Below are 72,089 nucleotides of genomic sequence, written 5' to 3'. Positions count from 1 at the left end.
GAAGGCTAACCTTTTGAAAACCCTTTATCTTATCCACTTCTAAAAATTGAACGAACAAGACTCTTGTTATTTATTTCTATGATAGGTTTAAAATTATGAATTTTAATTATTAATTATATATATGACTTTAATTTAAGATAAATTTTCATTTGAACACGTATATATGCATTATAAATTATCTAATTTACATCAATAAAGTTCTTTTTCTTTACTAGTATCTATCACTCTAACATAGGAAGACAATTAAGTTACCACTAGGTAGACAAAGAAAAAAGGATCAACAACAACAAAGTCTTATCCCACTGAATGAGGTCGGCTACCAGAGAATAAAAGGATCCAGAAAAAAATACTACTACAAATTATAGTCTGCGATCTTAGAAACCATTGGTATCACTTAGACCTACCAACAATCAACCCTACCGACAATCAACTAAAAGATACCTATAAGGAGGTCTAACAAAAATCAAGACAAGTTATAATAGTAAATTATGATCTCAACTTGTTTTTGGGTGAAGCAAACCAAAATGATTGTATTTTTAATTAGTAAAGAAGAACACGAGTTATACTTAGATAAGATAATCTGATTAAATGAAATGAACCTTGAGAATTTCATGGGTTTAGGGAGCTTTTCAGGTGCAGTGATCTGAGTTATCTCATATACACACCTTGCAGCTAGAAGCTTTTCATCCCTATCTTGGTGCTTCAGCAATTCTGACTTAACCATTGCATTAAAGAATGACTTTGACTGGTACAACTCTACAAGACACGTTGTTGCTTGCTGCATATGGATAAATATCGAGGGGTGAGGTGGATTAGTAATTACCAAACTAAAAGCCTGATAGCGTTACAACAAAGTACTTTCTTTAGATCCATGTGAAACTTAGCGGTGTTATTTGAACCTATATACAATCTCCCAGTCACGAATCACAGTCCAATATATGTTCTTTCTTCATCTTTATTTTTTTTATATAATAAAAATCTTTTTAGTGGATCTCATAATCCAACTCAAGTAAACAACCTCTTCAATCTCCAATGCATGTAAACATTTTCTTTATTGATCAGCTAAGATAATATATATATTAATTAAGTACCAGAGGTACTAGAAATACACTTTACAGATCAAATTGGTTACGTGTCAAACTTAAAGTTTGACCTGAATCAAAATCTGAATACAAAATTGAGACTTATATCATGCTATATTTGAAAATCCTACACTAATATTGGTAGACCAATGATTGTAATGTGTGTTGAAATCCCTCTCCAAATTTGTGAGCCACGTCCATAGTAAGAAAACTGCATCATCCAGCATTTTGTTGTTGGCATTAAATGTACCATTTGCAAAGATAATATCATTTCTTTGTTTCCAAATGGTCCATGTCAATGCTAGCCACCACCATTTCCATCTGTTAGCCCTCATTCCCTCTGTCACTCCATGAATGTGTTGGAGAAAATGTTGCCTTGGGTGATGTGGGAAAACACCCACCATATTCATCCATGACAACGATTTCCACCATACCTGAATTATCTTGCTGTAGTGAAAAAATAGGTGACCTGCGCTCTCCTCCACCGATCTGCAAAATGGACAGTTGGAGTCGCCTACCTCTATTTGTCGCCTTCGCAGGTTTAGCCTGGTTGGTAGCCTATCTTTGAGTAGCCTCCATGCAAATGCAACAATTTTAGTTGGAACCTGGAGTTTCCATAGCTCCTCGAAAGCTCCATCCTGATTCTCTTATGAGATGTCCTCCCTAAGCACTTGATATGCAGTTTTGGTCGAGTATTGACCACTTGGATCTGCCTTCCACACTCACTAATCACTAATCTGGGGTTGGATTCTGTGACAATTAACATCTTTTAGAAATGAGACCGCCATATCTATTTCACTATCGAACAATGGTCTCCTCCACCTGAAATCTCATTCCCAGCCTGTGTCTTTGAAAAGCCCCATGTGTTGTATATTTTGGTTTTGCTGAGAAGATATGATATACAACCTAGGGTATTTTGCTAGTAGCGTATCCTCTCCATCTATCCAGTTGTCCTCCCAAAATTTAAATTTATCCCCACAGCCGACCTTCCATAATGTTGTGTTCTTCATTATAGCCCCATGTTGCGGATGTTAAACCACTAACTTTAGGTCCCTCCACCATATGGATTCAATATTGTCTCTAGTTGCTTCATTTAGACTCCTCCACCCACCATATTTTGATTCAAGTACCCTGGCCCACAATCCCCCCTACTACTGAAATAAGTTCCATTTCCATTTACCCAGCAGTGATAGATTGGAAGAGTTGATATCTTTGATTCCCAAACCTCCATCTTCTTTTGGAAGGCATATCGTCTCCCATTTGATCCAGGCTATTTTCTTTTGCTCATAATCTCCACCCCATAGGAACCTTCTCTGGAAGCTCACCAGTTTGTCCGTCACCTTTTTAAGAACCCTGAAAAAAGAGAAAAAATAAATAGGAATGGATGTTAGCACTGCCTTAATGAGAGTCACTCTCCCCTCGAGAGATGAGTGTCTTTGCTTCCATTTCTCTAATTTTCTCTCACACTTTCTAATGATAGGGTCCAATGTCTGATATCTTCTCGGATTTGCTCCAATAGGAGCGCCAAGGTATATGAACGGGAAGGACATCAAGCTACAATTGAGGTAATTTGCTGCATCAAGTTTCCACTGTTCCGTCACCCCAAAAGCACCAAAACCGCTTTAGCAAAATTAATTTTGAGTCAATATTGCAATCCCTCATTTACACTTCTTCCTTCCTACTTCAACTTGCTTTCCTTCCATTCCATTCTAAATCACAGACATGAATGTTGCAAAATAGGAAGGAAGAAGTGAAAATGACAAGTTAGTTTTATCAATATTATCATTATCCAAAATATAGACAACTCTTATTACTAGTAAACTACAGCACAAGATAATTAAATATCCAGTTTAAAATATTCTCCTATATTAGGAGCACACAAATTCTGCAACCATTCAAATGTTGCCCTAACTAAATAGAATCTCATCCAAATCAACATAGGAGTCAGCTTGTCAATCCAAGAGAGTTGATGATGCTTAACAATATAAAAAGTATCACTAATTTTAGTATCAAGTTCTTTGAATTAGATTATACCACACTAAAGGGACATCAAAATAAACCTGTGTACAATAAGTACCATAAAGAATCGTTTCACTTACTTCAACTATAAGGCCATTGTCCAGTACTACCTTTTTCTTCCTTGAATCAAGAAGGAAAAGACATTAGGAAAAGAATTTTAATTTTACAGGACAAAGAATGCAGATTACGGAGAAGCTTAGATGTTCCATCTAAGAAGTTTACTTCCATCATTGATATGTATAACAATCTTAGATGCAAATTACCATCCTCCCACAAATTGAGAACTATGCATTCAAGAAATATTACTAGTGTATGACTTAGAATGTAATTTATAACTAGTTATACTTATTGTCGTTCAGATGGAGCAAGAAAGCAAACAATTTAGGGACTAATCTAATAAAATATTTTGGATACCTAAAACTCCCTATAAGGTCAAGACTTGTGTAGGGGCAGAATTAAGTTAAAAATAAATGATTTGATACAAATTGAAGATTTCACACTACTTTCTCCTGTGACGTGTGTTAGGTAACTACTACCCAAGGTCTATAATAGTGGAAAATTATTCTTCTAAGAAGCAGATAATTTCCTTCAAATTAACCTTTACAGACAATTTAATTTGATACAGATTGCAACAGAAGTTGACTGTGAACATTTGCATAACATATGAAAATACAAATGAATGTAAACAGGAAATAAATCAAAAATTAATCCACAAGCACTAAAATAAAGACTAAGGTTGAGAAAGAGGAAAAGAGAGATAAAATCATAAAAAAAAAACTGGGAATAATACTCTAATAAAAAATGATGTGATACAATAGAGAAAACACTAACCGTAATTCATATTAATAGTAAAGTCCTAATCATAAATAAACAAGGAAAGAAATCATGAAATATGGAAACCACCAATAAGAGATTGTCTAAGAAACTCAAAAATATTATGAGACAATAATGATATTATGAGATATTTAGAAAATCTAACAAAGATCTAACTGGTTGGTGTTCTAGGGTACAAAAATCAGTACCCTCCAAAAGAAGGTTAAGATTAGAAACTTATTTCAAGCCAGAAGGAAAAAATGATCAAGAAAGAAGTCTGGACAGGTCAACAAATTAAAGAAAATATGTCAGAAATTTGCATGGTTCATTAGGCATTACAAGTTGCAGAATGCAGGATTGAACTAACCTCATTATGTAGAAGATAAACACACAGAAATTAGGTGAAATGATTGAACCAATAAGAGAGCAGTTTGTAAGATGATATGCTAGCATGTTTCATCAGAAAATGTCACAGGACATGCACAAAAACAACAACAACAACAACAACGCCTTATCCCACTAGGTGGGGTCGGCTACATGGATCAACTTCCGCCATAATGTTCTATCAAGTACCATATTTCTATCCAAACCATTGAGTTCGAGATCCTTTTTGATAACCTCTCTTATAGTCTTTTTGGGTCTTCCTCTGCCTCGAATTGTTTGTCTTCTCTCCATCTGGTCTACTCTCCTCACTACAGAGTCTACCGGTCTTCTCTCTACATGCCCAAACCACCTAAGTCTATTTTCCACCATCTTCTCTACAATAGGCGCTACTCCAACCCTCTCTCTAATAGCTTCGTTTCTAATTTTATCCTGTCAAGTCTTACCACACATCCACCGCAGCATCCTCATCTCCGCTACACCTACTTTATTCTCATGTTGGCTCTTGACCGCCCAGCATTCTGTTCCGTACAAAATCGCCGGTCTTACCGCAGTCCGATAAAACTTTCCCTTTAGCTTGATCGGTACCTTTGCATCACATAACACCCCCGATGCTTTTCTCCATTTCATCCATCCTGCTTGAATGCGATGATTCACATCCCCTTCAATTTCCCCATCATCCTGTATTACAGACCCAAGATATTTAAACCGTGTGACTTGAGGGATAATATGGTCTCCTATTTTCACCTCTGAGTTGGAAACCCTCCTTCTTTTGTTGAACTTACATTCCATATACTCCGATTTGCTTCTGCTTAGGCGAAAGCCATGTGTTTCTAGAGCTCGTCTCCAAGTTTCCAACCTCTCATTCAACTCCTCCCTCGACTCTCCAAGGAGGACTATGTCATCTGCAAAAAGCATGCATCTCGGCGCTATCTCTTAGATTTGTTCCGTGAGGACATCCAGAATTAAGGTAAAAAGGTAGGGGCTAAGGGTTGACCCTTGATGTAAACCAATTGTGATGGGAAAATCGTCTGACTCTCCACCCTGTGTCCTAACACTAGTCGATACCCTATCATACATATCTTGGATAGCTCAAATATATGCAACCCTAACCCCTTTCTTCTCTAGAGCTTTCCACAAAATCTCTCTAGGCACTCTATCATACACTTTCTCCAAGTCAATAAAAATCAAGTGCAAGTCTTGTTGGGCCATGCGATATTGCTCCATCACCCGCCGTAATAAATAAATCGCTTCCATGGTCGACCTTCCCGACATGAAACCAAATTGATTCTCAGTAACTTGAGTCTCCTTTCTTAAGCTCCGTTCGATCACTCTTTCCCATAATTTCATGGTATGACTCATGAGCTTGATTCCCCTATAATTTGCACAATTTTGTATATCCCCCTTGTTCTTATAGATTGGCACTAACGTGCTTCTCCTCCATTCCTCCGGCATGCGTTTTGACCTCATAATTTCGTTAAAGAGTTCGGTGAGCCACTCAAGACCTCTATCTCCAAGAGTTTTCCACACTTCAATAGGTATGTTGTCTGGCCCTACCGCCTTACCATTACTCATTCTTTTCAACGCTTCCTTTACTTCCTGTTTCTGAATCCGACGATAGTACTTATAGTTCCGGTCCTCTTCTCTTGTGTCTAGACTGCTAGAGTCATATCCATATCCATCATTAAATAAGTTGTGGAAATACGCCTTCCACCTTTCCTTGATATCTTTTTCATGCACTAAGACTTTGCCTTCTTCATCCTTAACACACTTTACTTGATCCAAATATCTAGTCTTCCTCTCTCTACCCTTAGCAAGCCTATATATAGATCTTTCTCCGTCCCTGGTTCCTAGAGCTTGGTATAGTCCATCAAAAGCTTGGGCTCTTGCCTCACTCACCGCCTTTTTGGTTTCATTTCTAGCTATCTTATACTTATCCCAAGTTTCAGAATTTCTACACCTAGACCACTCCTTGAAACACTCCTTTTTTACTCTAACTTTGCTCTGAACATTTTCATTCCACCACCACGATTCTTTACCCCTAGGTCCAAAACCTCTAGATTCACCCAACGTCTCTTTAGCCACTTTAATAATCTCTTGGGACATCTTGTTCCACATATCATTTGCACTTCCTTGTGATTGTCCACACCAACCCTCCCATATCTTTTGTTGGAAGATTCCTTGTTTCTCACCCTTCAAGTGCCACCATTTGATCCTTGGTGCTACCATAGGACTTCTTCTCTTTGCCCTATCTCTAATTCTTACATCCATAACCAACACTCTATGTTGGGTAGTCAAGCTCTCTCCCGGGATAACTTTACAGTTCAAGCAATACTTCCTATCAGACTTCCTGATAAGGAAGAAATCTATCTGAGAACATGTCCCTCCACTTTTGTAAGTGATAAGATGTTCTTCTCTTTTCTTAAACCATGTATTGGCTATAGAAAGATCCAAAGCCTCCGAAAACTCCAAGATGGATTTACCCTCCCCATTCATCTCCCCTAGGCCAAAACCCCCATGCACCCCCTCAAAACCTCTAGCCACGCTACCTACATGTCCATTGAGATCCCCTCCTAGGAAAACTTTCTCTCCTTGGGGTATATCCTGAAGTACCCCTTCTAGATCCTCCCAAAATTTTACCTTAAAGTGTTCTGCTAACCCAACCTGAGGTGCGTACCCACTAATAACATTAAAGGTGTCCTGTCCCACTACCAATTTTAAGACTATGATACGATCTCCTACTCTTCTTACATCCACGACATCCTTCTTCCACTCCTTGTCCACAATAATCCCTACCCCATTTCTTGATCTGATTTTTCCCGTATACCACAACTTAAATCCCGAGTTGTCTAATTCTTTCGCTTTTTCACCTGTCCACTTAGTTTCTTGTAGGCACATAAAATTGATCTTCCTCCTCACCATAACATCCACTATTTCCATAGATTTTCCAGTAAGTGTGCCTATATTCCATGTACCAAAGTGAATCCTCCTGTCATGAACTAGCTTCTTTACCCACACCCGTTCACGAAAATGTGGGAACCCTTGCTTACTTTTCACTACATCCGGGCGACGATGCAGTGGCCCTTGCTCTTTTGACACTGTACTCGAGCCATACAACGCGTTGCTTCCGGGCAACGACCTAGCATTCACATTATTACGTAATTGATCCATGTCATAGAGATTCGACAAAGTTTAACGTTGGCTGTCGAAAGCCTAACACAACCCTCTCCTTTTCACAAAAAACAAAAGGAGAAAATGCAAGTGGGAAGATACAATATCAAGTATATTCCTTAAGTACAAATAATGAATAATGACACATACCTCGAAGTGGCTGCAATGGCTTCCTTGACAATACATGTTACATGTTTTGGAACTGATGCAGATAAAGGTTTGTCATCATAAAACTGTACCTTAACTTTCATTTAATCTGCCAACCAAGAAACAAAATGATAATCAACTAATAATCGAAGGCAAGATTGAACCAAGTCCGAGTTATATCTATGAAAATAAAAATTGATACTTTGTGACTACTAGAGGAGAGAAATTTTATTAGATAGAACAAAGGAGAAAATACAATGAGAAAGGAGAATAAGGTCCTCCTAAAGATAACAAAAGCAAGAAGAGAAAGGGCAGGGAAGGAAGGAAGAGTTTTGAAGGCACAAAAAAGTAGAAAACGAACTTGTCCATAAATGCAGAGCCACTAATAGGCCATTAACACAGGCATATAGGAGAAGGAAAAAAGGAAAGGGGCAGTTAAATCAGGCTAAGAGGGGCATGGAACAGAGTCTGGTAGAGGAGAGAGAGGGGAAAATAACAGAAAGGACAGGTGGCATGAGAGGAGTGAAGAAAGGGGATTCTGCTACTGATTAAAAAGAGCAGGCTTAAAGGAGAAGGAATGGAATGGTAATGGATATTCAAGAATTACGGTTGTTTGGCAGTTGGGTAGCCTTTTGACTGGGTTAGGAAATTTTTTGCTGTAGGTATTTTCCATTTGTATTTCTGTTTTGTTCATCTAAGGAGCTGAATTCTGCTAGAGAAACTCGGTTTCCATTAACTCAATCTTCTCCAAAATTTAGTCTTAACAGCAACAAAGGGAAGCTACAAAAGCTTTTCCAATAAAATATGTGAAAAAACCCCAGATGAGTTGAAAAATGAGAGAATGACACCATATAAATACAACAGAGAACATGGGGTGAAATAAGACAACTAATGATAGTGATCAAGAATGTGATTAAAACACTACATTGACTATAACAAACTTTAAATGTCTTGCATCATGGCAGCATTGAGATGACAAAACACAGAGGAGATACTTAATAGTTACAAAGCTATAGAAAGACAGCTCTGAACCCTAACAATAGCACTCCAAGTTAAGGAGAAAGTCAACACTTGGTCATGCAAAATATAGGGAAACACTTGGGAGCCAGTCATCACATTCATTATATAGCAATCAGATAGTGGATTTGATATGTACACAAAAAAAGGTGGAATTTCCAATAATTCATAAAAATTTATTAGCATTAATGACAATCAGAAAAAATAAATTTTGGCACATTGGTAGGTTAACAATATAAATTGACAGTCAAAAAGCTCTTAATGTTCCATATAAATTGTTATCATAGTATCTTTTAGATTATGAGCACTAAGCACAATTGAAAAGCTCTATATGTTCCATATAAATTGAAAGAAAAAGAGCAGCGATCAAGGATTGAACAGTGTTAGTTTTTATCCACCTCATAGATATAAACAATCCTTGTTGAACAAGTCCTTGGAAACATCAATTTGATCCAAGGTGTCAGGGCTGATGTTATGGGCAGAGGGAAAAATAGAGGGAAGAAAGAGACCTTGATTTCAAGGACAAGGGGCCTCCTTACTACACTAAGTATTCTTACTCAAATTCATCTCTGCTGATTCATTTATTTACTCATGTTTATATAGGTAATAACAAGCTTCTGTGATCCTAACAGAATTGATTCTCCACTAATAACAGACTTCATACTCCACTAATATTACTAACAGCTTCTAACAGAATTTGGCATTATCCTGAAACAGCACTACTGCTATTCGATCCTACAGAGGCTACACAAAATCATCAAGATATGAAGGTCTGTTAGTGCTCCTCTTGGGCCTGCTGTCATGGGCTTCTGCTGCAGCTTCTTCCTATCAGCTGACCACAATTACAAAGAGAAACAACATTAATAACTTTGCTCGACAAAAATCTCTTGCCCCTGACAGCTTAGAATGATATACTGGCAGCAAAATAGGATGAAAGATGTAAAAACTCACTCCACCAATACTACAGTTCCATCACTATCCATGCACATAAACATGAAAGTCTTTTCCTGAACATAGACCCCAGCAACAATTTGTGATCGGTAAGCACATGGAAGTATTACAAGTCAATTACCACCAGGTGTGAAGAGCCTTAGCAAAAACACTAATTGGAAAAAGCAGATATTGCCCCACTATGCTAATTCTCTTTTCCTTACTTAAGGCAGTTGGATATGTTGCATATGAGCACATAATACAAATATACAATATTCCATTTCAAATACAAATTGAGGAAAAAGTAAATCAAGATAAGGAAAAAGTAAACTTTGATTGTGTCTTTTCCTCTTTCTTCACGAGAGTGATCTACTTTAAGAACCTAATGAAGAAAAAGTGTTGGATAACAAGATTTAATTGATACTATTTGGCAATATATTGGCCAAGTAATAAGCAGTAAATGCCTCGTAAAAGCACCCTGGAAGCAAACATGTCCAGCACAATAAGAATGCAAAGTGAATTTGTTAGAAAGCATAACATAACTACACGTGCCAAATTGAATCATATCATCAGTGTAAAATTCAATAACCCAAAAGGCAAAGGAACCTTGTTTTCCAATGATATTTCCGACTCTAATTTGCACCGCAAGAGACAGTGAAGAAGCATCTATTTAAATTCCAATAAAAATAAATGAAAATGGTAAAAATTAAAGAGAAAATAGATGATGCACTGACACATTAAAAACAATGCTTCCGCGTGAATATTTGCTTGCCACTGTCCCATTCTAAGTAACCAATTTCAGTATAAAAAAAAAACTGTTGAGAACACAAACAAGCAACCACACGCCACCGTTTCGAGGATTCGCAACATGAATTTCTTTCTCCGCGACAGAAACGCAAACGCGAAGAACCGAAAACAAACACGTTCCCGCTAATAATAATAAATATAAAGGGAATGGAGCTACACAAGAATAGATTGGTGGAGAATTCAGCACGAGGGAGCAAAGGGTAAATGAAAAAAGAGTTCACATACTAACAATTTTTAAAACTGAAATGGCAGCAAAATATGGGGCTCCACACGGCACCCTCCAGTAACAGCTATTTTTCTTGATTTGAAACAAAGTGAAGAAAAACACTATATATTTATAATATCTATTCCGCCTTAAACATAAATTTAAATAATACAAGGTTAGTCGACACCGATAGTAGTTAAATTTGAAATATGAGTTCTTAATTTTGAGTTTAAATTGTAGTTAAATTAATATCTTATCTTATACTTACCAACCATGGTATGCCCACAGCCCCACACCGATAGAACAAAAAAACATAAAAAATAGAAACTGCATATTTTTTAACAAATAAAAAAAAAAGAGGGGAAATAGGCACCAACGAAAAAAAGAAATTTTTTTTCCATTTAATGTTAAATTAAACCTTTTAACATATAATATTATAAACTACAAAAAAAACACAAGTTATTAACAAAAATGCAAAAAATACAGATCAAATCATACCTTCAGCCATTGTCATGAAGAGTTTCTTAGTTTCTTGTTTTTGGTTATTCCAAGCTCTCTCTCTTTCTTTCTCTAGATGGTGTATCAGACTAAATTCGAAAGGGATGAACTCAGGGACCAAATTCATGTGCTTATATAGACATTCTACCATCAAGAATGCATTTAGTCTCATTATTGGCGGTTACAAATCATTAGTGGTTATTACCACCCATTAACAGTCATTCAATTTGGCTTCCAAAACTCACGAGATTTTCAAAATGTTAGGACCAAATTATTACATCCTCCCACTTGGTCCAAACATTTTGACTTAATGCTCAATCTTCTTAAGAAATGAATATACGAATTATAGTGATAGTTTCTCTTATAACGAGTAATATCATCCATGTATTACAATATACTCAATTTCCCAAGCAATATACTCAAAGTGGTAATAAAACTTAATGAATAAACTCAATGTTTATTCTTGGTCCAAAACATAATTTTTCTCAAATAAATCAATATGCACCCAAATATGAGAAAATATCATAATATAAAAGTTTCAATTTTAACATATAAGTATACAATCATAAAGTGGAACCAAGTCTCATTCTTTCTACATGATCCTTAAATTTAAACAGTGGCATGCCCTTAGTTAAAGGATCAACAATCATCAACTCAGTGCTTATATGCTCAATGACCACTTTCTTGTCTTTTACTCTTTCTCTAATTGCTAAGTACTTAATTTTGATGTGCTTACTTCGACTTCCACTTTTGTTATGCTTAGCCATAAAGACAGCAACTGAGTTATCGCAAAAATTTTTTAAAGGCCTTGAAATAGTATCAACTATCTTTAGCCCAGAAATGAAACTTTTAAGCCATACACCATGTGACGTAACCTCAAAACAAGAGACAAACTCAGCTTCCATGGTAGAAGTAGCAGTCAAAGACTGCTTAACACTCCTCCATGAAATAGCTCCACCAGTCATTATGAAAATGTACCCCAGATGTTGATCTACAAGAGTCAACATAACCAGCAAAGTCTGAGTCTGAATAATCAATCCCTTCTAGATTGTCTGTCTGTCTATACATAAGCATGTAATCTTTGGTCCCTTGAAGGTACCTTAGCACTTTCTTAGCAGCTCTCCAGTGGTCAATACCTGGATTACTCTGATATCTTCCTAACATTCCAACTGCAAAAGCAATGTCAGGCCTTGTGCATACTTGAGCATACATGAGGCTTCCAACAACTGAAGCATAAGGAATGTTTTTCATTTGTTCCTTCTCAAAGTCATTCTTTGGACATTGGTTCAAATTAAACCTATCACCCTTCACAATGGGAGCAACACTTGGTGAACAATCTTTCATCCAAAATCTCTCTAGAATTTTGTTAATATAGGTTTCTTGTGATAGACCCAAAATACCTCGAGATCTATCTCTATGAATCTTAATGCCGATGACATAAGATGCATCACCCATATCCTTCATGTCAAAATTCTTAGAGAAAAATTGTTTCACCTCATGTAGCAAACCCCGATCGTTGGCTGCAAGTAAAATATCATCTACATATAAAACAAGAAAACATATTTTACTCCCACTGACCTTGTGGTATATGCATTGATCCATGGGATTTTCATCAAAACCAAATGAAGAAATTATCCCATGAAACTTAAGGTACCACTGACGAGAAGCTTGTTTTAAACCATATATAGATTTATTAAGCTTGCAAACCAAATGCTCACCACTATTAGAGGAGAAACCTTCAGATTCTTTCATATAAACCTCCTCCTCTAAATCACCATTAAGAAAAGTTGTTTTCACATCCATTTGTTGCAACTCAATGTCAAAATGAGCAACTAATTCCAAGATTATATGAAGAGAATCTTTCTTAGATACTGGAGAAAAAGTCTCTTTGTAATCTATTCCTTCCTTTTGAGTAAATCCCTTAGCAACAAGTCTTGTCTTGTATCTCTCAATGTTGCCTAATGAATCTCTTTTGGTCTTAAAGACCCATTTACATCCAATGGCCTTTGCCCCATTAGGCAACTCTACAAGGTTCCAAACTTTGTTACTCTGCATGGAATTCATCCCATCCTTCATGGCATCATACCATAAATTTGACTCTTTACAACTTATGGCTTGATCAAAAGTTTCAGGATCATTTTCAGCTCCAATATTATAGTCAGATTCTTGCAAATATACAATATAATTACTAGGAATACTTGATTTTCGTACTCTAGTAGACCTCCTTAATGTTGCATCAACATTTTCTTGGGGATCATGTTGTTCAACTGGTTGTTCATCATTTTCATGAATTTGATGATCAACTTTATCTACTGGATTATCAACAACAGTTTGTGGAATGCCAATCATGTGTTGTTCATCATCCCTTTGAACTTGAGGGGTATGAATTACAACCAATCTTTCATTTGAAGTGGAAGGTTGAGATTCTATATAATCAATTTCAGAACCTAAGTCCCTCAATTGATCACTTCCACTGATCAAATCATTTTCAATAAATTTGACATTTCTTGATTCCACAATCCTAGTAATATGATGTGGACAATAAAACCTATAACCTTTAGACCTTTCAGCAAATCCAATGAAATACCCACTAATGGTCCTCGGGTCAAGTTTCTTCTCTTGTGGGTTATATATTCTCACCTCAGACGGACAATCCCAAATGCGCATATGTTTCAAACTCGGTTTCCAACCTTTAAACAACTCAAAAGGTGTCTTTGGGACAGCCTTGGTTGGAACACGATTTAATATATACACTGTCATCTTTAGTGCTTCAGCCTACAAGGATTTAGGAAGATTGGAGTTGCTAAGCATACTCCGCACCATGTCCAATAATGTCCGGTTCCTTCTTTCTGTTACACCATTCTGATTTGGAGAACCAAGCATAGTGTATTGGGCAACAATCCCATGTTCTTGAAGAAACTTTGCAAAGGGACCAGGTGCTTGTCCATTCTCAGTATATCTGCCATAGTATTCTCCACCTCTATTTGATCTCACTATTTTTATTTGCTTGCCACATTGGTTCTCAACTTCAGCCTTAAAAACTTTGAAGGCATCCAATGCTTCGTATTTGTTATGAAGCAAATAAACATTCATATATCGTGAATAATCATTTATAAAGGTGATAAAATATTTCTGACCACGTGCATCCATATCTGGACAACAAATATCAGTATGAATTATTTCTAATATGTTTGAACTCCTGTTAGCACCTTTCTTAGACATGTTGGTCTGCTTACCCTTAATGCAGTTCACACAAGTCTTAAAGTCAGCAAAATCTAGAGTATTGAGTACCCCATCTTTCACTAACCTTTTAATCCTCTCAATGGAGATATGTCCTAATCTCCGGTGTCATAACATAGAGGAATTCTCATTAATATTACACCTTTTAATACCAGTTTGAACATGCATAGAACTATAAGTGGCATTATTTTGTAAACCAAGAAGATAAAGACCATCAGACAAGATACCATTCCCAACACATTCAGAATTATAAAATAACTCAAATGATGTGTCTTTTAAATTAAAGGAATATCCAAACGGTACAAGTCTTGAAATAGAAATCAAGTTTCGGGAAAAACTTGGTAGATAAAAAGTCCTTTCTAATTTTAAAATAAAGCCACTACTTAAAGTCAAAATGCAAGTTCCAATGGCCTCCACATGTGAGCCTAGCTTATTGCCTGATAAAATGCTTTGCTCACTTCCCACTGGTTTCCTTAGGTTTTGCATACCTTGTAAAGAATTTGCAATATGAATAGTAGATCCAGAATCAATCCACCAGGTGTTAATATTAACACTAACCATATTAGATTCATAACATACTAATGAGATTGATTTACCTTTCTTCTCAAGCCATTTCTGGAACTCGGGGCAATTCTTCTTCATGTGTCTCTTCTTCTTGCAAAAGAAACACTTTGTCACCTTCTTAATATCAACTTGAGGTGGTATTTTACCATTCCCCTTCTGATTAGCTTGAGACTTAATTGCTTTGTTCTTCCCATAAGCAGTCGTCAGTAATGCACTCTCACCCATCTCCATTACAAGCCTTTCTTCTTCCTGAACACACATGGTCATTAATTCATTGATAGACCATTTATCTTTATATGTGTTGTAGGAAATCTTAAATGGCCCATATTCATGCGGAAGGGTGTTCAAAATGAAATGCACTAGGAAGGACTCAAACATATCAACCTCTAGTTTCTTAAGTTGAGCTGAAATATCTCGCATTTTCATGATGTACTCACGCACACCTTTCACACTGGTGAGTCGAAGAGAAGAGAACTTCATGATCAAGGTGCTTGCTAAAGTCTTATCTGAAGTGATGAACTGGTCATCAATGGCCTTAAGCAAGTCTTGGACCTTTTCATGCTGGTCAACAGAACCACATATCTCAGCCGAGATTTTGGTCTTGATGAACATCACGCTGAGCCGGTTGGATCGCTCCCACCGCTCATATAGTGCAACGTCAGCTGGGCTACTTTCATCAGTGATTGCAGGTGGTTCATCTTTCCTTATAGCATAGTCTATGTCCATCCACCCCAATTGTAGAAGAATTCTCTCCTTTCATATCTTATAGTTATCTCCTTTGAGTTCGGGAACATCACATTGAATATCAGAAAAACTAATAGTTTGAGAAGCTGCAAAATTCAAAGGCTTATGTCAAAATTTGAGGCATACTAATCTTAATTGTATCTTTTACCAATGTAAACATACCATAAAATTGAATCTTGTGACATAAAAATTGTCAGTTGGCTAAATTTTTAATTCAATAAGAAACAATTAAACCTTATGACAGAATAATCAAATTACTTGTTCAAATTCATGCTTTATGGGTACAACATGAAAATAATTTAATTTTTATCGTAAATATTTACTTTATGATAAAATCGAAAAATTATACATACATCATGATGCCTGTGGGTAAATCATGAAAAATAATACGTCATTTTATCCCAATTAATTATACAGATATAATAAAAAAAATTTGTGGGATAAAATTCATTATATAAGTATAATTAATTACAATATTATGTCCAATTCCTTATATGATCTTTAACCAACTTAATATATAATTTTAATCAAATATAGATGTTGTGGCTAATCCATAATTAATCAAAATTATAAAGATCAGTTAGACATAAAACTTTATTATATGAGAATAAATGGTATTTTGCATTTCGAAATCAAGATACAATATAATTATGAATAAGATTCTCATATAATTTTATAATTGAAACATAATATTATGCATTTGATTTCATATATATATATATATATATATATATATAGAATAAAAATTTTCCAGAATATATTCATGCATAAAATAAATCAAAATTCCAAAAACTGTAAAGCAAAATGAGTATATAATGTATGAAAAACGACTGCATGTCAGAAAAGCTTCACTAGTTTAGTGGTCTGTATATACTACAACTTTCTTGGAGTCAAGGGTTTGACACCCAGCTAACATAAAATGTAGGAGTTTTCGTTTTTGTTTTTTTGTAAACACTATTCATCATCTTCAATCTCTAGCGGGTCAAACCCGACCCATACGCAGACCCGATCGTTTTTAAGTCATTTGGACACCATTTTTCACGATTCAAAAGCCAAAATTAAGGAAATCGAACAAAATAAAGATTTCTAATCTTATTTTTAAGAAACAAGGCCCTTCATACCATAAACGAAATCAAATCGAAAAAATACCGAAAACCGAGAATGGACAAGGTAGAGGCAATGTGGCTCTGATACCAAATGTTTGACTAAACCTTTTAACCTGTGATATTACAAACTACAAAAGAAACACAAGTTATTAACAAAATGCGGAAAATACAGATCAAATCATACCTCCAGCCATTGCCATGAAGAGTTTCTTGTTTTTGGTTATTCCAGGCTCTCTCTCTTTCTTTCTCTAGATGGTGTATCAGACTGAAGTCGAAAGGGATGAGCTCAGGAACCAAAATCATGTGCTTATATAGGTATTCTATCATCAAGAATGCATTTAGTAGCTATTACCACTCATTATTGGCGGTTACAAATCATTAGTGACCATTACCACCCATTAACAGCCATTCAATTTGGCTTCAAAAACTGACGAGCATTACAGATTTTCAAAAATGTTAAGACCAAATTATTACATTTACATGATTTTGCCTTAGCATATAATTCTGGAAAAAAAAATCAACTTCTTGCATCAACTCCACAATTGCTTCTGGCAAATATTGTTGAAAAATATTTACTAATTAAAAAAAATAAGAAACAAAATAGAAAACTAAAATCTGGAGATTCTATTTTTTTTTCTCTATTCCCTTTGGCCTTTTTTCTTTGTTCACTTTATTACAACAAATAGTAACTAAAATCACAAGCTGAAAGGAATACACTCTTTAGGGGGAGAATAAAAAAAATGACACATAGTCATAAAATAAAAAAAATAGAACTTCTGAAGCATAAAAAAAAAAAAACAAAAGTGACAAGTGGGACACAAAGAAACTCATCGATCACAAAAACAAGGACTTGGGCAAGAATCCTCCTTGAACTGACAACCAACAAACAATGGAAAATGGTAACGGTGGGATGAGAGAGAGAGGGAAGTATATGGAAGAAGTTGTGAAGTGAAGGGAAATTGCAGAAAAAGCAAGCGTGTGGACTACAGAATTAAAGACGTGTCATTTTTTCTCCCTTATTTACTATTCCCATGTTCACTGTTCACATTCATAATTATTTATTTATATATCTATTACTATATTACTATTTTTTTAGTATAACATAATAAATATTTCTTCTAAAAAATTATGATTTACTAACATCATATTTATTATTAAAATATTAAATTTTTTGAATTAAAAATTAATGTATAAAATTTGAGATGATAAATATGTTTAAATATAAATTATCTTTTAGAGTTAGGCAAAATATTTCATAGTAAAATTAGTTTAATTATTGATAATTTATTTAAAAATATATTCAAATGTAATTTAGAAATAGAAATGTAAATAACATGTTACAAAAGATAACAAGTTGAGAAAATTTCTAACAACATTCTCATCAAAGAAAAATAGTTAAAAACACTTCCGCACGAGATAATTATTTTAATTTATATATACAATTTTCGCTAAATTGTAAAATTGATCCTCCTATTTTGTCTATTTCACCAAATCGGTCCCTCTATTTTAATTAATTATTTGAGTCCCCCTATATTTTAAAATTCACTACCTATGATAAATATAATAAAAAAAATAAAACTTATATAAGTATAAATATTCTAATTTATGTGAAAATAGAATTTAATCTTATATATTATATTTTAAAAAATAAAATATAAGATTATAAAAATATAATAAATTAAAAAATAATAAAGTTTGAATTTTGAACTATTTTCTTGTAAAACTTATATTAATACTATATTTTGTACCAAATATTCAAATGAGCATTTGAGTGTAATAGCAAATGAGTGTGTCACAAAATGAGCTCTAAGACTCAGATAGTCAATTTTAATCCTTTCAGATACATAATCTATTGGTAGAGCAGTAAAAAATGGATAGGTCCAATGAGTTGGCCTGAATAGCCAGAACATAATTGCAGGCCGGTAATATATTATTTTTCTTAATAAACAATGACTCATAAATATTTAAAATGAAAAGTTAAAATAAATAAAAATGATTGAGTTTAACACCCAAAAGATAAATTAAGCATTTTGCTAGTTAATTTTTTTAGCTCAATTTAAATATATTAAAATATGAAAAATAATAAAATATTTTCTAAAAATAATTTATTTTTTATTATTTAAAGAAATGAATGAGCTTATGGGCTAACCCATTTGACTCGTCTCAAAATTGGTCATGCCGACCCAAAAATTCACTAGCTCGTAATAAGATGACAGACCTCTATTCGTAGGTAATATCCGTAGGTAAAATTTATATTTTTTACGAATGCATATTCCATGAGTAATATGTGTGGGTAAAATTTAATTATTTTTATTAATTTTTCCTAACTTAATTATAATTCAATTATCTTTATTATTTTTTCTTGAATTATTTTATAACTTTATTAAAAAAGGAGTTTAGCATGTAATATATGAAATTAAAAAAAAAACTTAAGTGAGAGTGGTATTTAAAAAAAAGTGAGAATATAATACACACTTTTGTCTCATTATGTAATTAGCCACTCAGACAGGGAATACTAATAAGCATTGTATTGGTTTCTTTTGTTTTATGCTTGGGCAATGAACATTGAAGCAATTTCTCTTTGAAGGAATTTCACGGGTTATAAATCACTAGAAATTGTTTAATACTTTTTTGATTAACTTATGACGGCTTTCAAATGTTAAAAAAAAACAACTTCCACAAAATGTAACTATTGCATCACCACTCAACTATTAGACTTAACGTTACGCATTGAAAACATTGGTGATGAATAATTTAGGGACCAAGACCAGTCAAATAAAAGTTTAAGAATTAAAAATAAAAGTTGTTGAAAGTTTAATAACTAAAACCATAATTTACCCATTTTTGTTAATTTATTAATTTCATGCAAAAAAACCAAGTCATTTCTCAATCACGGATCTATATAACTCATTAGTCAATGTTAGGGTGTTTGATTTTGGTGCTTGTAGAAACATTTAGGATTTTAACTCAAATACAGTGGGGAAATATGGTGTACGTTGAGGAATTTGGGGTTTGATAATGGTGGGGTGAGGGAATGTAAGATTGAATTTGAGTGTAGAAACTATGATTGTATTAATTATCGAAATTAGAGGGCCTTTTTTTAACAAAAGGTGGTAAAAAATTATCAGTATTACCAAATGGGGGCACATTTTGAATAAATACTTGTTTAGGAGTAAGTCATAAATAATATCACAACTTTGGGTGCAGAAGTCTTAAAACTTTACTCAACTTTTGAATTTTTTAAAGGCAAAATTGTAAATTTGGTCACACTGGTTGTCTCCAATTTCGATTTTGGTCCTCCTTTAAAGTTATTAACGCATTTTGTCCTCCCTTTTTATTCAATCATGCAATCTTAATCCCCCAGTCCAGATTTGAACGTTGATCATTAGCAACTTACGTTGACTGACACGTGTCAACGTCTAAGGACTCCATGAAATGGTTCACGATTTTTAACTGAGTGTGGTAAATTTTATTTTATGGTAACCCTAAAACCTAAAAGCATAATACCACAAAATCCCTAAAACTTTCTGCGGCCAGTGGCAACCACGAAGCTCACAAAGCTTATGGATTCTTGGAGGTGACCTCCAAGTTGTCGCATGATTTCTCAAGCAATCGCAACCCTTGAAGCCCCCTTCTGGGTTCATTTGTTGTTCGTCGCTGCCTGGTTCATTTCTTTGAGGCAAATCACTAACATTCTGGGTTGTGGAAATCGCAAACCCGTAAGCTTTTTGCCTCGCCGTCGTCGCTTGGTTGGTTTGTAGAAGCAAGAGTGTCGTCCTGTTTGGGTATCAAAGGTGGTGGTTGAAAAACATGGTCGTCGCTTGAAGCACGTCATCGGCAGCGTCGTTCCCATGGAAAAGAGTTCCTCGTCGTACACCTCAGAGGCTTGAAGTCACGTGATGTGTTGTGTAATGTAGAGGCTCCACTGGTGCCATCGTGGACTGAGGATAATCTAGGGAGGCGTTTTTGGTCGTGGTCTATACAAGGTAAGGAATAATGTATATCATGGGGGTTATGTTATGGTTTATTTGTTGATTATTTTTTGTTATTTCGGGCATGTAGGTTATAGGTAGGAAATGATGAATTATTTTGAGTGGCACGATCCAGTTGCAAACAGTCGTCAGAAGAGGATCATTGTAACATTGATGAAGAAGGATGATGCATTGAACTTGAGGGAAAATGATTTGCAAACCAAGATCAGTGACATGAAGATGAAGGGAAAATTTTTAGGAATTGGATTGGTTTTTTCTTGGGTTTGTGTTTGCTTGTTGGTGTTTTTATTATGTTGCGGGGGAATGTGATTTATTGGTGGTAATTTGGTTTTTTATACTCTGCCCACTGTAATGGTTTAGTTTGAAAGTAATAGTGATATGATGGTTTTTTGTACACTCTCTGTAATTGCTGAATTATGTTAATGAAAGAATATTTCATTGGTTTTGAGGTTTGGTATTCATTTGGTATTCAGCTTTTGAAATTTGTTCTCACTGAAATTTGACAAATTATGTATCGTTAGTGGTTTGTGCAGTTGGTTTTTGTACAAATGGTGATAAGCTAAAAGCAAGTTCCAAAAGCCTAATTGAACAAATTGTACAAATGGTGATAAGTTGTTTTTTTTTACTCTACCCACTCATTAGTGGTTTGTTTTCAGTAAACAAAATAGAGACAAAAATTTAAGAACAAAATAGAGACAAAAACCTAATTTTAAGAACAGAAATTTAAGTAGTAACTTAAACTAAACTAAATAATTTTAAGAACACAAGAGTGCATTACATAGCCTCTTTAAATAGTTGCTTAAACATACACTGAATAATTAATTAGATAAAGAGTGCATAACAAAGCCTTATTGAACATAGGCACAAAATATATAAGTTCTGCATCCTAAAAAATTAAACTAATAATCCATTTGTTCCCAAGTCCTCCTTGTCGACTCCCTTAACTGATTCATGATTTTTGTGTTTCATTGGTACTGGCACCTCCTTGAATTCCTGCAGATGTAGTCCCACTTGTACATGAAACATTCTTTTGTTTCTTTGTTACAACATTGGTGGGAGATGTTGTTTGTCTCTTCAAGTTCTGTTAATATTGAACGCAAATATTATAAGAATGGTTAAAGTCACAAACTTTGTTAAATGCAATGGAAAACACATATTAAAGGCAAATTACCTTATTTCCCCCTTTTGGAATGTTCCTATCTGTAGTCGTCTTTCCTTTACATGTCCTTTTGTTGTGATCAATTTTCCCACATTTTTTACAAACAACTAATTTTGACTGTCTTGGGAGCTTGAACCTGTTCGTAGACTCATCATTTCTCTTGTTCCTTGCTTTGTTTGGTCTTCCAAGAGCTCTCCTCATCACTGGTGTTTGTAAAGGAAACCATAAGTTCGATCCATCACTGGTGTAAGCATCACTGATTGTTTCCATCCTTACTTACTACAGAGAACAATTGGCCACCATATTCTCCTTTCAAAAAGCAACCATCCAATCCTATCTAAGGCCTGCAAGTGGTTGCAAATGCACTCTTACAAGCCTCCATGCATACATAGATACGTTCAAACACAAGACCATGAGGAGTTAAGTCACATTTGATCTTCACAGTGTTGTTCTTGTTTTTTTCTATTATCCCAGTAGCATAACTTCTTAAATGTTTATATGATCTCTAGTTGCACCTTCAATTTTTTCCATTGCCCTAACCTTTGTTCTGTATGCATGATCCATAGTCAACCTGAATCCTCATTTTTCTATAGCGTAAGCAATTAAAGCTTTTAACTTCATGTCGAGAGTATGCATTAATAAAGACATGAACCTTTTTGCCACCCAATCAAGTGTAGCTTGGCTGTTTCTGGCAGTTCTAAAGCAACAATGGTCATCTTTGAATGTCACTACGTGCCAATACGTCGCTTGAATGGACTTGCTAACTCGTAAGTAGAAGGGACAACCCTTTTGTTTACAAATTGCAATGACTCTCTTGTTGTCATTTTTTTAACCTTCAGATTCTTCTTAGACATTATAGCAAAGTATTTGATAGCCTCTAGAATTTGTTTCTTATTATTGAATTGCAACCCTACTTCAAACTTTACATCTTCATCATTTTCTAGCACCTTAAAATGAGGAAATCTGACTATTGGAGGACCTTCATCTTCACTTCCATCTGGAGTATCCAACTCATCAGAATATCCATCTTCATCATCAAAATCAGAATTTGTTGAGTCTACTTCATTAGTATCAAATATGGGGTCACTACTCTAACTAAATGTATGAGGGTCCAACCATTTTGTCCAATCCCAGCTTTCTTCGAAGTCATTATCTGAAACTTCACTACAATCACTGCTATTATCATCATCATCATCTCCCTCAGCCTCAACATCATCCTCCACCACACCTTCAACAACAACCTCCATCTCATCTACAACACCAGCCTCATCTTCACCCTGCACCTGAACCTCCACTAAACCTTGTTCATCCACTTGAACCTTAGTCTCATCTTCACCCTTCACCACTATTTCAACTTCCACTCCATCAATTACAACAACCTCATCTCCCTTAAAATCATTCAACTTTTTTTCAGATTTGTCAAACACCCCCCGCCCCCGATCCACATACACTTAAACCACATCAAAGCCAAAAACATCTTCAGCCAATTGCAAAATATCAGAGTCACAATTAAGTGGCTTCAACCCTCTGGAAGAAAAAATTGGGACTACACCACCAAAGAAGACATAAGGGACCACCACAACAGAAAAGAAGCACTAAACACCCCGTGGACCCCAAAACCTTAATAAAAATTCACATTGAAAAACACTCTGTGGACCACATCAACAAACAAACCCAACAAATGGACCACAATTATCCGCCATTATAATATAAAGAAAACTTCAATAAAATAACCTAACTTACTTGCAAACAAAAGGCACTTCCATCTTCCTACGACAATTAACAACGACACTTCATGCACACGAGCACCACCATCAACAATCAACAGCGACACCTCACGCACACGAGATTTCCTTAGGGTTCGCGGTTCCAATTTGGGATTTTCAGGGAGCAAAAGGATTTTTGATATTACCATTCAGGGTTGGGGTAAAAATGTCACTTGGTTAAAAATCGCAAACCGTTTCAGAGTCCTTAGATGTTGACACATGTCAGTCAACGTAAGTTGTTAACGGTCAATGTCCAAATCTGGACTAGGGGACCAAGATTGCGTGATTGGATAAAAAAAAGGAGGACAAAATACATCAATAATTTTAAAGGGTGACCAAAATCGAAATTGGAGATAACTAAGAGGACCAAATTTGTAATTTTGCATTTTTTTAAATTGTTCTAGTAGAAGTTTTCGTTAGGATTTCTACGTCTTTTTCAACTTTTTTCATTATTGATTTATAGAAGTCTTTAATTGATTTATGACTTTGGGTTTGGAAAAAGACAGAGGCTAAGTTTTCTTTACACCATTGGATCTTCTCATTTTTAAATTTATGTCTAAGATTTTCTTTTTCATTTTTCATTTTTTTTTTTCTCTTTTTAGTATTTTTTTCCAAAATTATATCTACCTGACTACCCCCAACCTGTTCCAACCCCATCACCTCCAAATAATCAAATCATGTGCAATCGCCACACCTTCTTCAAACTTGCGCCGCAAGATGGTGACACCGTTGTTATGATGGTCGTTTTTGTCATCAACGAGAATACCTAATGTAGAGCGAGAGGGAAGGAGAATGATCTACGGTTGATCATTCACGTTTGGCTTTGGTGGGTGTGGGGGATGCAATGCATTTAGCTTCGTTGCTTCGGTGATGCAATTTTGTGTTGGCTCATAGTTGTTTCAATGTGGGTTTTGTAGTGGTTCGCAGAGGATTTTGTTAGGGTTTCATTGTGAAATTTGCTTTTGTTCAAGGTGGTGATCTGGTTTTGTGCATGTTTGGCTTTGGTGGGAGCAATAGGGTTTTCCTGTAGTTCGCATTTCACTTTATATTTTGGATTTTCATTGTTGCTTTTGTACCAGTTTCTCAAATTTGAACATTCTTTTTATCTTTTTTGGATTTTTTGTTTTGTGCTTTATTTTCTTCTTTTTTTTTTTCTTTTTCATTGTGTAATTGGTTATATGGATGTTTCTTGTTTCTATGGAAGCCATTGATGGCTTTGACACTTTGCTTGAATGGTGTTGTCGGCTAAGGGAAGCAATGATGTTCCTGACATCAAAGAGAGAGACAACAAAGGATATGGAGATTGAGAGAGAAAGGAGATATCCACGAACAAATTGGGAAAGAAAGATTAAATATGATAAAAAGAAATTAAAAATAACAAAAAAATATCAACCACTGATTTCAAAACCGTCATATCTAACAAACAAAAATTAACTTTCTCACCATGGGGAAATTGTTTAGTTCCCACCATAGCCTCCCTATATAAAAAAAAGGAGAAAGTTGTAGGAATTCTTACGATTTTGACAAGAATAAATGAAAAATTAAAAAAATTCAGAAGTCGATAAAGGTTTTATGACTTATGTAAGCAAAGTTATATTGTCATTTATAACTTAACCCTAAATGGGTATTTATTCGAAATATGTCCTCTTTTGGTAATTTAAAAAAAAAAATTACCCCTTTTTGGTAAAACCCCCGAAATCAAAGTTTGTTGGCAGCGTGTGGAATTTAGGTTATGAAATGGGTGCTTTGGGTGTCATGATAAGAGTGAATGGTAATATTTGTGTCTTTGTTTTTAAAACAATTAGTGGCGGTTTTAAAACTACCAATATGTAAAAATTACTTATTGGCATTTTTAAACTACCATAAAATGTAACACTGTCTCCAATTCATTAATATCATTAACTTTAATTTCGACTGAATTACTTATTTGGAATGCTTTTAAAAATTATAGAACCAAATTGAATTATTTAATAATTAGATGGCTAAATCAAACTTTGAAAATAAATTAGAGGCTCAAAATAGTAATTTAGCCTAATTTATTAAACTGTATCCCAAAAGAACGAACCTTGATAATAGGCTTTCCAATCATTATTATTGTAGCCCAATCAACATAAGGCAAGAACTTGCAGAAAAGACAATCGTAAGGAAATTTCATATACATAAAAGATGAAATCATATGTAGTTGAAATACTTAGTTTATGTTTGGGTTAACGTCAAAATGTACTTTCTTCAAAAAGAGCTTCAATGTATCTTTTTCTGATGACTTTTAGTGTGGGAAACTTCAATATGTCTCCCATTGTGGGAAACTTTTTTTACCGTTCAGATTTATTAATATTTAAATGGAGGGTGCATATTTTTTATCTTTTATTTTGTTTCATTTTATTTTATTCAGTTTTATCTTTCGTTTTCTTCTTTTGTACGTGTTGTTTTTCTTTTTCAGATATGTGATCCACTCTTCGAAAGTTCTTTTATTTCTAGATTGTTATTCACTCTCTGAAAGTGATTCTATTTTTTATATCTGGACTCGTTTCGCATTTATGCAATTGCTTCTTCAATGCAAGATCTGCAAGGTTGACCTTGCCCACTAGCTCCTTCGTGTCATACTCCTCCATATCGACACCACCATTGATGCCATCAACATTAATCAGGTTTTTGAAAGTCATTCAACGTTCACAATTGCGCAAGGCTTGAAACTAACTTCAAAATTATATTGTAAACGTAGGTTGTTCATTGAGTCCTCATCATTCTTTGTGGTTAAGTTAAAAGACATTTATGTCTTAAATACAAATTATAAAATATGTTTGATGTATTATCAAATCATGATTTGTATCTATGCGCTTGAAGTTTTCAAACGATGCACTCAAAAGAAGATCTAATGTATCATTTAAATAGTGCATTTAAAACGCTCATTAATACTCTGTGTCTGAGATTCTTTCATGCAGAAAATATTCTCCTAGGATCTGTCAAAGTCCTATGAAGAATAAATGAAATATGTCTGGAAGATACTAATTCTCATCAAAAGGCACGCTCTATTGTTGTAGACCTGCAATGATGAAAAAAGGGACTTCCCTAATGAAGTACAACATACGTTATCCTATCGGCATAGACTTTGTATGAAGAAGGGACATGCATTTAATGCAAGCATTAAATGCTTCAATAGACTCAAGACTTCAAACGAGCATTAGAGTGAAGAATTTAACCGTTGTCAGACAATGAATACTTGAAGATGAAGGTTATATATTGAAGAAGCTTTGAAGAAACAAGATACAAAGAATCTATGCGAATTATTCTTTCATTCTTTCTTGTAAAGTTTTCTGTAAATTCTTGTAAAGATATAAAGCTCTCAAAACACCTTGTATACATTGAGAGAAAAAACTAAAAGTGTTGAGTGATATATACATCTGTAAGACGGTCATATATTATAGTTAGTGTGTAAACTTCCAACAAATGTTATTGATTTGTTTAGAGCCAACAATGGCTTGGTAGGACAAAGAATATTTGGTTTAAGTCAAGCTTAGGGTAGAACTTGCAAGTGTAAGAGCCAATAGTGGCAATAAACAATACTTGTAACTTTGATGAGTTAGTGGAAACTTGATGGTTGCCAAGAACTAGACGTAGTCTCAGGTTTGAGACGAACCAGTATAATACTTTGTGTGCTTCTCTTTTTTGCTTGAACTGACAAAGGGTTTAGATCTATTTTTAGATTTTATATCCTAATTGTTTTACAAAGAAAATTATTTTTATCATCGTCTAACATAGTTTGATCTCTAAGTGGTCTAGGTCTTTTTACGTTAGACAATAAACGTACCTTTTGTTTTAGAATTTTTTTAAAAATTTCTAAAAACACAATTCAACCTCCTTTCTTATGTTATTTGCTTCTACAGTTTGATATCTAAACTTATTTTCTTGAAAAGTTCAACACCAAGCACTATAGCCCCTACCCTCTTTTTTGAAGAATTGTTAGACAAGATGGAGTAACCATTAAAGGGACTGTTACTGGGACTTAGGTGGTAATCTCTCCAACCACCATTGTTGCTACCTCTGGATGTGCTCTAGATTATCAGACCATGAGCAAAGACTGAGAGAAGGAGATAACCCAGGCAATTATGGACAAGTTGTTCTATGGAAAACCTCACCCAGACAAAGGTGACAAGAAGACTCTCAACACCTTCTTAAGAATAACCAACTTGACCTATAGGTGCAGAATGATCCACGGTGTGTTGTTCAACATAGTCATGCCTATGGTATGTTAGATATAGAGGGAGCAACATGAAGACTAAGTCTTGGAGCTTGAAGAAACTTAAAAATGTTTTGTCTTTTACATGTCCAACTTTCTTGAGTGACATTTTTATTGGTTGATGTTTTGATCGTTGCATTTAAGTCTCTATATTTTCATATGTACATCATGCATCATCCTGTAGGAGTAAGAAGATTGTTTCTAAAGTTAGAAACTTTTTCAGTGCACAAAATTCTTTGTTTTAATCGATTACAAGGCTAATCGTAATCGATTACATAAGTGTTTATAGCTTGTAGAGAGATTCTTGTAATCGATTACATAAGTGTTTATAGCTTGTAGAGAGATTTTCGTATCGACTTAATCGATTACCAGTTAATTGTAATCGATTACTATGTTCAGTTGAGATAGTGATTGGTTTTATAGGAGTCTCTACTTTAATCGATTATCAAATAATCGTAATCGATTACTTTATTCTTAAAAGTGTTCCCAAAAGTGATCAAGAACACTTTAATTGATTGCGTCAAGAATCTAATCGATTACATTGTTCTTGAAAGTTTTCCAGATTTTGGGAAGAACACTTTAATCGATTGAAATGATAATATGATCAATTACTTCTTTGAAATAATCGATTACATTGACTATTTAATCAATTACAGGCAGTTATAACTATTTTCTCTATAAATAATCACCTTGTGTTCTCACTTCTGAGTATAAAGAGTGAAAAGTGCGAGCTAAAATAAGTGAATTAAAGAGAGAAGATTAAGTACTTAGAAAAAGGGCAATTTACAACTTCTAAACTTCATTTTTGAAGATCTCATGGTGAAAAGTAAGTTGTGAGTTTCTCTTGATTTTAAGAAGACACTCATTCTCTCAAGCAAGTTTCTTGCATATGATTGATCAAGTTGTGTCTTGCCTTGACATTGTTTTTTGTGTGTTTCTACACATTGTTATCATATGCATGAATTTATGAAGGCATGCTAGAATAGGTTTTTCTAGTTTGGGTTAAGGGTAAACTTCTCTTAGGCTCTTATTCACAAAGGACCCTAGGGTTAAGTGCCTTAGTCTCTATTTTTTGGTGTAGAAACTAAGATAGATTATGATTGCTTGTAAGAATTCTATATGCATAGTGAAAATCTAATTTAGGTTAGATTAGATAACTGAATTAGCTTCTCTAGAAATAGAGTGAACCAATATAAAAATTAGTGTACATTTTCTCTTGAGCTTATCTTTCTTTCTCATTCTAGTCTTGATCAATTTACTGAAGGTTAAAGAAAATAACTTTTTGAGAAAGAACTTTAACAAAAGATTTTGTGTTAAGGGTGATTGATTAAATATTGGTTTATCAAAAGTTTGTGATATGGTCCTTGGAAAAGAAGGTTTTTTTTTTAACTCGTGTTTTTTAAGTTTGATTTGATTTAGAAACCAATTCCCCTCCCCCCTCTTGGTTTGTGAGTTTCATAATCTTTTTTCAGGATAGGTTCAAGGGACTATGTCAGCTGCAAAGATCATTTCTACATACACAAGATTATGGTAGGTGAGAAGGTGAATTTGCCTAAGATCATCTTCTTCCACTAGATGTAGGCATTCAAGGATAGGTTCAACCCCAAGGTGAAGAAGAATGCTATTCCCCATGGAATGCTTTTCACCTAGATCCAGAGGCTTACTAGAGTGGAGATTTCTTTCATAGAGCCATCATCTAGAGCCTCTCAGTTGAAAGGGGGCTACCTTCGTAAAGATGGGGATTGCTGAAAAATTCCCAGAGTATATGCAAAGGCACATAAAGAAAAAAAAGTGAAGAAGGAGGTTGATGCAATCCTACCCCCAAGGGCATTGGATAGAAGACTCCAAGTAGATTGGGCCAAAGATCCAAGGGAAGGGCCTAGGGTTCTCATGAGCCTTAGGGTAGATTTCGAGCCCATGGACCAAGTATGAGCCCGCTTATCTTTGTAAATATTAGAATAGGTTTTTCCTTCGTTTGGGCCTTGTATTTTGGCCATTCTAGTAGTATAGGGTTTTAGCCTTGTATTTCGGGGCATTTTGAGTAGTCTTTGTAGCAACGACTTTTTTTGTTTTTTTTCATATTTTTTTGGCATAGGGGTGAGCTTAGCTATTATAGGGGGTGTGTAGCTAAGCTCTAGCTTCTCATCTCAAGGAGGTGAGCTTAGCTATTAGAAAGGTGTGTGTAGCTAAGCTCTAGCTTCTTTAAGAATCTTCTTAAGGAAGCTTCTCAAGGAGGTGAGCTTAGTTATGAGAGGAGTGTGTGTAGCTAAGCTCTAGCTTCTCAAGGAAGTTTTCTCAAAGAAACTTCTCAAGGAAGTTTTCTCAAGAAAGCTTCTCAAGGAAGCTACCTAGTCTATAAATAGAAGCATGTGTAACACTTGTTGTAACTTTGATGAATGAGAGTCTTGTGAGACATACTTCAAAGTTCCACTTCTCTCCCTCTTTTATTCCTTCAATTTCGTGCTCCCCCCTCTCTCTTTCTCTCCCTCTTTCTTTTCCTCCATTGAAGCATCCTTCCAAGCTTCTTATCCAAGGCTCATCTTGGTGGTGAAACTCCTTCTTCCATGGCTTATTCCCTAGTGGATGGCACCTCCTCTCACCTCTTCTCCTTTGTCTTTCGCTGCATCTCCATGGTGGAAAATCACCATTAAAAGACATCGTTGAAGCTCAAAGATCCAGCCTCCATAGAAGCCCCACAAGCAATCTTCCATCAGAGGTGATTGAGACTCATTTGTCTAATGCTTATCAGATTGTAGGAACTAAAACTAATCCTTTAGATCTTGAGTTTATAGCGTTTTCTTGACAAACGCAGGGGGAGCAAGCCAAGCCTAGCCAACCCAAACACAAGCTACCCATCAAAAGAAAATATCACCTTCATCTTCTGACCCCCAACCACGATCCTTAACCAAAAAGCAAAGAACCCAACCTCTATTTGACCCTAAAAAGAGAAAAGGTTCAGAATCTGACTCAAACCTTGCGCCCAAGCCCAAAAAGCCTACCATTAGAGTCAAGCCTTTTCCAACCCAACCAACACTTGAACCTTTGCCATCATCCCCTTAACCTGTTCAGAACCCCAAACCTTCCCAAACTACACCAGTCACACAATCTTCTGAGGTAGAAATCAAAAGCCACACCGTCTTCTGAGGTGGAAATCATAGAAACACCTACCCATGTGCCCTCACCTTCCTTAGCCTTTTCTTCCCAATAAATGCCCAAATCTGCTTCACCCTCTCTCAGTAAGGCCGAAGTTGTTGTCATTGCCAAGGCAAAACAACGCTCTCTTGCTAATGCTAAGAGAAGAGCAAGAATAGAGAAGGCCATGAAAATAAAGGCAGAAGTAGAAGTAGCAAAGAAGGTTGTTATTCTTGAAGGACATGCTTCAGAAGAGATTCCTAAAGAAGTTATAATAGAATCTCTAAAGACCATGATAGGAGAAGAGGAGCTCAAAAAGGCAACTGCTAGTGATCAGGTGCTAGAGGAAGTGGTGCTTGATGCTATCATTGTTGTGTTTGAAGACGAATAGCAAAAGGAAGAGTTAGATGCCAAAGTTCAATCAGCCTTGGAAACAAGTGCTGAAATATTTTCTACAATGTCTGTTGAAAGAGACACAAAGCTCTAACCAGCTATAGTGCAAAAAGAAATAACTGAAGAAGAAAGAGAGACTCTAGATGTTGCAGTGATTCAATTTGTCATTGACATTTTATTGCAAGGGTCTAATAATGTTGTTTCAAACTATGTTGAAACAGACATTGGAGTTGAACCCTTGCACTCTCATCTAGTCACAACTGACGATGAAGTTGTTGTTAATGTTCTGCTTGCTCAACCTATGTCAAAAGTTGACATCTCAAGATTGGAAATTATAAATACAATATTATTGCATTTTATGTACCAATTGATGTTCTGATAAACTTGAGTGCCTTTGATATTTTTGCGTTTTGATTCCATGATTTTGATATAATTGTGTGAAATTATTTGAGGGGTTTTACTCCCCATGTTGTGATCATTTGAACCTGTGATTAATGGTAAAATACATGTGCATTGAGATGTGTGTATTGAGTTGAGCTATGAACTGTGCAATCACATAATTGTAAGACCCTTTAAGGGCGACGAGTATTGTGATGAGATCCACTGTGGAAACCCAACGAGTTAAAATGATTTTAAAAACAATTAAGTAGTTGTGTGTATTGCATGGTTCATAGGTAAAGTGTATGTGATTCATGAATTGTGATAACGTGTTAAATTGAGATTAAATCATTGTGATTGAGATCGAATGCGTGTGATAAATTGAATACGTTCGTGATTGTGATGTTGTTTGCATTGAGTTGTGAACTATTTGTACAATCACACGACTTTAAGACCCTTTAAGGACGGTGAGTTAATTATAAGATCTTTAAAAGACGATGAGTTAATTATGACCTTTTAAGGGCGGTGAGTTAATTATAAGATCATTTAAGGGCGGTGAGTTAATGCTAAGACCCTTTAAGGGCAATGAGTTAAAACTATTTTGAGAATAATTGGGGAGTCATGCGTTTTGTACAGTTTATAGATAGAGTTTGTGTGCTAAAATGTTTTCTGGGTTGGACCTAAATCAGGAGGGAGAAGCCCTGACGGTCTCTTCGGAGTGTAGGCCTTGGGGGTCACCCGATTTGAGTGCTCCTTTAAGCCTATGTTGATCCCATATGGTTGAAGCATTCTCGCAAAACACTGACCCTGACTGGTCTTCCTATGATATTACTTAGTGAGAGTTGTCACATTCTGGAATTTCTACCCGGAATTTTGTAAGTATTACATTTAAATAATTATATATATATATATATATATTCTTGGTAGAAATATGTATATTGGGGGAGAAATACACGGGTTAGACTAATTAATGAAGAGTAACACATAACTGGACAGTTATAGATTAATTCGCAATTAATTAGTCTAAAAATTACCGTTTTGCGTGCAACTTATAATTAAACAAAACCAACCTCTGAACCACGCTCAAGGTCTCATTCTGAGCGTTTTGATATATATATATTGCCTACCTTTGAAAACGGGTCCCGACAGGTGCAGAGAAACGCGAAGAACTGAAACCGGAGAGGCGGCACACAAACTGAGGCAGGATTTTAGCATCCCAAAAGGTCCAGTTTTTTTCTTCTTTTATGGCTAAGTATGTGGTCAAGTCAAAGGTAAAGGTGGACCCTTTTTGCTCCAATTAAAAAAATGACATGTGGAATTGCTTTTAAAAAGGAAATGAAAAAGAAAAGAAAAACCATTTTAAAAGCCAAATCTTCTCTCTCTTTCTCCAAAAACTTCCAGCACAACTCTCTCTTTCTTCCTCCACGTTTCTTTTTCATTTTCTTCACCACCATTGTTGTCTCTCTTCAAGCTTCAAATCCCCCTTCATTTCCACACCAAATTGCAAGATAAAGCTATTTTTGGAGTCTAGGAGCCCACCTCTACCTCGTGGGACCTTCAATTTCAGGTAAGGGTGGACTTCTCCTCACTTGAAATCTGTGGGTGTTGGGTTCTTGGGAGCTATAATGGGTAGTTTTACTAGGGTAGTTGTTTGTGAAGGAAATTGTTGTAATTATGCTAAACTTGACATGTTTAATGTAAGCAAAAATGCCCATGTTGATTTAGGGTTCAATAATGATGTTTTGAGATATATGTGTGCTTAAAATGTAGATAGAAAACTGGTAGAGAGGATGGAGAGAGTTAGTTTAGAGTTAAATGTGAGAATGGTAGTGTTGTAGGTGGAAAAATGTGAGATTTTGAGGTTTAGAAAGCCAAATTTGGTGTTAGTGGAAATTTGAGTTTAAAGTGAGTTGATTCTAGTTTAGAATGTCAATTAGGACTTGTAGGAAAGTTTGGTCAGAGCAAATGAGGAAAATTAGTGGCAAATGTGAAAGAAAAAAGTCATCTATAATGTAAATTGAGTGTTGAGAGGTCAAATTTTGAATAGGTGGAGATTTTACCTTAAAATTAGTTTGAGCAAGTCTAATTCAATGTTATAGACTTGATGAAGATGAGAGTTTACCCCAAAATCGCCCAATTTTCATTTTCACCTTTCAAACCTTAAAAATTCACTAAATTTGGTGGGTTTTGGATACCTATAATTTGCTTAACCTTGGTTTGAAGTTTGTTTTTGGCTTGAACATGATTTATACATGGTTTAGGACTTGTAGGATCCAATTTGAGTGGAATTGGATGCATGTAAGTTAGATTTTGAAAATCTACAAAATTATGCAGAAAAGCTGCCCAATTATGCAGCAAATCTGCCAATTATGCAGGAAAAAAAACTGGTTGTGCAGTGCTAGTTTCTACTGTCACAAGAAAGGTAGTATATCTCGTGTTCTAGACATTCTTTAGCAAATCCCGACGGTCAAAACTTAGATTTATGTATTAGGAACCCCCAGTTAAATTTTCAAGGCGATCCAATGGTTAACGAATCGGGGATGAGGACTTTTCTGAGGTATGTTGGTAGGAAAAACTCTGTGGAATTCGAATGAATCTTGTGTAAAGATTTCTGTCTCCACTCTATTTTTTTTTCCAAGGTAGTTTCATGTCAAATGGAATTGATTTGACATTGTGAAGGCTTGGAGGGGTTGATGGGGACCCGGTGCTGAGAGGAACAAGGAGAAAGGCTACATACGTGTACGTGAGCTCAATTTAAAGGTGGACAACTGGGGATGATGTGCTTATGCCTGAGCTTGTGGAAATGGGATATGTGTTTTGTGTCATCGCCCGATCGCCACCTAGTACCACATATGACGGGTGCCCCATAACCCAATAAGCCATGTGTGAGAAAGCGTGGAAGAGTCAGTCTTCTAACTTTTATTGGTTGAGCACAGAGCGGTACCTGAGGATATGTCGCGGGGGTCAGAAGACCTTGGAGACGTCAGGTGGGGTGCTATTGCCCAAAACCAAGCTTGGTCAATCCCAACCCAACCCGGGCATAGTCAGCCAGTGAGAACCTGTGACGTACCTCAGCAGGCGAGCTCCTGGCAGTCAACCAATAAAGGAACAAAAGTCCACGAAGCAGGGAGGCTTGTGTGGCGACTGACTAGCTATCTATCTTGTGTTTTTTATCTGAAAAATTCCCTCTGGTAATCGATTACAAGACATTGTGTAATCGATTACAGGGTTTAAAAATTGAAACAGAACGTTCAGTAGCTGCAGGTAATCGATTACCATTTGTGTGTAATCGATTACACAGTGTTATATGCTGCTGGTAATCGATTACCATTTATGTGTAATCGATTACACAGTGTAAATTTTAAGTTCCAATGTGCAATGACTGTTGTAATTCGTTTTTGGACACTGATAATCGATTACATACTTCAGTAAAGTCCTCATCCCCGATTCGTTAACCATTGGATCGCCTTGAAAATTTAACTGGGGGTTCCTAATACATAAATATAAGTTTTGATCGTCGGGATTTGCTAAAGAATGTCTAGAACACGAGATATACTACCTTTCTTGTGACAGCAGAAACTAGCACTGCACAACTAGTTTTTTTTCCTGCATAATTGGCAGATTTGCTGCATAATTGGGTAGCTTTTCTGCATAATTTTGTAGATTTTCAAAATCTAACTTACATGCATCCAATTCCACTCAAATTGGATCCTACAAGTTCTAAACCATGTATAAATCATGTTCAAGCCAAAAACAAACTTCAAACCAAGGTAAAGCAAATTATAGGTATCCAAAACCCACCAAATTTAGTGAATTTTCAAGGTTTGAAAGGTGAAAATGAAAATTGGGTGATTTTGGGGTAAACTCTCATATTCATCAAGTCAATAACATTGAATTAGACTTGCTCAAACTAATTTTAAGGTAAAATCTCCACCTATTCAAAATTTGACCTCTCAACACTCAATTTACACTATAGATGACTCCTTTCTTTTACATTTGCCACTAATTTTCCTCATTTGTTCTGACCAAGCTTTCCTACAAGTCCTAATTGACATCCTAAACTAGAATCAACTCACTTTAAACTCAAATTTACACTAACACCAAATTTGGCTTTCTAAACCTCAAAATCTCACACTTTTCCACTTACAACACTATCATTCTCACATTTAACTCTAAGCTAACTCTCCCCATCCTCTCTACCAATTTTCTATCTACATTTTAAGCACACATATATCTCAAAACATCATTATTGAACCCTAAATCAACATCGACAGTTTTGCTTACATTAAACATGTCAAGTTTAGCATAATTACAACAATTTCCTTCAGAAACAACTACCCTAAAGCAATAACCTAGTAGAACTACACATTATAGCTCCCAAGAACCCAACACCCATAGATTTCTAGTGAGGAGAAGTCCACCCTTACCTGAAATTGAAGGTCCCACGAGGTAAAGGTAGGCTCCTAGACACCAAAAACAGCTTTATCTTGCAATTTGGTGTGGAAATGAAGGGGGATTTGAAGCTTGAAGAGAGACAACAATGGTGGAGAAGAAAATGAAAAAGAAACGTGGAGGAAGAAAGAGAGAGTTGTGCTGGAAGTTTGTGGAGAAAGATAGAAGATTTGGCTTTTAAAATGGTTTTTCTTTTCTTTTTCTTTTTCTTTTTAAAAGCAATTCCACATGTCATTTTTTTAATTGTAGCAAAAAGGGTCCACCTTTACCTTTGACTTAACCACATACTTAGCCATAAAAGAAGAAAAAAAACTAGACCTTTTTGGATGCTGAAATCCTTCCTCGGTTTGTGTGTCGTCTCTCCAGTTCCAATTCTTCGTGTTTCTCTGCACCCGTTGGGGGCTGTTTTCAAAGGTAGGCAATATATATATATATATATATATATATATATATATATATATATATATATATATATATATATATATATATATATATATATATCAAAACGCTCAGAATGAGACCCTGAGCGTGGTTCAGAGGTTGGTTTTGTTTAATTATAAGTTGCACGCAAAACGATAATTTTTAAACTAATTAATTGTGAATTAATTTATAACTGTCCAGTTATGGGTTACTCTTCGTTAATTAGTCTAACCCGCGTATTTCTCCCCCAATGTATATATATATTTAAATGTAATACTTACAAAATTCCAGGTAGAAATTCCAGGATGTCACAATACTCTCACCCTTTAAGGAATTTCGTCCCCGAAATTAACTACTCTAGGAACAAACTTGGGTACAACTCTCACCCTATCCTCTAACTCCCAGGTTGAATCACCCTCGTCGGATCCCCACTGCACTTTCACCAACGCGATCTCTTTACCTCTCAGCGACTTCATTCTTCGATCAGTAATCTTCTGAGGTTGTGCTTTATAGGTGAGGTTATCCTTCACTTGTACTTCGTCCAGTGCAAGTACATGTGATGGATCCGGGTTGTATCGTCTCAGTTGAGAGACATGAAACACAGGGTGCAGATTCGATAAGCTCGGAGGTAGAGCGATCTGATAGGCTGCAGGCCCAACCTTCTTTAAAATTTGATACGGACCCAGATACTTGGGCGTCAACTTCCTAGATTTGAGAGCTCTCCCAACTCCAATTACAAGAGAAACCTTCAAAAACACATGTTCTCCTTCTTGAAAATCTAATGGTTTTCTCCTTTTGTCATAATAGCTCTTCTGCCTATCCTGGGATGCTTTTATTTTCTCTCGAATTAATTTCACTTGTTCGGTAATTTGTTGTAGCATTTCAGGCCCAAGAAGTACTGCTTCCCCATTATCGTACCAACAAAGAGGAGTTTTGCACTTCCGCCCATATAGAGCTTCAAAAGGAGCCATACCAATGCTGACCTGGTAGCTGTTGTTGTAAGTAAATTCAATCAATGGCAAACATTCCATCCAACTGCCTTGTTGCTCTATAATACACGCTCGGAGTAGATCTTCTAGAGTCTGAATGGTTCGCTCAGTCTGACCATCTGTTTGGGGATGATAAGCTGAACTGAGCTTCAGCTTTGTCCCCAATGCTTCATGCCGACTTGTCCAAAATCGCGAGGTAAACCTCGGGTCCCTGTCTGATACGATACTGGAAGGAATTCCATGTAACCTTACTACTTCTTTGATGTACAACTCTACTAACTTCTCCATTTTATATTTCATATTTACCGGAATAAAATGAGCAGATTTGGTGACTCGATCTACTATGACCCACACAGCATCATGTCCACGACTCGTCTTGGGTAAACTAGATACAAAATCCATAGATATGCTCTCCCATTTCCATTCCGGAATTTCTAGTGGCTTTAATTCTCCTGATGGTCACTGGTGCTCAGCTTTGGCCTTTTGACATGTCAAACATTTTGCTACATATTCAGCTACATCTTTCTTCATGTCATGCCACCAAAAACTTCTCTTCAAATCTTGGTACATCTTAGTCATCCCTGGATGGAAACTAAGACGGCTTTTATGTGCTTCTTCCAAGATCTTAACTTTCAAATCATCTAATGGCGGTACACATATCCTCCCCTTGAATCTAATTAACCCAGTTGTATCCTTTTTAAACTCCACATCCTTATCTCCCATTGCATCTAACACTTTGTCTTGCAGAAACTGGTCATCCTTTTGAGCCTCGCGTATGTGATTTACGAATTCATTGGTGATTTGCAACGCTCCCACAAATAGGCTCTTGGGTCGCATCTCGATTGCTAGATTTAGATCTCGGAATTCCTCTATCAATCTCTGTTCCAGAATCATCATGGCCGCAACATATAATGATGAGAATCATGAAACTGGCCAAATACAGGCTAAAGGCCCAAGTGGAGAAGAACGAAGGCCCAAGTGGAGAAGGACAAAGCCCCCGAGTGGAGAAGGATGAAGGCCCAAGTGGAGAAGGATGAAGGCCCAGAGGCAGAGACACTATCAAGACTATTAATTGTTGCTGAAGGCCCAAGTAAAATATGTTTTTTAGTTATAATTTTTATTTATTATAATTTTGACCCAAACTATTTAGAAGGCCCATGTCTATTTTTATCTTTTAGTTCAAATACACTATAAGTATTGGTTTTTGTTTTGAATAAAAAAAACTTTTGGCATTTTGATAAAATTTGGTGAGAGTTTCTCTCTGGGTTCCTTGTTGAACCAATTATCAGACTTATCAAGGTAATCCTTGTGACGTCTACCCAGACTTATCTTCCTTCATTGGAAGTGGCGTCTACCCAGACTTATCTTCCTTAACCGGAAGTGGCGTCTACCCAGACTTATCTTCCTTCACTGGAAGTGGCGTCTACCCTGACTTATCTTCCTTCACTGGAAGTGGCGTCATCCAAACCTTCGTAGCCTGTATCAAATGATCCGCCCCGTAAGATTCACATCATCTGGTATCAGAGCTTCGGCTCTTGATACAGGTTCTATCTTATCCTATTATTTTTCTTTGTAATTTGTCCTGGTTCGTGTTTTGTCCTTGTTCTGTTATTTGTTTTTCTTGTTTGCGTCTTATTGCGTTCTTGTTTGTGTCTTTGTTTCGTTCTTGTTCTTGTCACGTTTGTGTTCTTGTTGTTGTTCTTGTTTCTAGTGTCTTTCAGACTTTGTGTCAAAAAAAAATTGTTTGGGTTCTGTTTCAAGTAAAAAAAAAAAGTTGCAGAAATTTTGAAAAAAAAAAAAGAAGAAAAGAAGAAAGAGAAAAAAGAGAAAGTGGGTGTTTGATCTTTGAACACGAAATTAAGGCAGTTAGAGGCTTTTTTTTGGCAGAAAATCGTGTACCAAATCCCCTTATCTAGATTCTCCTCTGAATTCTGAGCGTTTTGATATATAGTGGGCCTCAAACGGACAACCGTAACAAAAGTTATGAGCATTTGAAGTTTAATTGTCATATCTGTTATCTTATCTATTATCCTATCTGTTATCTTATTTGTTATCATATCTGTTATCCAAATTAAATCTAATTTGTTATCCAAATCTGATCTATTATCCAAATCAAATCAAATCAAATTTTTTATCCAAATCAGATTTGTTATCCAAATCTAATCTGTTATCCAAATCAAATCCAATCTGCTATCCAAATCAAGTCCAAGTTATTATCCCAAATCAAATCTGTTACTCTGATAATTATATTGTCTTTCCTTTTATTTTATATTACCTTGTGTGTCTAATTCGATCCATCCAGGAACTTAAGAGGGAGTGAGTGGTAAAAGGCAAGAGTGAAAACATCACACAAAAGCCTATATTGAGAGCATCAAACACGAGTGAACTACCATTAAAGAGAGAAACACGTGAGTAGAGTGTGGTGAGGTCCTGAATTTTTTTTAATTTACTGCAAAATTCTTTGTTCCTTAATCATGGCAAGAGCTGGTGACAATGGTGGTGTATATCATCAACTGGACGAATCTCAACGCTTATTTCTGGACGTGTGGACTACACAAATGCAACATTTGTTGAACCGTAACAAAGAAAAGCCCTACAGACGAATAGTCAAATCTTCCTCGTTTACTCTTAAACCTCTATCCCCTAGAGAAGTGTGTGATGACCAAATCAGAATGAGAGAAAAGAGAGAACAAGAGAAAGAAAATAGTGAGGCACCACAAAGGAATATGAAAAAGAAGAGTGATACACCCGAGGAAAAGAGTGATACACATAAGAGAGAGAGTGATACACATGAGAGAAAATTTAATTATTTTGTAGAGGCGAGTGAAGTGAGGAAAGTGTTACCTGCTCATGAACCACTCAATCTACAGTATTGCAAAGACAGTAAAATTTCTACTGATAATTCTAATGAGTTTACTATTTCTATTTCTCCTAGTGTTCAACCCTTATTGTAGGAATTTAAAAATGTCTTTCCTAAGGAGATTCCTCATGGACTGCCACCTTCAAGAGGCATAGAACATCAAGTTGATCTCCTCCCCGGAGCTTCATTGCCTAACAGGCCAACTTACAAAAGCAATCCCCAAGAGACTCAACGTAAGGATGCACATGCCAAAGTTCAGTATGTGAAAAGATTGTATGACCAAGTGAAGGTGCAAATTGCAAAGAAGAATGAAAGTTATGCCAAGCAAGTCAACAAGAAAAGGAAGGAAGTGGTACTTGAATCCGATGATGATCCTAGACATTTGAGGACAAATGTTTTCCAAGAAGGAGGGAATGATGAGAATCATGAAACTGGCCAAATACAGGCTAAAGGCCCAAGTGGAGAAGAACGAAGGCCCAAGTGGAGAAGGACAAAGCCCCCGAGTGGAGAAGGATGAAGGCCCAGAGGCAGAGACACTATCAAGACTATTAATTGTTGCTGAAGGCCCAAGTAAAATATGTTTTTTAGTTATAATTTTTATTTATTGTAATTTTGGCCCAAACTATTTAGAAGGCCCATGTCTATTTTTATCTTTTAGTTCAGATACACTATAAGTATTGGTTTTTGTTTTGAATAAAAAAAACTTTTGGCATTTTGATAAAATTTGGTGAGAGTTTCTCTCTGGGTTCCTTGTTGAACCAATTATCAGACTTATCAAGGTAATCCTTGTGGCGTCTACCCAGACTTATCTTCCTTCATTGGAAGTGGCGTCTACCCAGACTTATCTTCCTTAACCGAAAGTGGCGTCTACCCAGACTTATCTTCCTTCACTGGAAGTGGCGTCTACCCTGACTTATCTTCCTTCACTGGAAGTGGCGTCATCCAAACCTTCGTAGCCTGTATCAAATGATCCGCCCCGTAAGATTCACATCATATAAGGACTTCCGGCTCAGTGCATCGGCTACTACATTAGCCTTTCCTAGATGGTAGGAAAGACCAAAGTCATAATCCTTGAGGAACTCCATCCATCTTCGTTGCCTCATATTGAGTTCCTTCTGATCGAACAAGTATTTGAGGCTCTTGTGATCGCTGAAAACTTCAAAACGAGTGCCATATAAATAGTGCCTCCAAATCTTTAAGGCAAAGACCACAACTGCTAGTTCCAAGTCATGGGTCGGATAGTTAACTTCATAAAGGCGCAATTGGCGTGAAGCATAAGCCACTACCCTTCCCTCCTGCATCAATACGCACCCTAAGCCTTGCCCGCTCGCATCGCAATACACTTCAAATGGTCTCTTAGGGTCAGGCAAAATCAACACTGGAGCTGTTGTTAATCGCCTCTTCAACTCTTGGAAGCTTTGCTCACATTTCTCATTCCAGACAAACTTCTCATTCTTACGAGTTAGTTTAGTTAGGGGTAGTGCTAATTTAGAAAATCCCTCAATGAATTTCTTATAATAGCCGACCAACCCCAAGAAACTTCGAACTTCTGTTGGAGTTATCGGTTGTTGCCACTCCATAACCGATTCCACTTCAACCGGGTCCACCGCAACCCCATCTTTAGAAATCACATGCCCCAGGAACTGCACTTTCTCTAACCAAAATTCACATTTCGACAGTTTGGCGAACAATTTCCTATCCCTCAGGATATGCAACACAATTCTCAAGTGTTTTTCATGCTCCTTATTCTTCGAATACACTAGGATATCATCAATGAACACAACCACGAACTGATCTAAGTAATCATGGAATATACAGTTCATATAGTCCATGAAGATAGCCGGAGCATTAGTCACTCCAAATGGCATGACTAAATACTCATAATGTCCATACTGAGTCCGAAATGCAGTCTTTGGAATATCTTTCTTCTTAACTCGGATTTGATGATACCCCGATTGCAAATCGATCTTCGAAAATACCGTCGTTCCCCTCAATTGATCAATCAAATCATCTATCCTCGGTAGGGGATATTTGTTCTTGATAGTGACTTTGTTCAGCTGTCGGTAGTCTACGCACATCCTCATGCTTTCATCCTTCTTTTTAACCAATAAGACTCGCGCTCCCCACGGTGATACGCTTGGGCGAACCAATTGTTTACTTAAGAGATCCTGCACTTGTGCCTTCACCTCTACTAGTTCTACAGGAGACATCCTATAGGGCGCGATCGACACTGGATTCACCCCAGGCACCAAGTCAATAATGAATTTCACTTCTCCCTCAGGTGGTAATTCACAAATGTCATTAGGAAAGACCTTTGGGAATTCTGACACCACCGGTATGCTGCTAACTTCAGAGACCTCCTCCACATTCATGGAGAATAGCACCATGTAGGTTCGAACGTCCCCCACTCCATCGTTGGCAGCATTCTCCTTCAATGGTTCATTTGAAATTACATTTCCACCAAATACTAGCATCTTCTCTTTGCAGTTTAGAAAGATATGATTAGTAGATAACCAGTCCATTCCCAAGATCACATATAGATGAGCTAAAGGTAGGCAAATCAAATCCGCCATAAAAGATCGACCCACAACAGTTATAGGACACTTTAAACACATCCGAGAGGTGGTTACAGGCTCGTTAGTCGGAGTAGACACCACGATATCATATGGTAACTCCGTCGTACATAACCCCAACCTCTCCACACATGCATGAGATATGAACGAATGTGTGGCACCCGAATCATAGAATACATCTAGCAGTTTATCAGCAATTAAACACTTACCCTGTATCAAATCGTCGGAGGCAGCAACTTCTGATCCACTCATAGCAAATACCTGAGAGGGTACCTTCTGTCTTCCACCACTAGTGTTATTGTTGTTGCTAACATTAGGAGGCAGTAGCTTCTGATCCACTCATAGCAAATACCCGAGAGGGTACCTTCTGTCTTCCACTACTAGTGTTATTGTTGTTGCTAACATTACTGCTCCTCATGGGATTAGTAGATCCACGGTTGATTGTGTTAGAATTGGCAGTTACCGTCGGTCTCCCAGCCATTCTACACTCCCGAGCATAATGGCCTACCTTGCCACAAATATAGCAACGATCTTCCTGTGTCTGTTGGAGTTGTGGGCAATTTCTCCAAAGATGCGGTCCTCCGCACTGAAAGCACTATACCCTAGTCCCCTTTGACTGACTCATGTTGGACGTAGCCATAGGTTGTTTCCCCTTGTTGCTGGAATATGGCTTCCTCCTCTTATTACTGTTTTCTCTAAAAGGGTGGCTTCTTTGTGGTCCTCCAAAGCCTCTGGCTTGCCTCTCTTTCATCTTGTCCTCAAATATTCAGCACTTCGTCACCAGTTGATTGAAATTTGTAATCTACATGTAGCTAACTATCTGTCGAATCTTCAGTCGAAGCCCATTCTCAAATTGAGCACATAAGTCCTCTTCGTTCTGAGCATCTTGGTATTGAGGCCAGTATTGTAGAAGTTCATTAAATTTGGTCGTGTATTCTCCAACGGACATGTTTCCCTGCTTCAAATCCAGGAATTCCCTCGCCTTTCGCTTTCTGAGATCTCGTGGAAAATAGTTGTCTAGGAATTTATCCTTGAACGCATTCCAAGGAATAACGCCTCTAGGTGCTGCTAATGTAGGTTTCACGAACTTCCACCAATTCTCAGCTTCTCCCTGGAGCATGAATGTCGCATAAGGGACCTTATGCTCCTCAAGACAACTCATTGCCTCGAAAATCTTCTCAGTCTTAGCTAACCATAACCTAGCACCCTCTGGATCATAGTCCCCACTTAACTTCGACGGGTGGTTCTTACGGAAAGCCATGAGTCCCCAATACCCTGCCGGCTCCACATCACGTTCCTGCACTAGAGTTTCCAGCACAGCTGTGATGCGGTCGAGGACATCACAGTTATGATCCCTACCACGTCCTGCCATACCTAACCTGTAGGAAAGCTATTAGTATCCAAGAAATTCTACTGAGAGAGTGTACCATATAGGCTATGATAGTTATAACAATATCTCTCTCTCTCTCTCCATATATATATATATACACACTCACAACAATTCTACTAAATGAATTGCACTTTCCTGCTTAAAACAAGAGGGTAGAATTACACACAATTTGTGACTTAACGTCACTCCCCGAAACCTACTTCCAAGTTTCAGATATACACAACATTCACACAGTAAGACCATGGACAGGTTCACTAGAATCCAACATTTGCTCTGATAGCACCAATTGTGGCGTCCCTAAATGATGACTGGTTTAATAATAATAAATTAAATAGCAGAAACCATGGGAAAAAAAAAATTCTCTTTTTTTTCGCACTGTTATTTATTTCACGGTAATTAATTTCAGAAGGAAATTTACCACTATAGAGTCCTGAGTGGCCAGTTCACAACTCTATTCGGATTCATTTCTTTCTGATCACTTATAATCTCTAAACTATTTTTCTTTTTCAGAAAAAAATATCAGTCATCATTTAGGGACGCCACAAGAATGACTTGACTTGCTAGTGTGTGGTTTGTCTTGTCATGTACTCTTAGGCGCCCGACGAGATTTTTCACTAGCATGGTACCACATTGCATATAGGATTGAGTCTTAGTGTATCTGCTGCATAACGCTTGTGTATTGTTCTATATTGATTGATTTGATGATATTGTGTTTTGACTATTGAGTATGCAAATGTTGTGAAAACAAATGAGACGTGTGATGAAATAACATGAGTTATGCTCAAGTAAATTGTATTTTGTTATATAATATTTATACCTATATGTTGTCTTATTTTTCTCTATTAGTTAGGAATGTGATAACTCACTCCCTCTGTTGTTTGTGTTTAGATCATGTGATGATCTTGAACTTTGTATTCGGGAGAGCAGATGACTAGGTGAATTTCTTTAAGGAACCTTGTGTTGAAGGACGTCGGGAAATAATGCTCGGATAGGATGTGACATTAGGGTATAAGTTGCTATATTAATTGTACGAGGTCTTGGACAACCTTGTTTTGAGCCGAAATAATATATTAATTATTTGAACAAGTTTTATTATGGTGTTAGAAATGTGAATGTGAGCCTTCTACCCTCTTGAAAGGCTTGTATTTAAATTTGTTTTAAAAACTTTTAATTAAGTTTGATTTCTTATTTCTTTTATTATTGGTACATATATGTATAGGGTAAAGGGTGTCACATTTAGTGGTATCAGAGCAAGTCGAACCTTTCGGCAGTGTGTTATGTGCTTATCATATTCTGATGTGCACTTTGTGTGATTACTTATTAGTACTTTTGTTTAGCATGCTTAAATTATTATTTTGTATTTTCTTATGTACGATCAAATGAGACTTACTAATAATGCTTACATGTGTCTTGCATCCTTAATGTTTGCTATATACCATAAATCCATTGTTGAGTCATGAGACTGGCCATCTCTATAATTTGTTAAGTGCAGTTCGACATTATGGCAAGCCGTTAGATGATGCAAGAAGCCTTGATACTAATGGATAATGCCTTAATGAGCCCTTATCTTCCTGCATTTATAGACATGAGTTTGCTGAATTGTGCAACTGCCCTACATGTGGGGTGTCACACTACAAAGTGAATTCTGACGAATGCAGTCAAGATGCAAGCGCATACAAAGATCGTCCATCAAAAGTGTGTTGGTATCTTCCAGTCATACCAAAGTTTAAGTGATTGTTTGCTAATGTAGAAGACGCAAAAAACCTAACATGGCATGCTGATGACAGCATCAAAGATGGATTGCTCCGTCATCCTGCTGATTCTCCTCAATGGAAGACAATTGATCAATTATATTCGGAATTTGGACAAGATCATCGAAACCTAAGGATTGGTCTCGCTTCCGATGGAATGAATCCGTATGGAAACTTGAGTTGCAATCATAGTTCGTGGCCTATTTTGTTGATCATTTACAACCTTCCTCCTTGGTTGTGCATCAAGCGGAAGTACATAATGATATGTATGATGATTGTCGATCCAAAACAACCAGGAAATGACATTGATGTCTATCTTGCTCCCTTGATTAAAGACCTCAGAAAATTGTGGGTAGAAGGGGTTGATGTGTATGATGGGAATGCTCAGGATACCTTCAGGTTGCGTGCCTTGATATTTTGCACCATTAATGACTTCCCAGCACATGGGAATTTGAGTGGATATAGTGTCAAAGGCCACCACGCATGTCTGATATGTGAGAAAGATACAAGTTACATCCAATTAAAGCATGGCAAGAAGACCGTGTATACAAGACATCGAAGATTTTTGAAACCTTTTCACCCATATAGGCAAATGAAGAAAACATTTAATGGGACATCTAAGATTGACAGTGCACCGATTCCTTTGTCAGGTCTTGAAGTTTTTGATCGGGTGAAGAACATCAGCAGTATGTATGGGAAAATACAAAAAAGGATGGCTCCCACAACAACATTTGGAAGAAAAAGTCTATCTTCTTTGATCTGCCTTACCGGTGCGATTTACATGTAAGACATTGTTTAGATGTTATGCATGTTGAGAAAAAATGTATGTGATAGTTTGGTTGGCACGCTGCTTAACATTAAAGGCAAGATAAAAGATGGTTTGAAATGTCGTCAAGATTTAGTAGAAATGGGCATACGACAACAGTTGCATCCAGTGTCAAAAGGTCTTCGAACGTATTTGCCCTTAGCATGTCATACGATATCAATGCTTAGAAAAGAAATTTTTGTCATTGTCTTAGAAATGTAAAAGTCCCACAAGAATACTCTTCAAATATCAAGAGTCTTGTATCTGTGACTGATATAAAATTGGTTGGGTTGAAGTTCCATGATTGTCACGTTTTAATGCAACAATTATTACCTGTAGCCATTCGAAGTATATTGCCTGACAAAGTTAGGGTTACAATAACTCGATTATGTTTTTTCTTCAATGCGATCTGCAAGAAAGTAATCGACCCCAAACAGTTGGATGATTAGGAAAATAAGGCTTCTATTATCATTTGTCAGTTGGAGATGTATTTTCCACCAACATTTTTTGACATTATGATTCACTTAGTTGTCGACCTTGTACGAGAAATGCGATTGTGCAGGCCTGTATATCTTCGATGGATGTATCCGGTTAAGCGTTACATGAAGGTGTTGAAAAGTTATACGAAGAATCAATATCGGCCAGAAACAAGCATTGTTGAAAGGTACGTCGCCGAAGAAGCTATTGAGTTTTGTTCTAAGTACATTGAAAATGTTGCACCTGTTGGACTTCTTGAAACCCGCCATGAGTCTACACGGCAAGGTAGAGGCACACGGGGATTCAATGTTGTAATACCAGCATTGTTGAAAGCATTATTTAAGATAACATTATAAATAATACTTACATGTGAAAGTATTATTTAAGCTAACATTTAAATAATACTTTCACATGTAAACCCATTGAAGGTCAACCAAAGTAAACCCCATTTTGTCTTGTCGTACACCAGCATTTCCATTAACCCAGTCGCACCTGAAAACGGGCACTCTAAATTCACCATAATCAAGCTCCCAGATATCCTTAATGACTCCATAATACGGCATGGACGCTCAAATATGATGGTTATCTAATGCACTACTAAAGTGGTCCGAATGAGCATCAATTGACACTCCATTGTTTTGTACGATACTTTTATCATCCTATGACTTTGTGTAGAAGGAATAATTGTTGATATCATAACCTTTCCAAGTGAAGACATTTAGATTTGGGCCAACTCCTATTGTACAATGATAATGTCTTAGAACAACTACCATTAGCAAATATTGTCTTTCTAAACCAATTAATGAAACTCCTATTGTGCTCCTGCAACACCCGCATCATATTCATGTTTTGGTGACAAGCTGCGACATATTCTTTGTGAGCATCTATGTATGGTATTACCTCAGCAGTGTTGCTTAGTACATATAGATGCGCTTGTGAGACCTGCTGGCAATCCACGATTACAACATTGAATCCTCGTGTGCCTCTAACTTGCTGTGTAGACTCATGGCGGGTTTTAGGAAGTCCAACAGGTGCATCATTTTCAATGTACTCAGAACAAAACTCAATAGCTTCTTCGGCGACGTACCTTTCAACCATGCTTGCTTTCGGCCAATATTGATTCTTCGTATAACTTTTTAACACCTTCATATAACGCTCAACCGGATACATCCACGAAGATATACAGGCCCGAACAACCGTATTTCTCGTACAAGGTGGACAACTAAGCGAATCATAATGTCAAAAAATGTTGATAGAAAATACATCTCCAACTAACAAATGATAATGGAAGTCTCATTTTCCAAATCATCCAACTATTTGGGGTCGATTACTTTCTTGCAGATCGCATTGAAGAAAAAACACAATCGAGTTATTGCAACCCTAACTTTGTCAGGCAATATACCCCGAATGGCTACAGACAATAATTGTTGTATTAAAACGTGACAATCATGGGACTTCAACCCAACCAATTTTATATCAGTCACAGATACAAGACTCTTGATGTTTGAAGAGTATCCTTGTGAGACTTTTACATTTCTAAGACAATGAAAAAAAAATTCTAAGTCATTGACATCGTATGACATTCTAATAGCAAATATGTTCGAAGACCTTTTGACACTGGATGCAACTGTTGTCGTATGTCCATTTCTACTAGATCTTGACAACATTTCAAACCATCTTTTGTCTTGCCTTTAATGTTAAGCAGCGTGCCAACCAAACTATCACAGACATTTTTTTCAACATGCATAACATCTAAACAATGTCTCACATGTAAATCGCACCAGTAAGGCAGATCAAAAAAGATAGACCTTTTCTTCCAAATGTTGTTGTGGGAGCCATCCTTTTTTTGTGTCTTCCCATACATACTGCTGATATTCTTCACCCAATCAAAAACGTCAAGACCTGACAAAGGAATTGGTGAACTGTCAATCTCAGATGTCCCATTAAATGCTTTCTTCATTCGCCTATATGGGTGAAAAGGTTTCAAGAATCTTCGATGTCTTGTATCCACGATCTTTTTGTCATGCTTTAATTGGATGTAACTTGTATCTTTCTCACATATTGGACATGCGTGATGGCCTTTGACACTATATCCACTCAAATTCCCATATGCTGGGAAGTCATTAATGGTGCAAAATATCAAGGCATGCAACCTGAAGGTATCCTGAGTATTCCCATCATACACATCAATCCCTTCTACTCACAATTTTCTGAGGTCTTCAATTAAGGGAGCAAGATAGACATCAATGTCATTTCCTAACTGTCTTGGATCGTCAATCATCATACATATCATTATGTACTTCCACTGGATGCACAACTAAGGAGGAAGGTTGTAAATGATCAACAAAACAGGCCACAAACTATGGTTGCAGCTCAAGTTTCCATACGGATTCATTCCATCGGAAGCGAGACCAACCCTTAGACTTCGGGGATCTTGTCCAAATTCCGAATACAACTAATCAATTGTCTTCCATTGAGGAGACTCAACAGGATGACGGAGCAATCCATCTTTTGATCCTGCCATCAGCATGCCATGTTAGATTTTTTGCGTCTCATGCATTAGCAAACAATCGCTTAAACCTTGGTATGACTGGAAGATACCAACACACTTTTGATGGACGATCTTTGTATGTGCTTGCATCTTGACTGCATTCGTCAGAATTCACTTTGTAGTGTGACACCCCACATGTAGGACAGTTGCGCAATTCAGCAAACTCATGTCTATACAAAATACAATCATTAGGGCAAGCATGTATTTTTTGGTATTCCATACCAATATGGCATAATATCTTTGCCTCGTAATGATTCTTTGGTAACTTGTTATCTACAGGAAGTATATTCTTCAATAACAAAAGTAATTCGTTGAAGTTTTTGTCACTCCATCCAAATCTTGCTTTCAAATTCACCAAGCTAACACCACCGATAACCTTGTGTACTTGGTGCATCCCATATACTATGGTTTCTTAGAATCATTATCTAACTTTTCATAATAAGGTGCATGTGCTTGCCTAAAACCCTCTTGTCCAAGATCACGTAGCATGTCTTCTATACGATCACCGACTTCTTCGTCAACTGGACCAGTCGGAGGGGTTGACGACATTTGTGGTAACTCACCATGCCATATCAATTTTGTATAAATAGGACAGATACCATGACATATAAGATGTGTTCTAATGTCATCCAAAGATTGTCGTCGCCCATTCAAACATTTAACACATGGACAGAAGTAAATCTTCAACCTCATTCTCGTACTCTTGAGTTATGCATGGTCTTTTCATCCAACTTCGATCCATCTTTGGTGTAATTTGACAAAATTTCGACAGCATTTCGCTTTGGTCTCCAAGTATACGACATGAAAGCGGTGACATCAATTCACCCCGATCATGTATGCACCCGGAGAACAAAGCAAGATGCAGTGCCGAAAATTTAGTCAAAAATAACACAACATACTTAACTTATAAGTGAAAATGAAGTAAAAATAATTAGTCTTCCCAAATTGTCCAAACGGACAATTCAAGATTCAATACAACAATTAATCCAAACTCTCCGTATTAATCGTTGTATTGAATCTCAAACGGAAAACTATGGCTCGCTCAATGAAGTAGAATATAATACTAAACAATAGTTACATGAGGGGCAAAAATATAATAATTAACGACAAAAGTGTTAGAATGACATACATACCTCCAAAGATGCTACTAATGAAAGGTTTGTTTGCACTAACGCTGGAGATGAATAGACGACTGTAGCTTAAGTGAAGCAGGAAGTACTTTTATCCTATCTATAACAGACGGTACACGGTTTAACACTGGTACCTACAAACAATACAAAATATTCAACACCACAATAGGAGTACAGTTCTGCAACCAAAAAAAATTAAAACACACATACAACATATGGCTGTAAGGTAATTGAAACACACAAATAGATCTGCATATGGCTTTTCAAGATAACACATTAAGGAAGCAGTTGTGTATTAAAAAAACTCTGTTTTTCTTTGATATGTCTAATAGTAATTGTAAGTATTAATGATGCAAAAAATATGTATGATAAAGCAGACAAGAAGTGTTGATAAGGCTGCAGAATGTTGCATGTGCAGTGCTGCAGTAACAGTGTATATATTATATTGTCTATATTATATTGTAGATTTCAACTTAAATGTAAACCTTGGAATTTCTTTTTATATTTTTCCTCTTATTGATATTATATATGTGTTCCATGGACAGAATGTGGAAGAGTCCGAGGTTGACCCCTCGGTAAATGGCAATTCTAGAAATGTGGATACATTGAGCACTTCGAAGCACAAAGATGTCCCTGAGGAGCACTACCATGACCCTGTAGAGATAACTGAGATGGACTATTCTCCAGCAAAGAGAAAGCCTCCTATACACAACTGAGTCTAGGGATGATCAACTAGAAAAAAGAAACTGACAAAGTTCCGTATATTAGGATCAATAAAATATGGACAGAGATGCTGGACAGCATTGCAGAAAATGCTGCAGTTTTTTTGGCCTAGAATATGATTTGTACATTAGTATCCTGTCACCTTTTATTGATTATAATATATATTTTTAAAACATACTATCTTTTAATTTGATGGTTAAGAACAATTTTCAGTCTAATTTGTGGATGAAAACCACCTATGCAAGTATAAAATATACAATCATGGAGAGTTTTGTAAACACTATATAACAAACAACTTACAAGGAAAAAAGACCCTTGACTTTGCCAAGATCCTAACCAAGAACACAAACTAGGAAGTTCCCCAACTAGGTAGGAGAACTATAATTACACTGACTAATGACTGTGTGTGTGTAGAATTAATTATCCACCACATAAAAGCATCATGCTCAAAATAAAGATTCTATTTTTGTTGCAAAAGTAGCCAAAGTAATTAGTTGGAGTGATGTAGGAGGGTGTGATTGTGGGTCACATACAGAAGAGTCACTGTTTCTTATTTGAAATATGAGAAAGGCAATGATTGATTGCAAATATGATTTTGGTTGTCAGTGCCAGAGCTTCAATTGATGAAGATGTTTGCAAAATTGTTACTTGGAGAAGATATGTCAGGTTCAGGAAATGGAGTCCCTGCAGCCTTGACTATATCCAATGCCATCACTAATCTATGTGGTGCGTAGTCATGAAACAGTTTCTTGATGCGGGTTTCATTTACTGAATTTTAATTACTGCAATATGATGCATGTTTTGTGCTTTTACCCCCCCTCCCAGTACAACAACCAACCACTTCAAGTCATTCAAAGGTCAAATGAATCTGCATACTCTTCACAAATATTTTGGGATGCCCACGTAAACAAAGAACCTCGAACTCCAACAATCTAATAAAAAAATTTACTGTCCTTTTACTTCGTTGTGTGTACATAAAAGGCAGAAATGTCAGTCAGTCACCAACATAGCATTTAGTAATTAGCTTTTGTTTGTGTTGTGTGTGTGTGTGTGTGTATGTATCCATTGTGCTAGTGTTATTGGATAGGGAATCTTATGAGGTTGCAATTGCAGCTTTTGGTTTTTTGGGATCAGCAGCAGTGATAGAAGCAGAACCCTTACTTTGAAATTGTACCTTCTAAATAAGTAATCTCAAAAATAAATATAATAACGCAAATTATTGAATATGATTTACAACAAAATAATATTAATGAATTTTACAGATACGGCTAGCTAAAACGTAATGACAGCTTATAAAGATCAAATCATAAGTGAAGAAAGAAATGAATCTTTAATAGTATTTCAACATGAATTAGCTAGTTAGGTCGATCGTATTTTTGTGTGCATCAAAAGTTGACCTACATCTAGAGTTGTTAATAGTATTAAATTGGAGGTGTGGCTAGCTAAGGGAAATGATATTGAACTATATATTAATGAGGAAACATAAAGCAAAGGCACAGGATAGCTGGGGCTGGCAAGCATACAGCTCGGCAGATGGCTCCACCATACTTATACTCATATAATTTTGCAGTGGAAAGCAACAAAAGCAACATAAGCTACCTGCACTGCAATATATACATGAATAAATGATAATAGAGAAGATGGGAGGGAAGGGGGACTGCCGCACCTACCTAGTGGCCTAAACTTGTTATATAGAGTCTACCATATATATATGCAATTGAAGATTGGAAAGCGACCCAAGATGGAAGAAAGGCGAACGGTTTTCTCAGAGGGTAGTGTAGTAGTAGCTAGTGAGGGCCTTGTAATGAAAGACTAGAGACCTAGTGTGGGGTTTCTTTTGAATTGAAGGGAGGGAGGGGAGGGTAGATATATATTAGTATTTTAAAGGAAGAAGGGAACCAAAAGAAAAATGTTTTTTTTTATCAGCAAAATAAATGTATTATATATATTGGATTAAAACAGTACCAGAGGTCCTAATACAAAAGGGATATACAGTCCTTATATCTAGACACCAGAGATGAATGGTATTCTAGATACTAGGAGAACATCTAATTTGTTCTATTTGTATCACCATTACATAAACAAAACCCTGTCTAATATTGCTTGACCATTGATTTAGATGGGTTGTGAAGTCTTTCTCAAAATGTCTAAGCCAAGTCCAGGTCAAGAAAATAGCTTCATCAAACAATCGATTAGCATCGAATTCTGCATTGGAAAACAACATTCTGTTTCTAAGCTTCCAAATAGCCCATGTTACCGCCAACCACCAATACCTCCACCTCTTGCCCCTTAATCCTTCTGTCTGTATGAAGATATGCTGGAGAAAATGTTGTGTAGGCCTGAGGGGGAAAGCACATTTAATATTCAACCAAGACATCGATTCCCACCAAATTGGTTGGATCATGATGCAGTGGAAGAACAGATGAGATACCTCCTCCTTAGCACCTCTGCAAAAAGGGCAACGCATATCCTGAATCTGCATTTGTCTCCTGTGCAGATTCTTCTTTGTTGGTAATTTGTCCCTTAACAGACGCCAAGCAAAAACCGCAATCTTACTAGGAATTTTTATCTTCCATAATTCCTTACACCATTCCTCTTGTTGACCTCCTGCAGTAGCTTCCCAAATCAGATTATATGCACTGCGTGTCGAATAATTTCTTGACTGATCTCCTAGCCATTCCCACTCATCCGATCCTTGCTGCTGAATGTCCATGCCTTCTATCTCCCTTAGGAAATTGATGGCTGACTCAATTTCATTATCGAACAGCGATCTTCTCCAAATGAATTGCCACTCCTACCCTGAATCTATATGATGTCCCAGCTGTCTGATGCTTTGTTTCTGCTGTGATGATATTAGATACAGTCTAGGGTATCTCTCTGCTAATGTTTGCTGTTGCTGGCTCCACTTGTCTTCCCAAAACCTAATCTTGTCCCCACCTACAACCTTCCATCTCATATTGCTTTGAATAATGTCTCCCTGATGTGAAATATTGAATGTTTGTTTTAAATTCCTCCACCACACAGATTGTTGTCCTGTCCTCCCTAGTTCATGAAAACTCCTCCACCCTCCATATTTCGACTCCAAAACTCTGGTCCATATCTCCCCCTTTTCTTGCATTAGGTTCCACTTCCACTTACCAAAAGAAAAATGTGAACGAAGGAAGGAACTGCAATTACATACTTTACATATGCTTCTACAGCTACCTAGCCAGCTGCATGCTGCTGCCATTATTTGGCGTATTGCAAATATATTGTACTCTTTCTGCCTTCCCCTACAATACACACGCACACTGTGTCTGTGCCCCTTACATATATACACTGTGTCCCCATTCCCTTACATATGCTTCTACAGCTACCTAGCCAGCTGCATGCTGCTGCCATTATTTGGCGTATTGCAAATATATTGTACTCTTTCTGCCTTCCCCTACAATACACACGCACACTGTGTCTGTGCCCCTTACATATATACACTGTGTCCCCATTCCCTTACATATGGTCCCACTCCTATTTCTGTGGTCTCCCTTTATCCCTTCCTTGAAGGTAGCAGACTCTGTGATAGATAGATAGATTCATAACAGTCCCCATGCCTTCGTTCCCTTTGTTACAATGGTTACTAAAAAAGCCTTGCTTTCTGTTTTGTTCAGCCAGCACTAGACTCAAAAGAATATATGTATCAGGCAGCACTAGGCGGAAAGGATAATAGTTAATCACCCATATACTATTTTACTTGTTTCCATGTGTTGTTATTTTTAGAATTGGAATTAGAAGGCAGAAAGTCTGCTATGTTGAAATCATTGGGTTTAAATAATTAAGGTTAGATTGGATAAGTTATTTTAATACGTTTTTATTTTTTTTTAGTAATTCAAAATTTGATTTCATTGTTTGGTAAATAAATTTGTTAAATAATTTCTAAAACACTAGTTCTAATAGTATTATTTAAAAATTTAACCTTCTGGTTTTTTTAGCCTAAACAACATTGCTACTGCAAATTTAAAGCATGTTACATTTTTAAATTTACCTGTGCTGACTTGTTTCTGCAGTTATTAACTTAACTGTAATCTTCAATACATTGCCTGTTGGTGTAATCTTCTGAATCTCTCTGACTATTGTTGTTATCCTACACATGTTGGATGGTTCCTATGCACATAGTTTTAGACCAGCTACGGGCTGAGGTGAAATTTGCTAACAACTATTTAATGCAGATTTTGAGCTTATGGGTTATCTGTTTAGTATGGCTACTACAAAGCCCAATCAAAGTCAGTGTAGTGAATAAGTTTTTTTGGAGTACACCTGTCAATTTGAAAGCAGAGATGTGTTCAATGCTTCGGCTACTATATGCAGGGGTAAACTCAAGTAATAAGTCATAAGGTTGTCAGCAATCCTCCATGACTATTTTTTATTTGTATAATTAATGGCTTGTTCAGAAATTCTTGACTCAGCATGCTTCCATGATTGGAAATGAAGGAAGAGTAGGAGATGGTTGGGGGGGGCTTAAGTGAAGACAAACAGGGTCGGCACTGGTTCAGGTTTCTTCAATAAAAATCCCTTCGTTTATTAAAATTTTTTTTTGATCAGCAAAGTTAATTGTATTAATATGAAATAGAGTACCAGAGGTACTAATTACAAAGAGTATTGAGTATTATATGTAGTGCAGAAGTAGTCAAATAGGAACTATTTGTGTGGTGTACATCTATTGCTGTTCTGTGTGTACTACCCTCTACATAAGCAAAAAACCTTGTCTAATATTGCTTGACCACTGATTAAAGTGGATTGTGAAATCCTTCTCAAAGTGTCTTTGATTAAAATGATATCAGACTTTGATTGTATACTCAGGAGACACAACACACAAGGCTAATTAAAAGTTGAATATTCAGAACATGATGAGGAGTAGAAGGAGAGCATACTCAAAGGCCAACCCATTGAACAAGCTTAATCAAGGTTGCAAAGGAGTGGTCACACAGAAAAACACGCATTTGTCCTAAGAAGGTAACTAAGTTGCAGACAAACTCAAAGTTCTAACTGTCAAGTGAAGCATCGAAGGTTGTTTTGGTATTGGTTTTATGAGAAACAGTGGTTTTAATTGGCATTGATGAAAAGGTGGTTTTAATTGGCACTTAATTCAAAAGTATAACAATATTAAATCAAGAAATTATTAACAATATTTTGATTTGATGAAGATAAAATGCTCTAACTAAAATCTTTTACACCATTCTAACTAAAAAATGATGAATTATTTATAGGTGGAATATTTGTTGGAAAAGTTTTATTATGTCTGTTCAGACTTTAGAGCTGACTTTTGTTGTATCTAGTATTACTTGTTTAGTGTTTACCGTAGTCTAGGAACTCTCTTGTACTCCTTTTCTGTATATAAAAAAAAAAAAAAATATATATATATATATATATATATATATATATATATATATATATCTGCTGAATGTGAGACACTCAAGCATTTTGTGCCTAGCTAAACTGATAACATCAAACATTAATAAACTAATTTTGCTTGTTACATCTAGTTTGTCCTACTAATTGTTTGAATTTGAAGTAGGGGCTTCTTATGTTTGTACTCTATCATATTCAGCTGTATACAGTACTCTATTATGGTATTGGGGGTGGAGGGTGGGGGAGGAAATGTGCTCAAGTATGCAGTAGGGTAATTAGTTTCTAATTCGATTTCTAGTTAAAGTAAATAAGTTCTGATAGAAATTTTACAATGTACAACAGAGAAGATGCTCTTTTATGTGAAATATATTAAATTTAAAAATATTCAAAAACCATTTTATGTTGTTTGAGGTCCAAATGGAGAAGAATATGCATGGTATCAATGTACAGTAAGTTTATTTTATCTCCTTGCTTAATTTTTTTTTTATCATGTCCATTAAACTAGATCTCTAAACCTAGTTTTCCTTGCATTTAAGCATTCTACCATGAAATAGTGGCTAGTACTAGAGTGACAACTTTTAAAGAGGCTAAAAGAAGCATAACTAGCGAATAGAGGTGTTACATTGGTTATGGGCATATGCATAACTAATGTGACCTTGCACACTTGACTCTTGTAATTGTCAAGTTGTCCAGTCTGTCTAAGTCATTGGTATATAAGATGCCCTCTACTTGTATGTAATTAGTTCTGCTGGTTATATTTGCAATACTTGAAGGGGACTACGATCATCACTTTCCATGTGTATCTAGCCTTCTATTTTTTTAGTCAATGGTTGTCATGGGATTTTAATTCATGGATCTCTTGGAATTTCTTTTGATGTGAAAGAATGAAGATAGTTAGTCATATATCTGTCTTAAGTTGGATGCGAAAATTGGGCTTTGTGAAATTGTTGCGATCAGACAAATTAATAATTTGAAAGTTTGAAAAATATTTACATAATAAGTGCAGATTTTAGAGTAGCACTCAAGTGACAGGAAGTCAGAGATAATTATGCAGTCTAATATGATCATTTTGAATTATAAAAGAAAATTTTACTAAATTTTGCATATATACTTTAGCAGAAGGTATGGTGTAAGGTCAAGAAGAAACTTACAATTGAATAAAAGCCCAATCATGATATGGGAACCACTGAATAAAAGTCTCCTTCAGAAGCAATTATACCTGAAGGTACAAACCATGATCTCAGATGTTGTTCATACTGACTACAATATGTTATATTCGATTCTTAAAATTGTTTATAAATGATGGAACTTTAACGCATGCCTTTTTGTTACAAATTTTAAAATTATACATAATCTTGTTTCAATGAACTATAACAATGACAGTGTGTAGGATGTAGTAGTGACTAGTGAGGGTGTTTGGAAGAAAGCATGAGGGTGCAGGCAGAATGATAAATAGGATGATGATGTGCTTCAACAGAAAAATAGGAATTGATTATTAGCTAACAAGCATCACTTGCACTTGCTCGTTAGTCATTCATTACCCATCATGACTTGCCTATTCAGAAACCTTACACCTAAATTCCTTTTGAAGCACACAATACTATCAAAAATATCTAATTACTAATATTATACTATTACTAACCTGGAACAGGAGAGAGTATCATTTAAATTACTTATTCTAAAGTATGAACAAGGTGTATAAATATGGTCAACTTAAGCACTTTATACATACATATTTCTTAGCTAGGTTCATGTTCTGCATATATATATACGGAGTTCTTTCCCATAAAATAGAACTCACATAATTGTTGTTTAGACTAACACCAACAGGGTCTGCCATCAGTGATGGGAAACGAGGACAAACTAATAAGGTGGTGCAGAAGAACGATTTGGCCAGCAACTCAAAAATTTCAGAATCACAACAATATTGGAAGCTAATAACAACACCAGGTTGAAGTTAGCTTCTAATGTAGCAAAGAAAGTTAGCAATTACTTATAAATTCTAACTTCAGAGTTTCACAATACATATAATTAGCAATTTAGCAACTTGCTTTAAGATTGGTGAGTAGTGATTTTGAGTGTTCCTTATTGCAAGTGAGTGTAGGAGTGATATTTGGTAGCATAAGACATTAATGTGTAGTAGAAAATTAACTCAGCCTTGTTTAAAAGCTATAATTTCCCTTGTTTAAAAGGATTTTAAAAGTTAGAATATGAAACAACATAACAGAACAAAGTCAGCCTTTTCTTTTCTCATCAAGGTTCCATATATTCTACCTCTTAAGTTGGAAAAATAAAAACTAGGTTTTTTGAGGATAACAGTTGGAAAGTGATTCTTTTTAAATTATTTTCCCTTCCTATTAATTTTTAAACTCTTCAGCTAAACTCTGTCTCTAAGTCTTAATTGTTTGAGCTGGGAAAGCCTATTGTTAATGAAGTCACATTCAAATTAATTTGGACTTCAGAATGGTTTAACTCATCGCATAAATTAATGTAGACTATAGGGGAATTCATATGATTTTTTTGCAATCAACATATATTTACTGAAATTTTGGATATTGAAACCTTTAGGCAAGACCAACGGTCATGGAGTGTGTCAGGTCTTTTTTAGATATATAACACGTGGATACTTCTTAGACTTCATATTTACTCAGTAGACTGATGCTTTGATTTTATGTGTAAGGCAATCTCGGAGATATCATAATTCTCTTAAACTGGATCTAATGTGCATCTCAGTCAAGTAAGTGTTAAGAATTAATGATTTTTTAGGAAAACTTATTTTAATTGAGTTTCAGAATAAATTTGAGATGAATACTTAGAATAAGTAGCATTAATACTCGGTAATACTGAAAATTTCTAAAAGGAGAAAGATACATTCATTTTCTCTTATATTGCTGATCCAGAATCTAATAAAGAACTAGATCGAGGGAATCCTATATTGCTGATGCTCAGCCTCTGGATAGGGTCCTATGTCTTCTGAATATGTAGGCTTAGGAGTTCACAGTGACCGACGAAAATATAGGGATATGTAAGTAGAATAACTTTAGATCCACCTTTCTACTACTAGTAAATAACAATCTGGTTCTAGGAATCCTCTATGATTTCTGCACCAACAATGTGGTTGTAGGAACACAGTCATTCATCAAACATTATTGTCTGCCAATGACAAAATCATAAAGCAGAGTTCAGTCTAAATGGTTTTCCTACTTCAATAACCATGTACCAATTGCAGCTTTTTCTAATGACAAACAAAAAATCTATATTTTGATACAACCTTCCTTATGTATGCCCCATTTCAAACACTCCCATATCCAAAGGGTCTCAACACACCTTGTGGCCTTACCCAAAAACTCTCAATGCATACTAAAGGGCAGCTTATTCAGACAATTACAAACCAAAAAGACCCTATATCATATAGGGTAAGAATTCCCACAAGCATCAGACTCAACTAAAAGCACCAAGTGTTGCTACTTTGTGTGTCAATTAAGCCGCAAGTGTTGACGTAGGACTGACAGTTACAAACGAAAAACACCATTAATTCATTCAAGACATAGCTGTACATGCTTATACTGAATCAGTATATGGAAAATGTTCCCGAAAGTGTTGAGGTACGACTGACAATTACAAACCAAAAAGACCCTATGTCATTCAAGACCTAGGTTTAGATGCTTAACTAAGTGAATCACTATACGGGAATGAAAATGCCAACAAAAACACAAACTTGGTACAATGGCAATATTTCTAAGACTAAAACTAAAAATTTCAATCCAAAGAACAATAATAAAACCAAGCTATCGAGGTTACCTTAAAGTAAGCACTTTCTACAGCCTTTTCGTCCTCGCTAAGTATTGAGCTGCAGGAGATTTAAAAGTAAATGCAAGTCAGTCAAAGCCATTCAAAACACTTGTTTCATACCTTCTTCATGGTACTAATAACCCCAGACTAAGTTTGTAGTGCCTTTTAAGAAATTTTGAATATGCCTAAACCCCAGGCCTAACGTTCAACCTAAACACTAAAAATTGTTTGTGTGCGAACAGGGTTTGTGCGAACAAGGGATTGTAAAGACATTTCGTTACCTGTGTGAATACGGAGGCAAGGGATGACTCCTGGTAGCGCCCGAACTCAGGCCACCAAAAAAACCCAGCCACACCACGTCGAACTAGAGAGGGATGACTGCTGGTCGCACGCGAACTAGAGACGCACGACGGACGGCGAGTCGCGAGACACAGGCCGAGAGGCAAGATTGAAGCTTTTCGGGCGCCTTTCAGTAGCTAGGGCTTTTGTAAATATTCAGTCAACAAAGACGGTCATCAACAAGACCGTCGTTGTCGTCGTTCCATGTTGGTTATAAGGAATCGTCTTAGATTCTACGACGTAGATAATAATAATAATTTCATTAATTATAAAAATGTCACCGCGTGAGAAGCTTTTCTAGTAGTGTTTCTTCATATGTTTCTAATTATCTGCATAATAGATGATACGTGAACTCTCCCAACAAAGGCAACTAACTTGTGCAAAGCAGCCATATCATCAGTGCAGTGGAAACGCTTACCCAATAATGTGCGTGCCTACTCTCTGATTCAATGAATAATATTGTTGGGTTTAAATATCTTTTTACTTTTAATAAATATTCAAATTTTATGATTATTTTTTAATAAATTTTTGTTTTGCGTCAATTTTTTAATAAAATAATATTTTTATTTTTTATCATTGATAATTACTTTACTTGATAAATTATAAAATTTTGTATTTACTTTTTATTAAATTAACAAATTTTATTTTTGTCTATATTATTAATAAATAATAAATATTTATCATACAACAACTACAAAAATTGTTAATTTATTAGTGTCAAAAGAATAAAAATAAAATTATTATTTTATTAGAAACTTATCACAAAATAAAAAATTATTAAAATAAATAAATATAAAATCAGATATTTATTAGAAATAAAAATATATTTAAGCATATTAACTTATAATAAATCTATATTATGTGAATTGAATGGAAGTTAAAATGATGAAGGGCAAAAAAATAAATGTCATTCAAACCTCAATTACTCGGTGAACAATTGGAATATCTCTTCCCTGTAAAGTTGTGTAGTCATTTGTTAGCAAAATTTATAGTGACAACCACGTTAAACATATGGTTTTTCCCCACCCTTCAAAGAACAAGGTAGGAGAGAAATAAGAATCATATCCAATATAGCAAAACATGAATAGCCATGAATAGCGACAGAGAATGATTAAAATATAGCAATGCATGTTATTTCCTACATTTAACAAAAGAAAACGATTTTAGTCTCTACTCATACTTTTAGTTCCTAGAGAATGATTAAAATCTTAAATATAAAGATTAAAAATGAATAATTTTATTAGAAACTAAAACAAAGAATTGTAACATTTTCATGAGACTGAAAACAAATTTAAGTTAAAATAGGTGGTGGGTCTTATTATTAGACTGAAAACAAATTCATAGATTGGTATTCGAAAGCATTTCAAAATTCATAATCAATACATAACAAAATTATAAAGGGAGGATACTACATACATCTATATTGTAAACTACAATGTCTCCTGCACGAATGGGATCCTTGCTCAAGTGCAAGAACAAAATGTCGCCCTGTAAAAGATCCACAAGCTTTTGTTAGACAAATCTACATAACATAAGCTTACAAAATAAGGACGTAAAAAGAAAATGAACATGATCATTTAAATTATTCTCAAGCGTTGAAATTAAAATGAAAAAAAAGAAGGAAAAAAACAAGGAAGGAAAGAGAGAGTGACACAGACACGTTGGAAAGCAGGTTCCATGCTTTCAGAGATAACAACGACGACGGGTGATTCACTACCGGTAAGACAAATTAACCCTTTCCATATTACGATCACTGATGTTACAATTAAGCCTGAAACACGTGGCAAGAATAACTGAGATGATTATACATGATTAGATGATTAATTGTTGTGTTGAATTGATGAGATGCGTCAGATTTTGTCGAGTTGAAATGATTTGAGAGTGTTTGCTACCCAATCCAGGCTTTTTTATCAAGTGAGTTTAAATTTTTTATGATTTTTTTTTATATGGTTAATTTTAAATTATTATTAAAAACGGGATAATTTATAATATATGTTATCACTTTTGGATTAAAAGACGTTTGTTACGATTTATTAATTTTTTAAATTAAAAATGTAAAAAATTTTAAGAGTTTAATTTTTTTTTATGATTTCAAAGTTATATATATTTTTTATTTTATAACTTTGAAGTCGTAAATTTAATTTTTTATATATAATTTATGACTTTGAAGTAATAATTTATTTTTTTACTTTACCTGTAAAATTCTTTTTAGGAATTTTTATTTTATTTTTTTTCTTTTGTTTTACTTCCAATTTTTAAAATAATATATAAATAATTTTATTTATTTATTTATTAAATAAATCATTTTAATTTTACTTGTTATTAGTTTTATTTAATATCTTGTATATATTTTTTTATGATTTTATTTAATATGTTATATATTTTTTAATATTATTTTATTTAAAATATTTTATATATTTTTTGAATATTGTTTATTTAATATATTTTGTATATTTAAAATTTAGATAATTTTTTCATAATGTTATTGAATTTTATTTATTTTATAAATGAAATAAATAATACAAAATACTTAAATTATAAAAAAATAAAATGTTAAAAAAAGTACTAAAATATTTTGTTGTTAATATAAACTTCTAATTTATGAAATAATATTATTTAGGTCCATATTTTATGTCTGATGCTTGAAAACGACGACAAACATTGGGAAGATCAATCAATATTCGTATACATAGTGAGATGGACAAACCAATTTCAAATATGGCTAAGAAATACTCATTGTGTAAAAATGAAAAACATGATCGTAGTAATTGTTTATAGAAACAAGTAGACAATTAATATAGTTTCTACTTTTAGTATAAGTTAATATTAGTAACAAAATATACAGTTATTTATTTTAAAATTTTAGTTATGTAAAATTTAAGTATTTTATATGATTTATTTCATTTACAAAACAAATCAAATTCAATAACATTATTAAAAAGTTATCTAAAATTTAAATATAAAAAATATATTAAATAAACAATATAAAAAAATATGTAAAATATTTTAAATAAAATAATATTAAAAATATATAACATATTAGATAAAACCATATAAAAAATTTATACAAGATATTAAATAAAATTAACAACAGGTATAATTAAAATAATTTATTTAGTAATTAAATAAATAAAATCATTTACAATTTTTAAAAAAAATTGAAAGCAAAACAAAAGAAAATAAAAAATCCTAAAAAAAACTTTACACTTAAAGTAACAAAAAAAAATATACGACTTTGAAGTTGTAAATAAAAAAATTTAAACTGAAGTCGTAAAAATTTTTACAACTTTAGTTAAAAAAAGATTAATAAGTTGTAACACCTACTACAACTTATTGCATTCTCGACAATAATTTAAAATCGGCCCCATATGAAAAAAGAGTAAAAAATTTGCATCCATTTAGTAAAAAATCCCCTAATCGATTGTGTTGTGTTATGTTGTCTATGCGTGCATATTGGATGTTCTTTCTTCCAATCTATCTATATCCTATAATAAAAGAACGACCACTGTGCACACATGGTGTTCTCACAAATTTTTGGCAATAAAATAATCAACCTTCGTTTTGGTTACACGCTTGAACTCTGCTTCTCTTTTCTTCCGCCCATTTCACGGCTTTTTTTAAATTTCAAATTTTAAAAACCAAAAATTCTGGTTTCTTCCTCGGTTCGAGGTACCTACCTCTGCACCTCCATACCTATGAGGTCACGTCGCCAGGCTAGGAAGTTGTTACACGTCAACATACAATGCCAAGCAAATATCATTTTTGCATTTACATTCCAACTGCATGTTGAGCAACTTGACCTCATTTCTACATTTTCATTTTCCATTCTAGGAAGCTTCTGAACTTGTGCAAATTCAGAAACCTCACCTCATTGAGCAATGTTACCTCGTCGGAGGGATTTGTGTGGGTCAGTAATTGTGGTCCACCTCATCCTCACTTTGGAAAGCATTTTCCTATCTATCGTCTCATGCTCTATTTTAATGTTAGATTAATGGCGTTTTAATCACTACTAACAACCTTCTTTCTGTATTATTGTGTTTTTTTTAAAAGTATTTAATTTTTTTAAAACTTTGCAGTTGTGGAGCAAAGATTAATGGCCACTGGTAAGGATTTAAACCTGATATTTTTTTCTTCTAATGTAGTGATTCTTATTGATGTAATACCAGTGTTCTGGATTTGTTTAGCACTGTTTCGTAACAGAAACCATTATGGAATTTGCAAATAACTGCCATTTGTGTATTTTTTTAGCATTATTTCGTAGATTGAATTCCATAGCCGAAATAAATGACCACAAGGAAACTTGGAAGGTTGTTGTTCGACTTATAAAGATGTGGACTATACCAAGATCACCTAAGTTTACTATTGAACTAATTTTACTTGACAAGAAGATCAGGTTAATTGTTTTTTTTTCCGACTATGTTGTATCCATTGGTTGTTGTTAGTTGTATATAATAAATCTTTTGTAAACTATCACTTCATATGTTGATTGTCCATGATGATAAAATTCTAGCTCAAATGAAGAATGTTGATGTTCAAATGGAGAATGTAAATTTTCAAGTTGGTCAAACTTATGTCATTCTGAACTTTGAAGTAGAGAAGAATAGTGGTCAGTATAAAGCTACACATCATGCTTTTAAAATTAACTTTGTGAAAGAACCTAAAATTATGCCGCACGAAATACTTGGAACAATGTACAACTTCACAATGTTTGATAACATTGTAAATGGCTCTACCACCCTTGACTATGTAACAGGTACAATTTTTGAATATTTGAGAAATGATAATTTTAACATGTTAATGTCGTTATGTTGTTTGATTTTGGTTTTTCCTAGAAGATGTTATTGGTGAGGTTGTTGAAATTGGTTAGTAGAATCTGCATGAGAAGCCAAAGAAAGTGGTTTTTACAATGAAAGATGAATGATATTCATTAGTTTAAAATTACATGCATGGAAGCCATAATCGTTGTTTAATGTTACCTGCATTTATAATTCATTCCTGATGTGACACAATTGAAGTATCATTAGTTGTACTTTGTGGGAGGCACTAGCTATGGAGCTTAAGGATTGTTTGGATAGGCTTGTTGTCGGGCCAGTATTGTTGTTGCTGAGTATAGCTAAAATCAAATAACCTAGAGGTTATTTGTTAATTAATGTTTATAACTTTAAATTTATGGCCATTTTTCTATGTATTCAATGATTAATGTAAAGATTTTTTTGTTTCATATAGGCACTTATCCTATAGCAATACATAATTCAACGTATGGTTCCCAAAGATTTGTAAATAATGACATGAAGGAAACTATGGAATTCAAGGATCAGTTGGCTACTTCTTACTGATGAAATCTATGTTATGATGTAGTTATTAGTAGTTAAAGTTTACTTATCATTACATCTCTTTCCTTATTTCAGAATGGATCCAAGTTAATTAACGATGATTCCCTGTACCCAAAAAGGAAGTCAGATTTTTGGATCTTCATTGTATTCTGTTGTAAATCGCTTTCTGCATAATGCACATGTCAAATGTTTTGATTAAGTTATCCAAGTGAAAGAGTTTGAATTAATATTGATACATTCTTTGGGTTTCAATTTTTTTTAATGTCCTAACTTTGCTATAAGAGTGTATGTGTGTGGCAGTGGCTACTATAACGAAGTTGTTGGTAGCAATGGTTGAATTTATTGTTAGAGATAGGGGGAGCAGCAACATGGAACAACCTAAGGCTAAAGCTTGAAGCTCAAGGAAAAGCTTGAAGGAACTTTAGAAGATGTTTTGGCTTTTACATGCCAAATTCCTTTGAGTGACATTTGTATTGGTTGTTAACTTGAATGCTGCATCTTAGTACATTTGATATATGTGTTGCATTGTGCATCATCATAGTGTGTGTGAAGGAAATTTTCTAAGTTAGAAAAATTTCTTCAGAGGCAAAAACTCTTTGTTTTCATCGATTACAGAGTTGTAGTAATCGATTACAACAAAGTGTGAAATTTCGTGCTTAGCGCAAAAAGTGGATTCTCGCTTAGGAAGATGAGATCTCTAATCAAGATCTATGAATGATAAATATGTTCTTCAGTGTAAAAAATACGATTCCACACCTCTCTCTCAAAAATCTGCCAAAACAACCCTAGAAACTCCTTCTCCACCACTTACGACCACTGATGGCCACCACAAGCTGTCGTTGCTTGCTACTAAGTCATTACACTGAGAGGAACACTTTAATTGGAGTGAAATCCTCATAATCCACCTCAAGGATTCGATGGAGAACAAGCTCCCAATTCTTTCTTTCGTAGTTTCTCTAAGGTAATCTTGACTCCTATGCCTGTCTCATAATTAGTTTGACCTTCTCTTAATGTCCCTTGTGTTTTGGGTACCGTAATAGAATGTTGTTACACTTCCTTTGAAAAAACCTTGAAAATGAGATGTTGAAGAAGTTACCTTTTATAAAATTGATGTTATTTTTGTGACCTTTGCAGAACCTCGATTGCATTAGCATGCCAAAATTTCAAAATGGCATCTCTTTGTAGTAGAACCCAAAATAGCCCTTAGCACTTTTGTTTTGGCAGGGGTAATTGATCCCAAATGTTATTATTAACTTTGTTTTTGAAATCTATACTAAATTTCCTTTGATTTGGTATATAGAACTATGTATTTGGACAGACGAACGGGAACGAGAAAGGCCTCCGAGCAATGTAGAGATGAGCTAATGGAGAGCTCACAATAGGTGAGGGAAGTTTATTTTTATTTACCGCTTTGATACCATAGTTAGGATAAGGGAACCCAACAATGGGGATGTATGGTTGTCCATGTTGCATGCTGGTTTTCAAGAAAAACTGTGTTTTCAACTAATGGAATGTGATATATTTGTTATTCATGAATGAAATTATGAATGATGTTGTTGTTGTAACGATTGGAATTTTTGGGAAAAATCTTAATTATAGAGAAGACTCTGCCCAAAATTTCATATTTGTTCTTCTATTTACTCCTTTATTAAATTTTAAATGGGCATGCGAGTTTGTTTTGTAAGTCATAGTTCTCCTCTTTAATTTAGAATTTTTCCCTAAAATACTAGTCTCATGATATTATAGATTGTTGTTGTATTAGACTTATGTTATTTGAAGACCTGGGAAGTGTGAATCTCAGACATGAAATTTATATGTATGTATTTGTGGGATGTGATTACTGATGATGTTGTTATTGATTGTAATTTTTATATGAGGTAATGTTGTTATTGATTATAATATTGATAAAGAATGATGTTGTTATTTGTGATAATATTGATATGAGAATGTTGTTGTTATTAATGATAATATTGAAATGAGATGATGTTGATGTTGGTAATGTCATTGAGATGAGATGAGATGAGATGATGTTAATGTTGAAAATGTCATTGAGATGAGATGATCTTGATGTTGATAATGACATTGAGATGAGATCTTGTTGATGTTGAAAATGTCATTGTGATGATGTATGTTGTGTATGTACATGCGGGGTGCAGTGGCCATGATGGATATCCCTGGTGGGAGAAATAAAGTGGTTAAAGAGTTTTAAGCATCTCTGGAGGAGGATGGCTTCAAATCTCTAATTATCCACGGTCAGTGCATTGATGATGTTCATGTTTCATACTTCATATTGCATGGAAATAGTATAAAATTTGTCAGTAAGTACTTGTAGTTTCTCATGAGGGGAAATACTTGTACTTGGGGGCATGTCACTCAGTTTGGAACTTCCTTGAGACTCAGGCTGATCACCAAGGGGGGAGGGGAGTTACATGTGCACGACATGGTGACCTCGACACTTGTTGCCTAGTTTTCCTAAGTGAGAGTGTTGGGTGGACATGCTTAGACTATTTCCTGATGAATGGTACCACATTGCAATTGAGAGTTGAGGTCAGGTGCATGCATCATACTGAGCATGATTGATTTGAATTATGAAAATTTTGATTAATAGTTATTAAGTGTATGTTGTATTGATTGATAATTGTGTATGAACATGATACTTGTTATTGTTTCTCTTACTAATTATGGTTATTTGATAATTGTTGGTTTCTTTTGTAATAAATTCACCCTTGCAATTTTTGTACCGTATGGTTGGTGCCTGTGATGATCGCGAACCTTCGTTCGTCGGAGCAAATAGACAACGGTAGATTACGAGCAGTGAAATTATTTTGTTGGAGTCACCAAGCTGACGTGATGACGTTGGGATTATTTTGGGAGAAAGTTGTATTTTTGTAATTGTCATACCCTAATTTCATTCGGTTATAATGTTTTTATCATTCAGATATGATGTTTTGATCATTGCTAATCGAACTACAGTGTTTGGCACCAGTTATAGCGCAAGGCCAAGGGGTCGCGCAGGTTTTGATGGTTGTTTGTCAGTTCCAGAAACAAAAACCATAAGGAAGCAGAAAAATGGTCATTTCCTAGAATTTTTTGGACCCTAGCTCGCCTAGGCTAGCATATGGCTTGCCTGGGCCATGAAATACCTTCAGCCTTAAGAACCTAGCTCACCTGGGCGAGCCCCCAGCACACCTGGGCGAGCTCCAGCTCGCCTGGGCGAGCTAATGCCTTCAAGCCTAAGCAACTGGCTCGCCTAGGCGAGCTCCAACTCACCTAGGCGAGCTTTCCCTCCATCAAATGGCTTTTTCTATAAATAGCCATGCAGGGGGAAAGGTTTAAGGGCGAGTTTTTTGAAGGAGCAGAAGGAAAATACAAGGAGAAAAAAGAAGAACAAAAAAGAAAAGTCGAGGCGCCACCGAATCGAACCGTGGATCATTCCCTACATCATTTCTCTTACTAGCCTTGTACCCTATGCAACAGTCGGTTAGTTTTTTTCTTAAGATTGATGTAATCTATGGACCCTTATGGGTCCTCTGTGACATTATATGTGCATTTATCTTCTCCGCTTATCGTTGGTAATTTCCTTTTATTCGTAAGGCTTAATTCTAGTCGATCACTAATGTCATGAAAATTGGTTTTTTAGTGAGACTGGAAGGTAATAAACACAACAAAAATGAAAAAAATCTATTTGCAACCCAACTTCTTTTCATCAAATATCACTTGAGATCGTTTCAAGGTCCAACGCCTTAACGATTCTCTCTGTTTTTCAATATTTAAAACGTTGTTTCAAGGTTCAACGCCTTAACGACTCTTTTGTTTTCAATTAAAATAAATCTTTCAAAAAACATAAAATCAATTTAACACACAAACATTCAGACTTAAAGAACTACGTAGGTCTGATTTCCTCATCGCACCTGGGGATACGTAGGAGCAAGGGCAACACCCTTATCGACTCGGAAAAAAAATAATCAAAAGGGGGAAAATAAATAATTTTGAATTCATGTTTTGCGCACTCAATTAAAGGTTATCGTCCCTTGTGACGGGCGTGTAGGGTGCTAATACCTTCCTTATGCGTAAACAACTTCCGAACCCTTCTTTTCAAAATCCGCAGACCTCTTTTTGGTTTTTTCTAACGTTTTTCTTAAATAAACGTTGGTGGCGAATCCCACTCGTTTTCTCCTTAGGAGACGAATGTGATTTTATTTATTTTCTTTCGCCATCCTGTCGTGATGTAGGTTGCAACAGTAACCAACTCCTCCGTAGCTAGTTCTATAATTCTTTTTGATTTGAGGATGTAAATTACAAATTTAATTATATGTATGAACTAATTTACCTTCCGTCATGTGAATGATGTACATTGAGTTAATATATCTATATATATTCATTTAAGTATTTGTGTGTTGTTTGGTGAACGCATATCACAAAAAAATTTAATCACATTTTTCATAAGCAAATTAGTGGAGTTTTCATTTAAAAATTGAAATTAACACAGTTTAGAGTAGTGATATCATAGCGATAAGGTGGGATGTTACATTAGTCGTATCAGAGCCAGTCGAACCTTTCGGTCAGTGAGTTGTTAGTCTACCATGTTTCTCTATGCATTTTGAGGTTGCATTGTTAAATGTCTAATGTTTGAGCTCCTAATTGTTTGATAGTTACTCTAGTTGTTTGTGTTTGGAACTTACTCACCTTGTTGGGTTTCCATGAGTTATAGAGATCTGATTGGTGTAGTCATAACATGTTTATATCCTTGATGTCTGCTATACCATGAGTTTCAATGCCTTGTCATGAGTTATCAGACTAGCCATCTGTATAATTTGTGAAGTGCAATATGACGATATGGTAAGCGATCAGGAATACAAAGGATGGAAAGTGAGTGTTAATTTCTTGAGAAAGTACTGTTTAAGAGGAGTAATTTCTCAAAGCATCAACTCTCAAAAGTAACTAAGTATGGACTTCAGATAAGTGTGATTTTGTTCTATTATTTTTTTCTTGTGTATTCTTTCCGTGTTCTGACTTCCTGGTGTGTATAGGGAGTGATGGTTGGACGTAATGATCGTGCGATAGTTGATGCTCTCCAAGCCTTAGCTCAGGCTATGGGGAATCAAAATAGGGGAGAAGTTGTTGGAGCTGTTGAGTATCAAGGGTTGGACCACTTCCAACAAAACAATCCACCTGCTTTCATTGGAGGGTACAACCCTGATTGTGCTCAGAATTGGATAAGGGAGATTGAGAAAATCTTCTAAGTGATGGTGTGTCCGAAGGGGCAAAAGGTTGCTTTTGGTACATATACTCTAGTGGTAGAAGCTGAGTATTGGTGGGAGAACACTCGCCAATGCTTGGA

General features: G+C 35.5%; 2 protein-coding genes, 2 long non-coding RNA genes and 1 other non-coding gene across 5 annotated transcripts; all 5 read right to left on the bottom strand.

Annotated features, from left to right (window-relative positions):
• Positions 1-9,178: 9,178 nt before the first annotated feature.
• LOC102660243 (uncharacterized) lies at positions 9,179-11,568 on the bottom strand. The gene is made up of 2 exons (XR_005891880.1): positions 10,295-11,568; positions 9,179-9,462 (listed from the first exon to the last, which is right to left on the bottom strand). It is a non-coding gene; the product is annotated as an uncharacterized lncRNA (long non-coding RNA).
• A 9,901-nt stretch (positions 11,569-21,469) lies between these two features.
• Positions 21,470-30,342, bottom strand: LOC106798949 (uncharacterized). The gene is made up of 2 exons (XR_001388738.3): positions 21,888-30,342; positions 21,470-21,797 (listed from the first exon to the last, which is right to left on the bottom strand). It is a non-coding gene; the product is annotated as an uncharacterized lncRNA (long non-coding RNA).
• A 2,506-nt stretch (positions 30,343-32,848) lies between these two features.
• MIR10421 (microRNA MIR10421) lies at positions 32,849-32,984 on the bottom strand. Its single transcript, NR_161690.1, has one exon. It is a non-coding gene; the product is annotated as a microRNA MIR10421 (primary transcript).
• Positions 32,985-36,142: 3,158 nt separating this feature from the next.
• On the bottom strand, positions 36,143-38,539 carry LOC121174999 (uncharacterized). Its single transcript, XM_041016148.1, has 3 exons — positions 38,325-38,539; positions 37,040-37,643; positions 36,143-36,208 (listed from the first exon to the last, which is right to left on the bottom strand). Exons 1-3 carry the CDS (start codon positions 38,537-38,539, stop codon positions 36,143-36,145), a joined length of 885 nt encoding a protein of 294 aa, XP_040872082.1.
• A 5,338-nt stretch (positions 38,540-43,877) lies between these two features.
• On the bottom strand, positions 43,878-44,447 carry LOC102668080 (uncharacterized). The gene has a single exon (XM_014776662.2). The coding sequence runs from the start codon at positions 44,445-44,447 to the stop codon at positions 43,878-43,880; it is 570 nt and encodes a 189-aa protein (XP_014632148.1).
• Between the last annotated feature and the right edge of the window lie 27,642 nt (positions 44,448-72,089).

This window comes from Glycine max, chromosome 6, assembly GCF_000004515.6.
Source record: "Glycine max cultivar Williams 82 chromosome 6, Glycine_max_v4.0, whole genome shotgun sequence".
In the NCBI taxonomy this organism is placed as follows: domain Eukaryota; kingdom Viridiplantae; phylum Streptophyta; class Magnoliopsida; order Fabales; family Fabaceae; genus Glycine; species Glycine max.
This window is presented reverse-complemented; position numbering and strand designations above follow the sequence as displayed.

Bases quoted from the DNA above. Each gene is read 5' to 3' on its own strand.
- LOC121174999 (XM_041016148.1), bottom strand. From the start codon at position 38,539: ATGATGATTCTGGAACAGAGATTGATAGAGGAATTCCGAGATCTAAAT. The intron at 37,644-38,324 runs GTTAATTAGATT...TTACAACAACAG, and splicing joins TTTAAAAAGGATACAACTGG to CTACCAGGTCAGCATTGGTA. The intron at 36,209-37,039 runs GTGAGAGTTGTA...CTTCAATTTCAG, and splicing joins CCTGGGAGTTAGAGGATAGG to GTAAGGGTGGACTTCTCCTC.
- LOC102668080 (XM_014776662.2), bottom strand. From the start codon at position 44,447: ATGGCAGGACGTGGTAGGGATCATAACTGTGATGTCCTCGACCGCATC.